This window comes from Benincasa hispida, chromosome 11 (genome assembly GCF_009727055.1).
Source record: "Benincasa hispida cultivar B227 chromosome 11, ASM972705v1, whole genome shotgun sequence".
In the NCBI taxonomy this organism is placed as follows: domain Eukaryota; kingdom Viridiplantae; phylum Streptophyta; class Magnoliopsida; order Cucurbitales; family Cucurbitaceae; genus Benincasa; species Benincasa hispida.
Window position 1 is genome coordinate 39,797,850 of NC_052359.1, and position 72,089 is coordinate 39,869,938.

Here is a 72,089-nt window from a genome sequence, read left to right on the forward strand (position 1 = left end):
TTAAAAAAATCCCTCCAATCCATATATACCCTTAGGATTTAAATGTTAATTAGGCTTTTCTTTTTCCACCAATCACTCCATCAATCCATGTTTTCACATCTTCTCATTTCAACTTTCTTAAATTTTTATTTTCTTTTTCAAGTCCAATAATCTCTGGACTCAACTATACGAACGAGTCGAGATTCAAATCTCTAATCTTTTTAATTACTCAAATGGATAATATTTTAATTCGTTGAATTATTTTTTTTGACCATTAAATTTCAAATTTGGTCAGTACAACAATTTTCACCTTAATCATCACTAAAAAAACCTTCCATGACACAAGATTATAGTTAAATTAAAGGAAGGGAGAGAAAAAACTGTCACAAATGCCAAAAGACGCATTTTTGGTAGGAAAAAGTGCTAATTTTCGTATTTTTGAACATTTATGACAGTTTTCAAATATGAAGTTTGTTAAAAGCGAACTTACATATTTAGGTTAAAGGTGAAATTATGTAATTAAAGGTTAAAAGACTAAAAAAAAAAGATTAAAATTGAGGACAAGAATTAAAGTTTTTGGAAATTGGAAAATGAAAGAGAAATTAAAGATTTGATATTTAACTTTTTTTTGCTTCTCCATGAAGAAATTAGACCAAGTTCATATTCTTCTTAAAGTAAAAAGAACTAAATTGAAAATAAAAAGGAAAAAGTCGTTGAAGTTTTGAAATTAAGTAAAATCACTATTCCTTGTACTAAAATGAAATGGGCCATAATAATGTTAATATGGTAAAACAAAAAAAAAAGGACCTTATATATGTATAGGCCAATTTTAGAAATATATCCAAATATGTAAAAAATTCAAATAATTACAAAACTACTATAAATTTAATTGTACCATCACTACATTTTTTTTCACAATGATGAAATAGAAAACAAAATTTAAAAACAATAATTGGATCTAGTTGAATCCAAAAATATAGAGATTATACCATTACTCGAAATGAAAATACGAAAAAAAAAAAGAAAAGAAAAGAAAAGTTTCGCTATTTTTTAAAAACTTCACCAAATTTGTATATCAGTAGTACATTAAGCATTGTTTCAATTGACATATAGTATGTATTAGTGATCAAAAGGCCAATAATCTGAATCTCTCTTCCTTATTATACTAAAAAATGAAATTTTTCTATAATGAATTGAACTAATTTTTCAATGGTTATCATACATAGGGTTGTCATAACGGACCTTTCCTTTCTATCCATTAGGGTCCTCCTCTCACACACTATATAATATTGTTCAGGTTTGTGAGAGAGGGCACACAACTGAATTTTATTTCTTTTTCTCCACTTGATTTCTATTGTTTTGAGCAACCTTCTTATCGATTCTAGTCCTTTTTCCGAGAGTGCACGCCTGAATTTGGAGGTTGTGTTAACCTTAGGAGCAACCGATATAAGCAATTAGCATCGAGGTCACGCCGTATTTTCTTTCAGGACAGTGGTTCTTCCACGACGCAACAATTTTGGTGACATTTGCTTCCACAGAAATTATATAAACGAATATTTTAAAAAAATGTAAATGAATTATATAAATAAATCTTTAAAAAAGTGTGCAAAAGAAGAAATATTTTAGAATTATTTATGATAATTTCTCCTCATGCTTCTTAAATGTACTCTATATAATAAAAATAGTTATATATTTTATTTATAAAAAAAAATGTCCATTGCCTAGAAAGAAAAATGAGGTGGAAAGATATTTGGTATAGTGGGGTTTTATCCCAACTAAAAGGGGAACATTAAGTCTAATCTTGATTTATGATGTTAATTTGTTAAATGGGTCCTTCTTTGAAAAGGATAATGTGGAAATAGAAATACCATTTGGTAGATAGATACCTATTTGTAGGCCAGAAGATAGGATCATATATATATATATAATAAAAAAAAAAGCCTTTTTTGTATTATTAGAACCATAATTAAATAATATATACAACTCTTATGGTTTTCTTTTTTTAAGAAAATAAAAAGTAGTAATTATAAAAGCACATAAAGAGGGGAATTCTTCCACATATATACTTAGTGTAAATATGAGAAATGCAAATTTAGTGTCCTTAAAAATAATTTAATTAATACTTTTTAATTGAATCCTCTACCTCACATTTATAAATGTATATTATAAAAAAAATATATTTAATCACTTGAATTATGTTTGTGTTAATTTAACGAGAGATTTATCCTAATGAGTTAAAAGTCGAATAAATTGGAGAAAAGAACTATGTCTTTGAAAATGTAAAAAGAAAAAAAAAAAAAAAGAAAACATGTATAATTAGGAGTGTACATGGATTTGGTTAATTGACTTCGACTTTTTAGACCCAATCCGTTTGTAAATTTTTTCAACTCAAATAACATTTATTAAAAAATGAACCCAACCAACTCCAATCATGAAACATTTGAGTTGGGTTGGGTTGGGTTAGTCATTTATTAAATTTTTTATTCTAAAAATGAGTACAATGTTAATATATAGAAATTTGATTAAATTATTTTCATATATTGAATTAAGAATAAAACTCAATTTCAATTTATTTAATAAAATTTTCCTTTCCAAAATGCTAAAAAAACTATTTTTAAAAGTAGTTGAAGAATAAATTATCTAAAAAACAATGAAATTAAATAAAACTAAAATAAATATATGTATATATAATTGTATAAGTAAAAAATATATACATTTTAAAGTTAATATATAATAAATTTTGGTTGTTTCGGGTTGGTTTGAGTTATTTTATGTGACCCATGAACCAACCCAATCTATACAATTTTTTTTATTTGAACCTTACCCAATCCAAATGGGTTGATAACCTAACCCAAACTGTACAGGTTGGGTTGGGTTGATCGGTTTTGTTGAACACCCCTATATATAATATATGATACTCATATTTGGGTTAGTTAAAATTAATAATGTGTTTTGCTTACACTTAAGACCGAAATTGAACTCATCATGATTGACAAGAGATAATTAATCTACATATTATATGTAAATATTAATAGGGTGATCACACTTAACAAATATTTGTTTTACAAAATATACCACAAATTTAATGATTCATTAGATTCTTTGAATTTAATTGATAAGGTCTAGATACCAAACTAGATTGAAACTCAAGGCAACCACTTAATTAGACAATTAAGGATAGAGAAATTTGAACATAAAAGTGACTACACTATCTTTATCAATACAATTAACATTTTAGAAAATTGTTTTCATGTGGCTAAATATATCATTCAATCTCTTATTTATGTTAAATTTGTTTTTTGATTTTTTGGAAATGTGAAGTAGTGTGACAAATTTATGGCTTAATTTCTTACGAAGAGGCTCTAGAAGAGAATGATTATTCTCTTTCTTTTTCCTCATTCGAAATGGTTTGTTTTATTTTTGCCTCTTGATGTGTTTTTGTGAATTACTTGAGAAAAACAACCTTTTTTAAAAAATTAATACAACATTCTTTTGTTTATAAAAAGTATAACATTTGAGTTAATTCAAAGATAATATAACAATTAAGGTGATAATTACTATTTTAAAAGTGGATGATCTTGCACTCTAATTAAACTCAAAATTTGTCTAAAAGAAACAAATAAATTAATTTAATGAGGATCTTTTGATAATCAAAATTATTTAAAATATTAGAAAATTGAAAAAAAAAAAAAAAAAAAAAAAGGGGTTGACGGACACAATAAAGAATAAACTAAAGATCAAACCATAATTTTTAATTAACTTGGAAATTATCTCAAATCTGAAAGTTGGATGATTCTTTTTTGTTAATTTCTTTTTAGTGGGATCATGGAAATTGGAGCGAAGGTTATGAAGATAATGAATTGAATACCGTATATACACAAATTTCTTGATTTGATGGCTTTTGTTTTCTTCTTCATTAGATTACAATTTTCTCATTCAGCATCGGGATTCCAATCTTTTTCTTCTCTCTCTTTTTCTCTTAAATAACCATTTTCATTTCCAATCCTCAAAAGGGTAGCAGAATCTCTAGTTGCAGTGCTCAAATCATCGAAAACCCATCTCTTAAATGCCAAGGAGAAGCGGTTTATCGATCTTCAAACCTCTGTGATTCCAGAAATTGATTTGATGGGTTACCTTTCTTGCCGAGCGGAATCTGCAATTTCGACTTCGGATTCGTTAACCCCATCGTCTTCTAGAAATTCTTCGCATAAATTAGAGAAACCCATTAAGATCCAACAGTTTGATTACAGTGATCTCGAGGCGGCTACTAATGGCTTCTCTGATCAGAAGCTTTTAGGCAAAGGTAGCCATGGATATGTGTATAAAGCTGTTCTTGGTGGTCGTCTTGTGGCAGTGAAGAAACCCTCTCGAGCTCAGATTCTTGCTCCTCCTCGTCCTGCTTCATTGTCGTCTTCAATGGCTTCTTATGAAATCACCAACGAAGTTGACAATGAGATCGAGATTTTGTCCAAAATTCAGAGCCCCAGATTGGTTAATTTGGTGGGTTTTACAAATGATTCCAAAGACAGGCTTCTGGTGGTTGAATTTATGAGCAATGGTACGCTTTATGATGTGATTCATTCGGGTTCGAGACCCCTTTATTGGGGTCGAAGGATTCGATTAGCTTTACAAACTGCTAAAGCCATTGAAACTCTCCATGCTTCAAACCCCCCCGTAATTCATAGAGATATCAAGTCTGCTAATGTGTTGATTGACAGGAATTACAATGCTAGGTTAGGGGATTTTGGGCTGGCGATACAGGGGTACGCCGATGATTATCGACTACGGTCGACGCCCCCGGCCGGTACCATGGGGTACCTTGATCCTTGCTATGTTACCCCTGATAATTTGAGTACTAAAACTGATGTGTTTAGCTTTGGGATTTTGTTGTTGGAGATTATCAGTGGAAGGAAGGCTATTGATGTTGGATATTCCCCTCCTTCCATTGTTGATTGGGCTGTTCCTCTTATTAAGAAAGGGAAACTAATGGCTATTTATGATCCTAGAATTGCTCCTCCTAAAGACCCCATTGTTAGAAAACAATTAGCTGTGATTGCTGCTAAATGTGTAAGGTCTTGTAGAGAGAGGAGGCCTTCCATGAAAGATGTCGTTGTTTGGCTTACTGGGTTGAGCAAACTGGTTCCTCTTCATTCATGGAATGGCTTTAACAATCCATGTTTGATGGTTGAGACCGTAGGACGACCAGTCGAAACAAGAAATTCACAATCAAATTCGAGAAGTCATAGTGTTGAGGATGGGGATTTGGATGTGGGTGATACGAAAATGTCACGGCGAGACATTAAGAATTCGAGGAGAGTTTACTCTGATTTGGGGATCAGTAACAACTTGATGGATCTCATGGCTTGTATTGAGGAGGAGTCTGGGTTTCGAGACGAGGCTAACCGTGTTGGGTCTAGATTCTCGAACCGTTTCTTTAGTTCTAGATTTGTTAGTGGAAAGAATCATGAATTGGAGGCCAAATGAAAACTTATATGAGTCATGTTGTGGAAGACTTGACATGCTTGCTCACTTGAAGCTTGAGAGATCAGCCTGTTAATGATACACACACAGTTCAATTCAAAACTTCAATGCAATAATCTATCTCAGATCTTGGCTGGCTTACGACTTGTGAGCTTCTCTTTCTTGCAAATTTCAAATTGTAGGTAAATTTTTTGGCAGCTTGATTTTCTTGTGAGTTCAATCTAATGATCTCAAGCAGGGGTTAGTCATAGATCATGGGCACATTGCTGATGTACCTCTTATTTGTTGATTCTGTTCTTGACTGATTGCTGATTGTTCATATGTTATGGTAAATTGAGTCTTTGTGTATGATAAAGATAAAGATTCTTTTCAATGGCATTCAATCTGTATCACACCAAAAGTTTCTGATTGAGAAGTAAAAGTTCAAAAATTGGTTGATTTTGGATCTATACTTCAAACATGATGTTCTCTTATGTTTTGTGTTATATTTCTTGTTTTCTCTATATGTACCTGAATTCTTCCTTAGATGCCAAATAGATTTAACATGTATGAACCAGAAGGTTAAATGTCTCTTTTTCTTCTGTTGAAATATCTTAATTGTATACCGAACAAGAGAATAGGAGTCAAAACCATCATTTGTTGGCTCAGTGGTCCATGGATAAGTTGTAAACCAAGAATTTTGGAATCATGAGTTTGAACTACGGTACACATGGGTTTTCTGTGATCAGTCGATATGTATTAAAGGTTGTTAGGTTCTCTTCATTAGGAACAATAACAAAAACTTATCGTTGATAATTGAAAAGTTACAAAACTTAAAAGACTCTCTTAAAGAAAACCGAAACATAAAATAACACGAATAATTGCAAAAACCTCAAGAGAGAGCCACCCCAAAAAGCTGCACAGGTCTTTACTTGCAAGCAAGTGAGATAGCTTTCTTTGCCTTTTGTTTTGCTGAATCAAAGTCTTTCTTTGTGGTCCTGAAAGGCAAATTCAAACCTTCACCATTCTCCAATACCATTATTGCCTATTTGGAAAGTTTGTGTTTTAGCCACAACTATAGGGTGAAGAATATGAAGCCAAAGAAGCTCATTGCATGGTCCAAAGGATACAATTCTTAGAAGAGAATAAGGATCATGTTTTGTCCAAACACAAGAAAACACATAGAAACTGACAAGCAGCTTCACCCAACAGGTGATTTTGTAATGTCTTCTCTGTCTCTGCTTTGATGCTGATGATACCCACTCGTGAAGTTTCTTCCTTCTGAGTACACTATTAACTTACTGACTAACACTAGTGACTACTCACATGCATGCTCCACCAACTATTTTTTAAATTCGTTTGGTAACAATTTTATTTTTACGTTTCGATGTTTAATTTTCACCTTCTTTTAAACTCTTTTAAAATCTTAGCTGTTCTGGCCCGGTACATTCTTCAAAACCTAAACTCTTCTCCAACTTGGCCCTATCCCACAAGGGTTGTGCTTATTTGATTTGTTCGTATAGTTGGTTTGTTGTTAGTTTACATAAACCGAATGTTTGGATTCTTATACAAGTTTCAACCACTATATTCGTATTTTTTTTTTTTCCATTTTTGGCACTCTCTTTAACATTTTCATTGATATTTTCACATTTTCATAATATAATAATAATAATAATAAAAAGCACAAACCATAAAAATAAGAAATAAAATATTATTAATGTAAATATAATATAAATAATAAATATTTCAACTTATTTAAAAAATGTTAATCGTTTATTTATTAACTTAATTTTTTTTTATAGTTATAATTATTTTATAAATATTTATTGATCATTTTATAATTGAGGAAGGGAGAGATGACATTAGTCAAGATAGAAGGAATTTTTTTTTCCTCCCTCTTAAGCAATCCTTAAGATACATTTCTTTAAACTAATTTAAAATATAGTACAACCACTATTTAATATCACTCTCTCTTTATAATAATAATAATATAACAATCATTTTCCAATGCTATAATGTTCATATATCACAAGCTTCTCTGTATTTTAAATCATTGCAACTCCCAAGTCACTCAGATATCATAGCTGTTTTTGTATAACATCTTTTATTATTGTCAATAAAAGGACAAAATAGCTTACTACAATCTATTACTCGCTTAACCTATTAAATAATGATTTATTATATCTTTATAATCTCAATGCTTAATTTTAATGTGATGTCTAAACTTTTAAAAGTTCTATTAGAGTATACCACATATATGAAGGTGAACATTAAATTTCTTACAATTGAGTTATGCTCATATTGACAATTTATATCATTTGATTAAAACTTAACGAATGTTTTGCTTAAACTTTTTAATCTTAAACATGTGATTGCAGCCGTTAAAGATATTACAAACCTTTTACACCGACTCTTATAAATTTTTATTTTTATTTTTGTGACGATAATGAATCAACCTACATGTTCTATAAAATGGAACAATAATTAGTTAAATCACTAAATTAAAGTTAGCTTAACTCAACATATGCATGGTCTTCCTCTCTAGAGGTCAAAGGTTCGACTCTTCACTTTCACAATTGTTTACTAAAAAAATACTAATTATAAAAATGTACTTCATTAGCTTGTGTCTCATATAAGTAGATTTTATCGATAATTTGTCCATTCATAAATTACATCGAGATTTGTAACACTATAAACATTACCTTTACATCTTTGAAGTAGTTGGGTTTAAGTTGTCTAAAATTTTAATAACCAATAATGAAGGGCTAATTTGAATGATGTTGAAAAATCCACCTAAAAAGGGCATAATTTGGAGGTTTTGTGATGGAAATCATAATGACAAGAGTGTGTGAACAATATGAAGCTTTTTTTCTTCTTTACTTTCAACTTTCCCTCTTGAAACTTACCCCATTCCCATCATTGGTTGAGGGGTTGGTTGCTTTTGACTTGTGAAGAAAAGCACCAAAATTTAAGGGATTTATGTCCTAACATTTTCATATGATTTGAGTACATGTTCGTGTTTTTCACATATGATCGAATGTCAAAAATGTACATTTTCTTTTAATACTATATATATATATTTTTCTTATTTGAATTTCGACTTTTGGATCTTCTAATTGTCCTATATATTCATCGATATATTCCTTGATTTGAAATTTCATGATCTAAGTTGCATTTGAAAAAAATATCATAACCCCCACCACTTTCCATTTGCTAAAATGATCAAATTGAAGGCCATTAACCATAAAGTCAAAAAGTGGGTGCCTGTCAATTTAATCTTCTAGGAATCCTAAAGCATCATTTCAGTTTCTTTCTCCTAAGAACTATCATCTCTATAAAATGTTCTTTTTACTATGATAATTAAGTTTGAGAATTTTGAATCTTTAATCGGCTTTTTCTCTTCTGATTTGTGAGTTAGATTCTATTAAGAATAAAAAATAAACTTTTTTTTTAAGTATTATGTTATAAATAATAGGATGATATTTGAATTTAAGTTATGCTCCCGATGTAAATATATATTTTTTAGAGTGAGGTCGAGAGATCCAAACCTTTGAAATCTTAATCGACGATATATGTATTTTAACTAGTCGAGATATGTTCATGATAAGTAATGGCAATATTTTTTGGGGAAGACAAATATCATAAGTTTTTTTTTTAAAAAAATAAAATAAAATAAAGAAATTGTGAGCAAGTTAAGACTGATAAAATTTTAAAATAGAAAAGAAAAAACAAATATGCCTGGTTTCGTCGATAAGAATTTCATTTTTATTTTATTTAAAAAATAAATGTATCCCACAATTCGTTTTACATACTTATTACCATTTAACATTTTATTAGACCTAAAATGAGCATAATTCAACTGGCATAAAACTTATATTATCGACTTCAAAGTCAGTGGTTTGATCTCCCACCTTATATATCATTAAGGAAAAAAAAAAACATTTGATGAATATATAGCTTAAGTTCTTTTAAAAAAATAAAAAATAAAAACTATTCCTTTCAATTTCTAAAAAATTGGTTTAGATTTTAAAAGTTCTTTTTAAAAAATAAAAAATAAAAACTACACCTTTTCATTTCTAAAATTTGGTTTAGATTTTAAAAATGTTTCAAAAAGCAAATTAAAAAAACATATGGATAGAATAGAGTTTATAAGCTTTAACTTTCCGAAACAAATTAGAGTTATCAAAATGAGCAAAGAAAATTCTTATCAAACAACTCTAAAAGTGTTTGCGCGTCACAATAAGCCTAGAAAACAAGAAACAAGATCGCTATCAAACGTGATTCTATCTAATAAATTATATGAATTAGACAAGATAAAAATTTGATAGATAAACCAAAACAAATTGGAGTTATTAAAATGAGTCAAAATTGTTATCAAACAAGCCTAAACGTGATACCCTCTAAATTTTCCAAAACCCTCTAAAAAAATCGTGAAAAATATAATAAGTCATAAGAAATAAGAAACAAAAACAAAATTATTATCGAACGGTCCTACCAACCTAACATATTATATGAATCGGACAAGATAACATTTTGATAAATAAACCAACCACAATAATATAAAGACTTGTAAGGAAAATTTGAGGGTTAAAAACTATTGAATAGGTCAAAAAGACAACCAAAACATAAGACAACTAAGTCAAACCCTAGTTGAAGCCAAATACTAAAAGACAGTCATAAATACAACAAAATAGAAAACCAAACAAGAACCTGTCCCCCAAAAAAAAAAGAAAATTTTGTAGAAATCTATGAAAGGTTGTGTATCTGTTAGCCATTAGCAAAAAGCAAAGAATTCCAATATTCTCTTCCACATCTCAAGGCTTTTAACACCTATGTTATTTTCAAAGTTCACATGCCTCTCCTTTTCAAACTTTTTGGGTAATCATTTCGTTTTTAAATTTTTTAATCTTTTAAAATTGAGTCTATTATATTTTTTTTACATTTTTTTTGTAATGATCTATATATTTCTTAAGTATAAGAGTTGAATTCTTAACTAGATTTTAAAACACAAATTAAATCTATTTTTTTTTTATTTTCAAATTTTAACTTGGTTTTTTTAAACCATTGGTAAACTAGATAACAAATGAAGAAATTTGGAGATAAAAGTAGTGTCTATAAGCTTAATTTTCAAAAACTAAAACTAAAAACAAAATAGTTACCAAACGGGACGTGAATCTTTAGTTCGAATCTCAATTTTGTCGTTCAACTTTTAAATTTATTTTATTTTGCTTCTTAAACTCTTAAAAAAAATTTCGTGGTCTTTCAATTTTCAAACTTGCTTTCTTTTTTTGTTCCTAAATTTTTAGAATGTTTATTTTAGTCCATAAACTTGAAAGCATACTTGTACTAACATACTAGTTATATAATTATCATCATTATTTTATTAAATTTATAATAAAAGTAAGGATCCCATACTTTTTTTAAAAAAAAACTAAATAGATATTTTAAAATTTAATATAATAAACTTAGAAAGTTTATGGACCATAATAGAATTTGTAATATCATTAGATATTGGTTGACATCATGTTTAATTATATATGAAAAAAAAATAGTCTAACACTCATACTTTTTAAAACATCATTCACATGAAATATTGAAATTGTATTTTTCTTTTTTTATTTCAATAATTGCATGGGCATCAATCTATCATCTTTTAAATAATAATTAGTGTCTTATTCAATGAGCAATGCTCGAATTAGCTTGAGATGAGTTATCTTATTGGATGTATGGTAGAAAATTTTATAGTGCAAATGTTATTTCTATGAATATATTGGAAAGATTAAAACCTCGTTTGATAACCATTTTGATTTTGTTTTTTAGTTTTTGAAATTTGTACTTACTTTTTTACAACTTCTTTATCATAATTTCCATCATTCCTAACTAAACACCTTAATTCCTAGCTAAATTCCAATAATAGAAATACATATTAAAAACTGTTTTTCTAAATTATGTTCCGTTTGGTAACCATTTTAGTTTTAGTTTTTGGTTTTTTGAAAATTAAGCTTAAAAATACTGCTTCCACCTCCAAATTTCTTCATTTATTATCTACTTTTTACCAATTGTTTTAAAAACCGAACCAAAATTTGAAAACTAAAAAAAGTAAGCCTCGTTTGATAATCATTTCGACCTCGTTTAGTAACCATTTAGTTTTTTTTTTTTTTTTTGAAAATTAAGCTTATAGACATTACTTCCACCATCAAATTTCTTCCTTAGTTATCTATTTTTTTACTAATAATTTAAAAAACTAAGCAAAAATTTGAAAATTAAAAAAATAGTTTTTAAAAAGTTGTTTTTGTTTTTGTAATTTAGTTAAGAATTCAACCATTATACTTGATAAAGGTGCAAATCATTGTAAGAAATGGGAAAGAAATAAGCTTAATTTTTAAAAACCCAAAACAAAAAACAAAATGGTTACCAAACTGGGTCTTCATGCTTTGTTTTTATTTTTTAAAAATTAAATATATTTTCTTCCTATTTCTTACAATGATTTACATATTTATCAAGTCAATGATCGAATTCTTAACCAAATTCCAAATTCCAAAAACAAGTTTTTAAAAGTTTTTTTTTCAAATTTTGACTTGGTTTTTTAAATCATTGATAAAAGGTAGATAGCTAAGTAAGAAATTTGGAGGTGAAAGTAATATTTACAGACTTAATTTTAATTAAACAAAACAAAAAATCAAATGGTTAACAAACTAGGTCTTAATTTTTAAAACTCAGCTTAGATTTGAAACCACTCCTAAGTAGTAAATAACAAAATAAAGAAATCAATAGGTCGGAATAATATTTATAGATTTAATTTTGAAAAACAAATAATTATCCAACGAGACCTAAATTTTCCATATGTAACTAACTCGAGATATTATTGCTCTATCACTTAATCATAACACTCATACATAAACTTCTTCGATTTTGATTCTAATTAGTCATTCTCTTTAGCACCTAAATTGATGTGTAATGTATTATTAGAACCACATAAAGTTAGATCTTCATATGAAAAAATATGAGCCAATTATTAGAAAAATGTTTGGTTAGTTTGATTATGACAGGGAACCTAGAGAAATTATTGCATCAAGTGCTTCTATTCTATTCTTTTCTTTTCTTTTTTCCCCTTGATAATAATGGTAAATCTTGAAGCTTGGTGGTCTCTCTCTCTCTCTCTCTCCTTTTTTTTTTTTTTTAAAAGCTTTTATTAAGCAAGGATAAGTGTAAAGTCACTCAACAAACAAAAATCCAGGTATTTTGTCTGTTGATATATATATATATATATAGCTACTTTTTTAATGGTAATTAAAGCTTTAATTGATGGAAAATAATTAGGACTTTGTATATATTGTGGTAGAAGTTAAAGTTTTAGCCAAAGAAAATATAAAAAAAAATGTTGAATCTGTCTATTTTCATTATCTTTAGGAAAAGGAAGTGAATTACAGAATTTTAAAGTAAATTATTGACACAATAAAATGCTAAACTCACATCCAATGTTTCAAATTGTAGTTTTTAGATACTAGTATTTGTTTTTTGATAATCTCATCTAGAGATTGTTTAACTTAATGGAAGCATTGGAAGGTTGATCAAAAGAGAGATTAAAAGAGATGAGAGAGTGTATGTGGCAGTAATTTTAATTTACACATTTATTTTTAGTTGGCCAAAAGATGCAAGTCCAAATATTATTCCAAGTTATGAGATGACATTCCAATGGAAGCATTTCTAGTGAAAGTTACATTTCACATTATCATTTTTCAATTAAAATCACAACTCCTTTGACCATGGCTCACTTTCTCTACTCTCTAGTTCTTTTTCATATTATACACCTCTTTTTTTCCCCTTTTAAATGTTTATTCTCTTTAAAATTATAAAAAGATGAAACAAAAAGAGTCTCTTAAATCGAGTTGTTTATGTATACATATAATTGTTTAAAGATTGTACTTGATGACATTTGTAAACAAGTTAGTACGAGGTGTTTAGTTTACAAATTTGGAAAGATGAGTATTGTATATATTATAGGATTTTGAAGGTCGTATGACTTTATAATGAGAAGTTAAAATATATGTCTTTAATTATTAGAGAGTGCAAAGGAATATGTTTCAAAAGATTGAGCTTACTCTTTTCAAAAATAAAAATAGAAATAATAAAAATCTTAAAGCACTTTTCTTCCCCCATGTTCCATTGGCACTCATGATGAAGCTTTAAGCCTTTAACGCATTGTTAATCACCATGGGAATGTCATTGGTACTATCATTCACTCCCTTTCTAAACATCTATGCAATATAGGATTCAAGCTCAACACAAGATACTTCGATAGATATGCCTGAGAGTCAAGTTTTAGTGAACAAGATCGTCTCTTAAAAGCAATAAATATTGATCATGTTAAGATATGTATTGTTCATTGATCATGTTAAGCTATGTATTGTTCATGTTAACATTTAATCTAGTTCATGTTAAGATAGTTGACGAACCTCCATTTGCCAAGACCTATAAACACCAAGTCTTTTCTAGCTTGAAGTCTACTCGATGCATCTTTTTACTCCCACAAAAAAACAAAACAAAACAAAACAAATATTAATCTTACACACACAATGCATTCGATTTATGAGTTTGTAAAATATAAAAGTTGGTACAATATCTATAACCTTAAGTTTGTAACAAGATTAGCAAATTCTTACATATGAATTCACCTTTCAAGCCTTGGTTAAACAAATCCATTCAGGCTTATGTGCCATGAAATATTTCATCCCAAATCCCCAAAATATCTGAAAAGACAACTACACCAAAGTAGGAAAATGTTCCATGGATAGACCATACAGAGCTTTAATTTTTTAGAAGAAAACTTCAGGCAGCATCCACCAAACAAAATATTTATCAATTGGTTTGTTTTTCTAATCACATTGAAAATATCTCAACCGCTCACCATACACCATTGCCAGTGTCTATCAATCTCTCTGATGTTATTCATGAGAAAGAAGACTTGTAATCATGAGAGAGAGAGAGAGAGAGAGAGAGAGGAACATTTTATAAGCAAGTTATATTAGAGCTACGAGATAGAGACAAAATAACAAAGAGGTGATAAACTTATAAGTTACATTATATTTATTACAACAAGAGAAATTGTCTATCCGAACATAAATCAACTAGTTTAGAATATATCTCTTGATCTGAGATTTAAAATTTGGAGAGAAGAGACTACCTTGGAAAGAATATAATGGCAATTCACTTCCATTTCTTCATATGGTTCTATTAAGATGCTCACATAGAGATTATTTTGAGATGGAAAATATCAATCATATGTGTAATGTTGTCATTCAAGTTTATGTGGATGAATAGAGGATCCTAAGTACTATAAGAGTTTTAAACTAAGTTGTTTCCCCACCTTTGATTGTAGTTTTCATTTTAGGAAGTTACAAATGTGCCCCCATATAAACAAAGAAAAGATGAAGGCCTTCACTATCCAAACCAAATTGTACCCAATGAATTCACCCACTTCAGAGTTCAGAGACAAGGCCACCAACTTATATTAGGCTGTTTCCTTCAGTGACAGCATAAACAAATCATTCTAGAAAATCATAAGAGGCAGGAAATTGTGAAATTCAACTAGCTTTCAACAAAATTAGGATATGCCAAATGGAAGGTACAATGAAAAGACACTCTAACAAGGAAGGACCTTATGCAAAGCTAACAAATGGCTGTGATGAAACCCGACTCAGGCTGTATTTATAAAACGAAGAAAAATAGAATAAAATTAAAAATGGGACTTTCTCCTCAATTCTAAACTACGAAATAAGAACAATCAGCAAAAGTCTACTGTTATCCTCGAGCTATCATTTGCTAACTCTTTCAATAGAAACCAGACAAGATCATAGAGGAGAACATTGGCGGCAAAATCCGGCAGCTGAAACCAAGGGACGCCATTCTCATGTTTGTGTGTGTATATGGATTGGTGGCACAAGAAAGGTAGCTATAAGGTGGGAAAAGAATTTCCAAAAGAAAGAAGCCAGGAATGACTATCATGCGTCGCACTAGCTCAACCTCATGTTCTGCCTCGTCTTGATCATTCGTTTCAGGGTAGCCAGCCAGAAGCTGCACTCGTCCCATTCGCTCGTCGTAAGAAGCACCTATAAGCAGCAGTAAATGAATGCATCTCATTTTGGATTGTAGAACAAAACAAGAAAGTAAGAACTTCATTAAACAAATACCTGGATCTGTAGTGCACGACCATAATCGCCAGTATCCAGAGCTTGGCAGAGCTGCACAAGCTTATCAGCAGCATTTTTAGATATATCCCCGCCGTTCAGTTTGCTGAACAATGCACCCATCTTCCTTGAGTTGTCTTCAATTTCCCGCTTCTTACCCGGATTTGCCCGAGCACCACCCAATGCTTCTGAGGTCTCATTGAAAAGTCTTGTCAACGTTGCTACCACAGGTTTTTGATGAGCTGCAGAATATTAACCAGTTATTGTATCTAAAAATAAACATATGTGCATAGTATGTAAGTTGTATAAGGTGCAAAAGACATGTACATCCACTATCCAGAATTACATCATCATGAATTAAGATGGAATCGTAATGAGCATGAATTTCAGAAAAACTGACCAGAATATAACTAATAATTACCAGGTACGTTTGAAGTATCAGCAGTCTGCACAGTTGGTGGTGGGGCTGGAGGCATCACAGCTGGCTGTGCTGGAGTAGATTGTGTAGGGCTGGGAGGCTGAACCAAACCCATTCCAGGTAGCTGAACGGCTCCTGGATTAGGAACTGGCATGAATCCCCTAGACGGAGGAGCGGGAGCCACAACCTGAGGCATTTTATGCCCAGGAACCGAATCCATGTGCGATGGGACAGGGCCAACTGAAGCGGCTGATTGTATAGGCTGATAAGTAGGATTTGCAATTCCCTGAAATATTTTAAAAACAAATGTCAGAATATCATTAAAAAGTATCTCTTACACTTAAATGATATGATTTGATGCATTCATTATAGAAGGATTACGAACAGGGTACAACTGAGAACCCAAAGTGGGAGGCTGTTGATATTTTTCCACATTTCTCAAAGCAGAAGGTGTTGCAGGAACAAATGGCCTCGGAGCAGGTTGACCCGGAGGTGCAGAGAAATTTGTCTAAAACCAAAACCAAATTATTATTGTTAGACCAACCCAATTCCTAAAAGAATTTCAAGCAGCATCAAAAAATATTATCTTATATAGAATGCAAGCCATGATAATCATAATCAATCCTTTACATCACATGGACATTTACTCCAAAAGAACTCTCCCAAAGATCTTTGAAGAAATGTCAGTCTAAACGCTGGCATTCTTCCAAAGATATGGCAGGTCAATATTAGATTGATGCAGGATGATAATATTTAGAAGGAACGCCTATACTTTTTGGGACTGACCATGAGACCTACATTACTTGTTTTTAAACTTCAGAAGATAATATTTAGAAGGAAAATGTTGTGGTTTCGTTTCATTGTATTTTACATTTTTAAAATAATGTTTCAGCGTTCATATTTTGAGTTCATTTACATTTTAAGATTGCTTTGGATTAATCAAAATGCTATTCATATATGAATTCTAGTGTCATAAAACCCTAATTTTAATTATGTCCAAATTCTTTGGATTTTTATGTCCTTGTTCAATCCTAATAGATTTGTTGGCTAGTGGAGCCAAGTATAGGATTAAAGAATAATCAACAAATAATACCTCTGGAGCCTGTGGTGCCTGTGATGGAAGAAATAAATTAGGCTGTGGTGCAGGCTGATATGGTGTAGGAGCAGTGTACCCTCTTCCCCCATACGCAGTCTGGGAATAGCTATCATTGTATGTAGTGGTAGGCATACTCTGATGGAATTGCGCTGAAGCAGACTCCTAAGTCATCGACAAGAAAGTTAAATGCAGAATTCCTTGAAGCAAGGCAATAGATCAACAGGTTCAAAGCAACCAAAACCAGAAAACATATGGCATAAAGGAAAGGAAGATAAGACACCTGATAATAATGTTTGGTGGCTTCAGAACCATATACGTTTTCACTTGGTTGCTGAGAGTATTCAATAGTTGATGTCTTGTCATTTTTATCTGTGACACAAAAGTAATGCACATGCTTAGATAATAACATCTAACTCGAAACAATTCCCTCCCTTAACCTAACCCCAACAAACTCTTGTAGCGGGGAAACTACCTCAGGAATACACACAAAAAGAAAAACATGCAGTTCGCATTTATAGCTTATAACTTTGGTGCTATTTGATAAAATTAGTAAATGATAAAGAAATGTTAAAATTTAGAACTATAAGCATATTTCCGAATCTTTTGTACTTTATCAGTATTGAACTTAATGTAAAACAAATAACTTCACCAGTTCATCTTTTCCAACATTTATGTGGCATGGTCAACCTCAAAAATCCAAAAACTTGAGAATCAAATTGGACCAAAGACAATATTTGTAATCGTACTCTGAAGTTATACTTTTCTAAAGAGTTATGGTTAAATAGTTAACAGTTTGTGCCCTCAAGTATCATCAAACGTTTTGAGCTTTCAAATGAAAAGCACATGACCATAGGCGAAGCCAACAAAGGTCAAGGCATAAAACGAAAGTAGAGTCAATAAATCAGGATATTCTATTGATCACATGACCAATGTTTTAATGACAGAGCACTCACCAGACTCTGTAGAGAGGGAAATCCGATCTCTCAAGATCACAAGTTCGGGTGTCAATTCTTCAGATCCCAATAACTTAATATACTCCAGTGCCGTTGTTAGCTGTCCTTGACTTGCCAATATTTCAGCATATTTCTCAACAAGCTTGCATAAAGTTACACTAAATCTCTTTTGTCCAGTGGCCAAAGCAAGCACAATAGTCTTTTCCATCAAATCCTAAGCAAAGCAAAAGGCTTGTTCAGCTTTATAGTCCAATAATAAGTTCAATGATGTCTCTTAAAGAACACTTACCTGAAGAAGATCAATATAAGATTTTCCTTCACGCTCAGTAGACAAGCTCCTCGACCAGATTTCAACAGTTTTATCAATATTTCCAGCACATATATAGCACAGAGTTGCTGGAAGTGTATAACCGGCAACCATAAGTTTTGAAGCAAGGGTATCACAGAGCATGGTCCATTCATCTTTTTGTGCAAACTGTTAATTGATACAACAACAACATTAACGTTGCAACATAGTAGTAATTCCCTTGAAAGATTAATTTTATGGAGAAATCAGATATCCGCGAAAATCAGCATGAATACTAAAAGGACACGTTTACTTTTAGTAAGATTCAAATGCTTGATGAACAACATAATCTAGTGAACTGCTCCCAGAATTTCCTGGACAGTACAGTCCATAGATGAAAACTGGAGCTTTTTTAACACCATCGGCAACATGAAAGTGTAATTATAAACATTTCTCTAGCATCTGCTAATATGATTGGAATTTATTTCCTGGAAATAGTCAAATAACCACATTTAACATAAACCAGACATGTCTGAGAATTAAAGCCAAAAAGGAAGAAACTGATAACACGGCGGGTACAAGTCTAACACAATTTTCAGTAACCATCTTGGCAACCCTTCTTACAAATATAGTGCATCAAAATCCTTTGCACCAAATTCTAATAAACAAATATTGACATCACCATCTTTCTAAGAATTCTTTTCCAAATTAAATATAAAACTTACACTGCAGAGAAGGGCAAGGGTTTCTTTCCAGAATTTCAGGGGCCTTGTATTCACAAGACTCAATAGATCATTGTTGACCATTGCAGAAACAATCTGATGGAAGAAAAATAAGCAGATTAGTTTGTGGAGCCTCATCCTCATAGACGCTAAAAGATGCCTCTGACTGTTGTAAAACTTATCAAAATAGTAGAGCAATAAAAAATTAATATTCACTGCTTCATGAGAAGAGAATAAAGTTTCAGCTACCTTTAAGTATGGTGAACGGGACATTTTTAGATATTGATCTCGTGTATTCTCCCACAAGGACCCACCACCAACATGTGCAATAACCAAGGCATCAGCCATTTTGTTTGCAGATACACACAACCCAACAGCCCCCTTATAATCACCTACAACTAATGCCCGCTGCACACCATCAGCAAATGATGCATCTCCATTATCTTCCACTCCATCCTCAACTTGTGGTTCTTCAGCAGCAACAGTCTCCTCAGCAGCATGGTTATCACCAGAGATTGATAAAGGTGTGTCAGCTTTTGGACTGGGAAGATTGTTAAAGAAATCCTCCCCATTGTCAGATGGAAATAATGTGGCTACTCTACCATCCCCATATCCAATATTATCTGCTGCTGTATCATTCAGATGGAGAGCATCGACACCCTGGGAAATCTCTCCTTCAGAATCTTGTGATTCAGTCGATACACTAAAACCAAGATGCCTGAGAAGCTTCGTCCTTGCAGTTCCATCATCTTCGAACATGACTTTCAGGAATCCCCATGTTTCCCGATCATCCTCCAAACTGATTAAAGACATTACAACTGTTAACCACCACCTTCTCCATTTAAAAAAAAAGAAAGGAAGCAAAAAAGAATTAGGGATGGAGACAAATTTTAAGGTCGATGACATACTCAGAATCTTTAGACTTCTGTTCACATAAAACCCTGAGAGAGGAGCGTTCACCATTTTGTATCGCAGCTTCAAACTCAGATGAACGAGTAACCAAACTGTGCTCCATTACCAAATCATGCACATAAACCTGGAAATAAATACAGGGGTCAAAATGAAATATAGCCCTCATGGATTTCAAGTTGACCACTCCAATAAAAATACCTCTGAAGCACCAGCTGAAGCACCTGCAACAGGAGTCTTAGGTTGAAATGATACTACCTTCCCTCCAAAGCCAAAAGAGGCACCAACTGGACGTTTATACCACTTTGGTGCTCTCAAAGATACTGCATAAAATAAACATTGAATATAAGAAAACATTACAAAACCAACAATCATGTAGGAGGAAATTAGGGACAGAAAGAAAGAAAATGGGACGGCGAGGGAGAGAGAGTAAAACATATATGTTCTTTTTTTCATGCATCCATTATACTTGGAGTAAATGATAAACCTCATTTGGTTCCTTTTTTTTTTTTCTAGTGTAAGAAGTTGGTAATATACAACCTCGTTTAGTTCAATCCAAGAATATTATTACAAAAGTTTGTCAAAAGACAGGGATGGACTAATAGAAAGGTTTATTGTCTTCAACAATTATGGGGTGGAAAAGCGAACCAATGACCTTTAGAATGGTAATATATACCTTACTCGGATCGGCGACTAATAGAAAGGTTTTCGAAATAGGAACATGAACTCCAATGAAGGAAGAAAATGTACAAGATATGAAAAGGGGACCGACAATCTAAAGAGCAAAACTTTCATAAGATCAAACACACCAATGCCTTGAAAGTCCTTTATAATTTATATCTAACAAGAAGCCACAAAATAATCCTGCACCATATGCTTTCACAGTCCAAATCCTTATCACCATTAATACTTTGATTCTTTTCAAGCCATAACTTTCCAAAAGGCCATAAGAGAACAAAACCTATCACCATTAAAACACTTCCCATCTGCAAGCTCCGCAAGATAGAAAGGATAGGTTTTCCACATTAAAGCACGACTCCACAAAACACCAAAGGCAATCACTGCTTGGTTTAATATCTGACTTCATCCTTATCTGAAGCAGATTTTCCCAGCCTGTATAGAGATGGTGGGACCAAAGCGATTCTACAAATGATGGTCCGGACACCAACCTATGGTGGATGAGGGCACCTGGGTGAATCAATTCTGTAATCAAGGTGTTGAAATGTTAAGTTCCCAGGGAGCTGAAGTTGAGACTTGAGGAACCTTCCATCTCAGTACCTATTCTTATTTTAGATGGCAACCCTCAAGTTTTAAATAAGAATTTGGAAGACCCTACTTCCTCACAACTAGGGGGAAAGAGTATTTTAGATGAAAACTCCACTACTTAGCTAAACAACAACAGTTTGTGTATTTTTCCAATTCCAATAAGAGAGAGAAACATGGGGATCAGATAATCAAGTGAAAAGGCCAAGGCATAAATGGGTTTCACTATATTATAGTGAGAAATTACCAATTAAATTACAGGAGCCAGTGAGCCTATGAGTGCAAAGGAACAAAGGAGACCAGCGAAGAAAAGAACAAGAAAATCAAATGTACTAAGGTTATTTCACAGTATAAGACAGCCACCAGATGGACAAATGTGCACCAAAAACCAACTTACCTGCACTAAAATCATTCTCTCCTACACCGTAACGACTGCAACTCTGTAAAAAGAAGGGAAAGTAGAATAAAAGGATCAGATTTTATGCCAAAAAACTATGAAAATGAAAAAGAACTTGATACATCAAATTTTCATGAAAAATGGAGGCACCAAATATGGGTAACGATGATTTCATTTCACACAGAAGAGCAGTTGATCACATTAATAGCCTTCGCAGGTTCACTTCCATATATTGAAAAAACATTCAAAGAATATATCTCACAACCAAATCACTCATGACTAAGTTTTACACATCTTATTGATAGTATGATGCCCTTTTATTAGCTTAGAGAGGATGCTTTACACGGTGGTTTTTTTGTTTGACCTCACTTTCTTCATTTATTCCTCTTCATAAAAGTTTGGCTTATTTATTAAAAGACAAGGAGAAAAGAAACAATGATGCAAACAGAACTACAAAAAGCCAAACTTTAGTTTCATGTGGCCCGACTTCTGAACAGCACGTCAACTTTCTCAATATATAAGAACTTGCACAACGGAACAGGCCACACAATTTAAAACTAAAAATTTGACATCTTCCAGAGAATTAAAGAATCTCTTCCGTAAATGTTTTTCGATTCAACCCATAAAAGTATTCACATTTTATTCAAAAACCTGAAAGTGATGTATTTGGCCCCTTGAATTTGGCTGTAAGCTTCTTGTACGAGTGGTTCCTGTAAATGACTTACTGATTTGCAATGTCTCACAAACTCAACAACTAAAGTTCTTGCACGAGTAGGAGGACCATGAACAGACCAAATATTGGAACCTAAAAAGGAGAAACCTTTTTTTATGGGATGTCAGCTATCAAGCAATTAATCCTCGTGACAAACTTCAATGTAGGATGCCTTATATGAGCATCTCCCCTCACTGGTGCTCCATTTCAATTCTGAATCACAAGACGACCTTTTGTTACATGCCTGTATGCATCGAAATAGTGGGGCCGGATCCTCAAATATTTTGGTTGGCCGATGGTCCTCCCACAAGATCCATCTCTTCGCCTTTCTCATGTGGTACCATCCCTTCAACAATGAAAAGAAGCTCTCGTGGATGCGTTTTACTAGGGCATTCTTTTGGATCACTTAACAAGAAAGGAATCAAAGTATTTTCAAAAAAGGAAGAAGGAACTCAATTTTGATACGTTTTCTGAAGCTATAGATTTCATGACTATAATTCCGTGCAAATGCTCTCCTTTTTCATTTCTATAGTTTATCTTCTCTTTTAGCTAATTGGAGAGGCTTTTTGCAACTCCCTTGGAGTGGGGCTCTTTCCCCTTTCTTTTCTAATTTCATACCATCAATGAAATTGGTTCTTATCAAAAATAAAAATAAAAAATTGGTTTGGTTGTTCATGGAAATTCTAAAATATTATAGAATTTCTACATACACAAAGGAAATCGTTTATGTTTATGTATTCCAAGGAAAGGAATAACCGCATGTTTCAAAGAAAATGATGCGGTTGAAGAACTACTTGCATCTTGCAGAGTGTTTTTGTTGCCTCCTTTATCGTATCCTTGGAACCTTGCATTAGCTGGTTCTTCCATAATCCTTTATCTCTTATTTTTTGGAATAGGAATTAATGTCTGTAGTGGGGAAAGGACATCATGTTTCCTCCTTCCCTATACATTTTCTATCCCATTTCACTTCCGACTAGAAAGTTGAAAATTTTATCATTCCTAAACCCCATAGCAAGTTTTCGCACTATGACTCTCAATCAAACCTTTTTATCCAGCAATCCCATCACAAAAATCATCAAAGATATACTGAATAGTATACCTCAATCTCAGCCTAATAGTCCAGCTAGTGACATTTACTTCACTTTTCATAAAGTATTTAATATTAAATCAATCTTCTTTGAATATTTCTTTCTTTCAATGAAAGAGTTTCTTTAAAAGAATAATAATAATAATAATAATAAAATAAGATATTGGGGAGGGGGAAGAAAATCATTGAACACTCCCAGACATCATAATTTAACATATTAATTCTGAGGACAGAATTCTAAGAAAACCTGCACAAAGTAAAAACTTTCGCGAGTAACAAGCTTTAAAGGAATGTACCTCGATATTATATAAGCCAATCTTCCCATCAAATGATGACGCTGATATAACACCAGGAATCCTAGGATACCAGTGTACGTCAAAGTTCCAGTTGGTACTAGCAGGCAATTCGCACACAATCTACATTGGGAGAGAAAAATCAGTGAAGTTTCCTGAGTAATGCATATGTTCAAGCACCTAGTAATAAAGAATGATGGAGTACAGAATAATGAAAAGTAGAATATCAAAGAACTGCAACAGAGCCTACATCTCCAGAAATAGTATCCCAGCAGATGGTTCTGTTGTCTTTAGCACATGTCAGCAGGTAGGAGGTATCGGTGGGGCACCATGACATTGCAATTACACCTGATTTACAAGCAAAGTTCTTTTAGAAGCTTCATTTTGGCAAAAACAAACAATTAAACTTCATACAAACTAGAAGATATACAATATATCATTAGTAGATGGAGTAACATGTACGGACTACAAGTCAAATTTATCACAATTAAATAGAACTTAACCTGCTAGTTGCAAAGCATACAATTACTTCACTAATCTATCCAGTATCGTTATATGTACAGCAATTAACAAACTTAAATGGAAGAGTTCTGAAACCTTGGTTGCTTAAAAGGAGGAAAAAATAATTAATGACATGGCTCCAACAGTCTAATGCATGATGAAAATGCTTTCATCAATCGGCTGTAAAATGAGATGAAGAGAAGAGAACTAATAGGTTGCATATTATCATTTGCAAATGTGGAGCATCTAATCTTTACTTCCAACCTATCCCAGGTAGTCAGGTTATCGTTCGGTCTTTTATGACAAACAAGTTTCGATGTTATTAGTGGACAGGTACACAAACAAGCAGGCATTCATCCTTAATTCCATTTAACATGAACAATGTATTGAAAAGTCTATAACCCTCATTATTTTAGGCAATGAATTTCAATAATAATACAAGCTCAGACTGTAAAAGCTCAGCAACCCTCAATCTTTTAGTCATACAACAGGAATAAAAAAAAAATAGAAAATTTAAACACAAGACAACAATCAGAGGTCTGACAAAGTACAATGGCATCATACAAATTCCAAAAAAAGATCAATAACACCAAGAAATCCATGATCTGATTACCAGATCACATCTACTTAAACAAGGGTCATTTACCATTTTTATATATTATTCTGTAAATGTGAGAGCAATTCAAGGACAGAAACTAGAAGTATAACATAAAATTAAACTTCATTACCATACCTCTAGTGTGGCCCACAAACTCTTTAACCGGAGTCATAATATTTCGCATATCCCAAAGCTGAAAGCAAGAGAATGTGTTAACTTTAAAATGGTATTAAATCTTTACAATAATTGAGAGTATAATGTCTGGGAATCATCACCCTGAGGGAAGGAGAACTATCATCATCTGAAGCAACAACAAGTTGAGTTGCAAGATCAGGATTCCACTGCAGCACCGAGCAGCGTCTTCTAGTGGAATCTGAAAAACTGAGTTGACAGGCAATGTAAATTTATCAAATGCAACGCAAAAATTTTGGACTTTATCCAAAAAAGTTAAAATTTAATAATTCACTTAGAATTACCTTATAACTGGTTTTTGCTTCTTCAGGTCCCAAACGACTGAATCAAAGAGTTATAAACGAAATGTTAGGGAGAAAAGCCATTGTTTTGATTCTTTCTTTCAGAATATGATATCACAGAGCCGTGCAGTGGGCACAGTGCGAACTATTCTTTCAGAATATGATATTTTTTTAGTTGCTCTTATTGTAGACCACTAGACCCTTCCCTCCCCTCCCCTGCCCCTTTGTAATTAAGCTCTTTTTTCCATCTGTATTTCTTATTTCTGAATGAGAAATTAGTTTGCGATGTGTGAACATTGAAAGAGCTTTTTTGTAGTCTCGGTTGAGACTTCCCTTTCACCCTTTTTGTAATCTCATTCACAAATAGATATGTTTCTTGATTAAAAATAAATAAATTCAAAATAATAATAGTTACAAGCTTTCTTCAGTCAAGAAACCAAACTTTCATCTAGGGAAAAAAATAATAAATAAATAATAAAAGTGCCTACAATAATAACAGCCCAAAAAAATGAAAAAGGATTTCTTTCCTTACCTGTTGCTCCATTATATGACGTGGAGGCTAATATATGTTGAACTTTACTATTCCACGATAAGAATGAAATTTCACCCTGAGCTGCCGAGCCACTACCCTGCAAAAAAAATGGAATAAACAAATAAATATCCATTTAATCTGATGGTTAAAATAAGTCCGCAAAAGAGAGAAAACGGAGCATGGTAGCAAATAGCATAATGAAGTAAAGCTTTTCCTGGCATGCAAGAATATGAAGACTAGAGACCTGATGCAGCTGTTAATATCAAACTAAGCTAACTGATAGTTAGATCCATTAGATAGTCCTACTTCGCTGCCCTGAGGCAATTGTTGTCTTTTAAAGGGGACTAAATCCTTCAAATTTTAACTATTTTGTAAGGAATTTTTATATTGAAAATAAGAAAATACATAAGAACTGCACAAGGGTTGCCCCAAGAGGCAATCAAAGAGTACAGAACATCCTCCAAATGGAATTAATCGAGGGAGTACAAGTTCCAGAGTTTTTTTTTCTTTTTTTCTTTTTTTTTTTTTTTTTTTGGTAACAAGAACTAGAAAAAAAACCTTTTTTTATAACATAATAGAAACAACTACAAAACCCATTAAAAGAAGAAACCTTTCTCCTCCATCACAAAGATTTTCAATTTTCTCTCCAGCAAAATAATCCAAGAAGCTAAAAGATGGCATAGAAAAGTCATTTTGAGAACCCAGAAATGGAGTTTCATATTCGTTGAAGCATCCAAAAATGAGGCTTTGGATAAACCTCGAGAAGTACTGATCAAGCATTGCCCTCTTGATTCAAAAAGTATCAAGAGTGACAAGGGAAATTCTTGGTGTGTAACAACCTCTACAATTCTTGTCAAGATGAACTATTTACAGAACCTCCAACTTCAAACTAAAAGTATATTGACTTGCCTTCAATCACACGAAAAACAAATATTATAAAAAAACAAGGTCGCTTAGGAAACAGTTCGCCCATGTGTTCTCCATCCAGGTTTGTGGGAGGGAGGGAACCCTCTGTCTAATACATTAGACAGTGGTTGGACGAGTACTTGCTAAATTGACCAAATGAAAGAAGCCTACTATTTCCATCCAAAGCAGGTAGGCTATGACTAACCCTTGCTCAATCGGTCCTCTCAAATGTTCCCTCTTATTTCCCACAAGTTCATGGTTTCTTACACTCCATTTCCTCTAAGCCCCTTAGTATTTGCATAGGTCCCTACCCACCACTAGGCCAAGGTGGTTACTCTCCTTGTAAATATATCAAGGAGTTCATTCGGGATTTTATTTTGTAAGGGCTAAATTTTGGATATACCCAGTAAATTGGAAGTCGGTCTCGCTCAAAGTTTGGGTGTATTGTTTCCCTACCCTACAGCATTTATTCAAGAAACTTCTAGGGCATTACAATTATAATTAACTGGTTCCGTGGCTTGAAAGTAATGATGATGTCCCATGCTTGATAAGTAGAAAGGAAATGACTAATCTCGTTGCTTTTGTTTGTATCTCTCTAATTATTTCCAAACAGAATGCAATTTCTGTCTCTAATCAAAAAAGCAAGAGAAAGGAAAAGAATGATGATTTCCATAGATTCCTCAGAGAAATATAATAATGGTGGGTACATATATATATATCATAATCTCTCTCAAGAGGCCGATGTCAAATTTAATTTTCCTAGCCCATTATAAAAGAAAAAAAAAAAGTGATGAGAGAGAAAGAGAGACATAATAGATTGCATTCCACAGCAAAAACTACATCAAAAAAAGGGTGCAAGAAACTATCCCCAAAATAGCCAAAACTATACATAAGAGTACCCATCCATTTGTCATTAACAAGAATATTAGACAATCGCAAGCATGCTGTAATAAAAATTATACAATCCAGCCCAGTCAAACCTTCAGAGGTGGAAAATGAATAGGTTGTGATGGGTTTGCTAAATCCCATATGCAGATTTCTCCGTCATCAGCTCCGGATGCAAGCAAGTTTGGTGTGATTGTATTAAATTCTAAACCACGCACCTGCAAGAACAAAATATTAGAACTATCGGTGTGAGAAATATGGTACATACAACAGTAATATCATAGCCGCCATGAACTCATGTGAGCGTTTCAAAATTTTCAAAAACTTACAGGCCCTTTATGCCTTGTTAGATGTCCAACGAGTGGAGTTTCACCTGCCTCAGGACTGAAAAAAGAAGGTGAAAAGGAGTCAAGCCAATAAAGCATTAAAGAAAGCTACACCTAACGCCCTGAAAACTATTGTAGCATAAATGTAAAATTAAACTAGTAAACTGAATCTAGTGCAAATATATTCTATTCAGAGGGATTAGAAAGGAGACGTTACTGTTCATTTTTCAAAAGGTGGGCTTAATCGTAACTCTTAGATATGATTCTCAAAATGAGATTCAGGGATTTCCGTCAATCGTAAGAAACTTTTATAAGCACTTATCAGCAAACTTCTCGACCTGTCTACAACTATCAAATAACTTAAATGGGCTAGATGTAAAGGAAACTCAATTACCAACTTTGGACCGGGTTCAGATTCATATTTGAACCAATATTTTGATGTAATGAACATTAAGGAAACATTCCCATCCATCCACCTTCACAGGGTCAAAAAGACAAAAAAAAAAATTCACAAGGGATAAATAGACCATTAAACCAATTCAGAAACTTAAAGCAACACAGACTAATCATTGCGTCAATTTGATCATTCGTAATCAATCGATTCTCACGCTACACACTTCTGCTCAAATTGCTTCCACTAACTCTTCATAGAACAGTCACAAGGGGTAGAAAAAACCAAACTCCTTAAGCCTACTGCAGTTAAATTACAACAATTTGGTTTGAAGCCAACTCCCCGAATAATAAGTACCCGTTAACTAAGAACTTATAAACTCTACTTTCCCAATTTACCAGCAACCGAAACCACTTCGGCACAAATACAATCCAAATTCTTGAACATATTGATCCAATATAAATGCAAAACCAAGTCGAATTACCGGATCAGCGCAAGAGGGTTCCAAATATCAATGTTCCCATCAACGAGTCCACCGGCAATGAAGCCCAGAGAATATTGTTCAGAACCCGATCCATTCTTTCCCCAGGAGAGGCGGTTGAAGCGCTCGGAGCTCGGAGAATCCCCAATTACAGGAAGGTCCTTATCATCCGACTGGAAATCAAGCTTGAAGATCTCGAGATTGGCTGATGAGCTAAATGACAGATCCACAGCACCCGCCATCGTCCCGGCGGCCATGTACGGCGCGTCCGGTGCTATAGCAACGGACGCCGATCGATTCACTCCTTTTATACACGCCATTGAAAACCCAAACTATGAAATAAAAAAACAACAAAAACAAACACTACACCCAACTGAATTGTCTCAACAATCTACGTATACAATTACAACCATAGAAAAGGGAGAAGAAATGATCGGCGGATCTGGAGAAATTTAGAGAAAATTTTGTTGGAGAGTGTATGAGAATTGAGGGTTGTTGTTTCGATCTGATCTATGAAATGCAAGTGAAAGTGAGAGACTCGCAATTCTCTCTCTCTCTCGCTCTCCAAAATTTTACGCAAAACAAAAATGAAAATTTTGGGATTTTGAAGCTTTTATTTTTGCCGTTTCCGGGAGTTTAATTAACGGGTTTCAGGAGCTTTGATTCTCTGTGAAATGGAACACTAGGGTTTACGTTAGTCAACGTTTTCTAAAGACGACTGCTTTGTCATTTGTCCAATGAGAAAACGACGTGTGTCTAGTTGAAGCCCATTGGGCTATTTTGGATTAGTTTTGGGCCCAATGAAGTCCATTGCTCGGAGAATACGGGCTTTTTTTTTTCACTAGTGGGCCATTATGAAATTGAAATTCAGGGAATTGGACCGTAGAGTAGTTTTTTATTTTAAAGTTTGGTTTTGAAACATAGAAAAATCGAAAAATAATAAGATTTACGGTAAGTCACATGACATATACATGGCCACGAAATTTTAAATCTCTTTTTATTCTTGTCTAGTTCTTAGCTTTTGTTATAGATGAAACTACAAATATAGTGAATGTAGAATCCTAAACAATGACGGATTATGTATACAGCATAGTTGTTGATGTCTTAGTTCTCCACTTTCCCTATTTAATGTTCAATACATATTTTATTATTAATTTAAATTCTATTAACCACTTTTTTGAATTAATTATATTATAATCAAATTTAAAGACTGAAAATGAGCATCATTCCATAATTTTCGCCCTATTTTGGAATTGAATTTATGTTTAATATTAAAATTAGATGTTTTGATTTAATTTATCCACTGATAAAAAATATTCGAAATTAATCCATTTTTAATTTGTTTGTCACCATTTTGATTCTAATTTATATATCTTTGGATTTTATATATATATTTTTATTACTTTCAATTAGAATTAAATTTTTTTTATCCTAATTAAGATTTTACTTAATGTTTTATAAATATTAGCATCTAACCATCTATATATTTCATTTCAATTTTATCATTTTTTTGTATTTTTTAATCACCTTTTATTCATTACTATCTTATTATATTATCATACCATTAATTTGTCCTTTTGACAAACAAATAAGTATCCACTTTTGCAATATTGTTGTTTTTGCTATGCTTCTACAACGAGTTATGCTTCTTTTGTGGTTTTATGATTGATGGAGTTATAAATACTAGGGAGCTTAAAAAAGCCCGATAACCCGACCAACCTGGACTATGCAACCCAAACTGTAAGGGTTGGGTTGGGTTAGATTTTATTTTAGGTTGGATTGGGTTAAAAAGTATTAAAAAAATAAATAAATTATGGGTCGGATATCGGGTTACTCCCTTTTAGAGTCGGATTAACCCGAACCAACCCGAATATGTATATATATATATATATAAACAAAAAAAAAACTTATGAGTGTGAAATGGAAACCCTTGTCCTCGTTCCTCATCCCTTGCCTAAACATTTATTCACCTCCCCAATTCATTCCACGATCGTCACTTCCCCTTTACGCCTAAACAGTAAACACTTTATATATTTTTTTTTTTTTAAAAAGAACAAACCTATGAGTGTGAAACCCTCGTCCCTAGTCTAAAAGAAAAAATCAAAATCGGTGACCCAACCCGACCTAACCCAGAAATTTTGAGTTGGGTTGAGTTGACCCTTCAAAAATGAACCGACAGGGTTCATTTAAAACAACCAAAATTTTTGGGTTGGTCCACAAAATTCCTCCAACACGGCCCATGTACACCCCTAATAAATACAATGTAATTTTTTAAGCTTAAATGAAAATGGAATTATGAATACCGTGTAATTGTAAATAAACGAACTCTCTTCCTGATTTTGCTCTCCCAAAATATAGTTGAATTTATATTTTACTATCAAATTAGATTTTATCTAGGGTTGTTTTCAAATATAGAAAAATGATCCAAGCTATTTACAAAACATAACAAAATTTTAGAACTATCAATGATAGACGTTGATAGACACTGATAGACTTCTTTTAGTGCCTATCGTTGATAGTTCTAAAATTTTGCTATATCTTGTAAATATTTTCAACCGTTTTACCATTTGAAATAATTTTCCTTTTATCTAACTACTTATCAAATTAATCACAATAAACAAAAACTTACTGATTTTTCTCTCTAATTTATATTCGAAATTATCTTTTATTATCAATTTTTATTTTAAATGTTTGTTGCAGATTCAATTGTATCTAAGTCTTTTTTTTTCATCAAATTAATCACAATAAACAAAAACTTCCTGATTTTTCTCTTTAATTTATATTCGAATTTATCTTTTATTAACAATTTTTATTTTAAATGTTTGTTGCAGATTCAATTGTATCTAAGTTTTTTTTTTTATTATTACTATTATTTTATACATATTGTTATCAAATTAATTTGATATTTTTTCTTCATATTTTCGATGTTTTCAATTTCTCATATAAAAACATGTAAATATTGCTTGTTGTACTTAAAAAGAAATATATAAATGAGAATTAAACTTTAAACATTTGAAACATGTGTGTCTATATATATATTGTTTAGTTTATTATTATTATTTATTAAAATAAGATAACAAAAAATCATAAATCTCATATTCTTCATTTTCTTCATTTAGCCGCCCCCGAAAATTTCTTTTTCTCCTTTTCAATCTCATGTATGCGATCATTGGTTCAACAATAACCCTTTCTTGAATTTCATCGTCTTAGCTAGCTTTTGACAACCACCCTTGCCATGTCATCGACCTTTTTTGCTCACACATATGTTTCCTTCTTTATTTCTACTTTGAGCATCGTTTTTAACAATAACGTTCTGAGATTGATAGTGTTTAAAGTTGACTTTCAAAATCCTATGAGCAAAATGGTCATATGGAATAAAGACGATGAAACTCCCTACAATTGGTTTGATGTCAAATGCAATCGTATTTCCAATAGTCACATCGTTCTGAAGTTGCGATTCCTTCATGTTGGTTTATGTGTCATAAAACTCGCAGTTTGTAAGATTAAACATATTTTATTTGCAATAAAGATGTTATTGAGATTTTGTTCAATAAAACTGTTATTGAATATGTAAATTGCACTAAATCCAATAAACTAAAATCCATAGCTATTACATGAATACATGGATTTTATGTGGAGACATAATAATGGATCAAGTTCGAGTAAATAGCTGAAACAGTCGTATATGGATAAGGTTGAGTACCTTATTCTAGGGACACCATTGAATGCAGCCAACTTTGTATTTAGTACAAATGATGCGATCCTGAATTGTTCATGCAGAGACATGCAAGTGGGGGTGTCCTATGCAAAGAGTTTATATAAGATCGAACCAATAAATGAGACACTCTTACTTTATAACGATGTTTACTATTTAAGACTGACTATTTCAAAGCGATGACCTAGGTAACTTGACCTTAATCCTGACCTAACTACGAACTCTTGTTTATTCGAGATTATCTTTAGATTTTCATGGGTGAGGGTTGGCTTAATAACTTTGTCTCAATAAGCCTCCTATTTAAGGGGTAAGACCGAGTAGATAGTTGGGGACATAGGGTGCAAGACAGAATTCACTCTTACCTGATTTTAGGGATAGTAAATCCTTTAAGTACTAACTCCGGATCTTGAACAAGAGGCCCCACCCTCTCATTTGCCCGAGAGGGACTCGGTTTGGTGATTGGATCACAGACCAATTGTTCATTAGAGGATTAGTGGGACCTAAAGAGCTAGATGTAATCTCGGGGTTCAAACAGTTTTTGACCCAGTCGTTATTACGAACAACCTATGAAGGTCGACTTACTGATCGTGGTTAAATCAAGTGAATAGGAATATATCTACAGTGAGAGGAGTGTAATTAATGAGCTTTAATGGAGTGACTTGATAGTTAACGAATGTTGATTAATTTGGTTTAAAGAGTTTAGTCAATTAATCTCATATCGTTTGAGCTCATGATTTGTAGGTCCATTAGGTTATCCTACTAACTCACAAACGAACTAAATCTTAGAATAGCGTACGCCTTTAATTAGTGAATTAAACGAAATTGGAGAATTGAAAAATATTTAAATTTGATTTAGATATAATTTACATGAATAGGAATTCATGATGAAGGAATTGGTGTGATATATTTAATATTTTATATTCAATTAATTAATTAAATAAATAAAGATTAATTAATTTTATTTAAAATTAATTATAGAATTAATTTTATTCAAAATTAATGAATTTTATTTAATATTAATTGTTGAATTAATATTTTATAAAATTGTTTTAGTTTTTTAAATTTTAATTTTAAAAATTAAGTTTCAAAATTAGAAATTGATTTTTGTTTAAAGTCAATTTAAAATGAATAAACAACTTTAAGTGGGTTTTTCCCACATTGAGCACTCACTCTCACACCTAGAATTCCACTTCCAATTATGCATGTTTTGGTGTCAAATTGAAAGGTAATTTGAATTGCATGCTGGTTTTGAATAAAATGTTTTTCAATCAGGTGAGTTAGAGGATGGCTTGCTGAATCTTCAGAAAAAATTATTTTGAAGAAGGGTTCTTCATCCTCAAGTTACGAAACCATAAAAAATCTCCAAAATTCCTTTATATTGTTCCTCATTTTGGATCCCACAACCAATCCAAGGTCCTAGATAATAGTAGGGAAGATCAAGTAGTGGTCTACAAGCATTTGAAATGAAGATTCAAGCTGGATTTGAAGATTGAAGAGTTCTTCAAAGGTATACCTTCAAAATTGATGGATTAAAGTGCTTAATCCATCAATTGAATCTATGAACTTACATGTTTCTATACTAAAGTTAATGGATTAAAGTACTTAAGATCCTAACTGCTTCCGTTTTCTGCTTGTTAACTCTAATAATTAGTACCAAAGCATGATTTAAGCACTCAATTCGTGTTAATTTTAGCTTTGTAGGTGTTTTTCATAGGTTGTATGAAAATAGTAGCTGACATGGATAATTTCAGTTTTGGCATTTTATTCCTCTTTAATTAAGTGATAATTGTTGTAATTGGCTATTTATTTACAGGCCTTAATGTGTGATTAAGTGTCTGTAAATTTGTTAGAGTCAATAAAGTTACAATTAGGTTGTAATTGAAGAAAGAAGCAAGAAAAGTCAGTTGTAGAAAACCAGAAATGAAGCTACTGCAATGCAGTGTTGCAACACTACTCTTCAGACAGCCTAAAAATGAGGCAAATTCTTATAGCGTGGCAACACTTTTCATTCTAACTCAGAACGTGTGCACGCGACCCGCCCGACAGTTCAAGTGGATTGGTTGCTCAAGTTGAGGTCAAGGAAGTCCGGTTCAACTTGGTTTTGATTGGTCCAGCCCTTTTTGACGCCCTGGATGTTCGGTTCGGGTGGTTCGAGTTTGGTTGAGGTCGGTTCATGCGGTCCAAAGGCTGTTTGAAGCTGTTTTTAATTATTATTATAATAATTTAGGTTCATTGCTTGCTTAAGATGCCAAAACTGGTCCATATCAGTGTGTGTTTAATTATTTATGCATTATGAATGTATGTTATAATTAAATAAATCTTGTATGTGCATATATTATGCTATGTAGACTTAAAAATCCCACCATATGAAGCATGTAGCATGCATTGAAAGTATGTTATAAATGATTATAATTTATAGTATGCACATGTTAGGGTTTCATGTTTGATAGTATGCATGTGTTAGGGTTTCATATTTAATATAAAGTGTTATATTATATTGTGAAATGATTGATGTATGTTATGGATGAAAAGCATGTCTAAAGTTTTATAAGTTATTATAGAAATAAATTAGACATTTAAAATCCATAACAAAGATAAGATGCATGCTCATCTAGGGTTAACAAATAACAACTTATTTTAATAGTAAAATTTTGATTACAAACTCAACCGATCTATAATCCTGTCTAAGGCTGGAGGTATTTAGGTTGATGGTTTACGAAAGACTTGCTACCTGGGGATTAATAACATATACGATATATTGTTCTTAGCTCTCACGTCCCTAAGAGTTCACACCGTAAGATTCATGCTCGGTTTGGTGTCACCCTGGGAGTGACCTCCATTCAGAAAGTGTTTGCATGAGTCAATAGCAAGGTGAATAAGGGAAGTAGTTCATAGTAAGTGGGTGAAGGATGTGTGTCAACGTGTCTTGCAATCTCTTCCATTAGTTTGGATCGTGAGATTCCTATGTTGCACCTGCTTATCGTTTTTAGGCGACATAAGCTAGTCATTTTACGACGGCTATCTCCTCAGAGAGTAGTAACTGGAATTCGAAACAACTCAAACTCCATAAATAGATAGGATTTCTTATAACCATTCTCAGCCTTGACTCTCCAATTCAATAGCATCATTGGAGCCAATCTCTGAGGTCTAAAAACGGAGGGTTACATTTATGAGAATTATTAAGTGTTAATAAGTTATTGACCAAAAGAGGTAACTAAATGACTATAGGAATAAGAATTATTCTGAAATTAGTATTTAGTCAAGAATGTTTTGTTTCAATGAAGTAGGGTTTGACTGCCTCTCGGTAACATCTATTCTGTCTCACTAAAGTATCATTGCAAATGAAATAATGAAATTTGGGTACATTATTACTTCACAAAAATTTGATTGGATTTAAAAAAAAAATTACTAATTAGAAATTGTTTATATTTTCAGCATGTCGAATTCTTCTAAATTACTCGCTTCCGAAAAGTCTAACGGTCTTAATTTTCCAACATGGAAATCAAATATAACCGCAATACTAGTAAATGATGATTTAAAATTTGTTTTAACAGAGAAATGTCCTTCATCTCTTAACTCATCAGCAAACCAAAGACTTTAGAATGCATATGACAAATGGATTAAGGCAAATGGAAAGGCCTGAATCCATATCTTAGCAAATATATTCGATATACTAGCTAAGAAATTCAAGAACATGGTTTCTGCTAAAGAAATCATGGATTCATTGTAGACATTGTTTGGACAATTGGTTAGCAACAATATTCTTAAAAATATTTATAACCATGACATAAAGGATAGAACCTCTGTTGATGAACAAATTCTGGATATGTTAAAAGTAATAAACATGAATGTCATAGATGAGGAAACTAAAAAAGCACAACAAAGTAAATATGATTTACTTGTTATTGAGCATGTTTAGTGGAAAATGATAAATTAACCTGGATATTAGATTCAAGTGTCGCTAATCATATTTGCGCTTTCGCTCAGGAAACTAGTTCTTGGAGATAGCTTATAGAAGGAGAAACAACCTTTAAGGTAGGAATCGGGGAGGTTGTCTCAGCTAAAGCAGTGGGAGATATGAAGTTATTTATTGAAGATAGATTCATTTTACTTGAAAATGTTTATTACGTTCCTTTCCTGAGAAGAAATTTAATACTTATCTCATATTTGCTAGAACAAAAGTATAAAACCTCTTTTGAATATAATGAAGTGTTCATTATTTCAAAAGGTATTAAAATATGTTCTACAAAACTAGAAAATAACTTATATGTGTTAAAACCGACTGAGATAAAAGCTATTTTAAATATAAAGATGTTTAAAGCAGCTGAAACTTAAAATAAGAAACGAAAAATTTCTCCTAATGCCTATTTTTGGCACTTAAGACTTGGCCACATTAATCTTAATAGGATTGGGAGGTAGGTTAAGAGTGGACTCCTAAATCAGTTAGAAGACAACTCTCTACCATCATATGAATCCTGTCTTGAGGGTAAAATGACCAACAAATCTTTTACAGGAAAAAGGTCTCAAAGCTAAAGAACCCTTAGAGCTCGTACATTCAAACTTCTATGGTCTAATGAATGTTAAAGCCCGAGAAGGGTATGAATATTTTATCAACTTTATAGATGATTATTCAAGTGGCTATATTTACCTAAGGCATCCGAAACACTTGAAAAGTTCAAAGAATATAAGACAGGGGTTGAGAACCAATTAGGTAAAAAGATTTAAAAAAACTTCGATTAGATCGAGGTGGTGAGTATATGGGCTTAAAATTTCAGGACTATTTGATAAAACGTGGAATTTAGTCTCAACTTATTGCACCTAATACACCTTAACATAATGGGTAGCGAAAAGGAGAAACACAGCCCTTTTAGACATGGTTCGTTCAATGGTGAGTTATGCTCAGTTACCTAATTCTTTTTTGGACGTGCAGTAGAGGTTGCTGTGTATATTTTGAACATGGTTCCGTCGAAAAGTGTTTTAGAAACAATTGACAAATTATGGAGAGGATGTAAAGGTAATTTACATCACTTCAAGATTTGGGGATGCCCAACACATGTGTACCTATTTATAGGATACCTCAAAAAGACAAAAGGTGGTCTATTTGATCCCCAGGAAGATAAAGTATTTATATCGACAAATGCAACCTTCTTAGAGAAAGATCACATAAAGAACCATCAACCTCGTAGTAAGCTAGTATTAAATGAAATGTGCACAGAAGCTACAAACAAATCAACAAGGGTTATTGATCAAGTTGGTACTTCAACAAGAGTTATTGATGAAACTGGTGCTACACATTCTTCTCAAGAGTTGAGAGTGCCTCGACGTAGTGAGAGGGTTGTTCAACAGCCTGATAGTTACAGGGGTTTGATAGAAACTCAGGTCATCATACCTGATGATGACTTAGAAGATCCATTGACTTTTAAACAGATAATGGAAGATGTAGACAAAGACCAATGGATAAAAGCCATAAACCTCGAAATGAAGTTCATATACTTCAATTTAGTCTAGGAACTTGTAAATCAACCAGAAGTGGTAAAACCTATAGGTTTCAATGGGATCTACAAAAGAAAACGAAACCAAGCTGGTAAGGTACAAAACTACAAAGTTAGACTCGTGGCAAAAGGGTTTACCTAAAGAGAGGGGTGGGACTATGAAGAAACATTCTCTCCAGTTGCCATGATTAAGTCTATTAGAATACTCTTATCTATTGCTACTTTTTATAACTATGAAATATGGCAAATGGATGTCAAGACAACCTTTCTGAATGGCTATCTTGAGAAGAGTATCTATATGTCTCAACCAGAAGGGGTTTATAGAACAGGGTCAAGAGCAAAAGGTTTGCAAGCTTAAAAGATCCATTTATGGGTTGAAATAAGCATCTCGATCGTGGAATATGAGATTTGACACTACGATCAAATCTTATGGCTTTGAACAGAACGTTGGCGAACCTTGTGTTTACAAGAAGATTGTCAACAAGACTGTAGCTTTTCTGGTTTTCATATGTTGATGATATTCTACTCATTAGAAATGGAAGTAGAATTACTAGCTAACATTGCAATTCCAAATAAAGGATTTGGGAGAAGCAAAGTATGTTCTTGGGGTCCACACAATTTGAAATTGCAAGAACAGAACGCTAGCATTATCTCAGACATCTTATATAGAAAATGAAAAATTCTAAGAGAGGTATGTTACTTTTCAGGCATGAAATTCATTTGTCTAAGGAACAATGTCTAAGACACCTCAAGATGTTGAGGTTATGCTACAAATTCTCTATGCATCAGCAGTTGGAAGTTTGATGTATGCCATGTTGTTTATGAATGAACTCGTTCGAGGAGATCCTTGAGCGGAAGCGGATTGTCCAAATTCAATTAATTATTGAAAACTAAATTTAAAGTAAACACACAAGATATATGCATTCAAAATAAATTACAACATGCTTTTTACAAAAAAAGGTTTAAGATACATTACCTTTGAAGAACCTTTTTCTTCACGTATCCCTCGAGCAATCACGAACTCAGCAACTTCTTGAAGACCTTATTCAAGAATCCTTGAACAGTAACCCAGACACTACCACAAAGAGTCCTTGATATTCTCAGGATGAGAACCCAGGAGTGGTGGGCTTTGACTATTTTGGTTAGGAGGGATAGTTTGGGTGGATGAAGAAGAAGATTGAGAGTTCTCTCACAAACAAGAATACAGAACTGTCACTCAATCGTTTAGCAAATTGCTAAATCATCCCAGGAAGAAGAAAAACAAAATTTTCTTTTATTCCTTTTACCATAAAATAATTACCCACTAAGGTGGTTAGAGAGAAAAGATGGAAAGTTATTATTCAAAAAATAATAAATTAATATAAATAAATATGATAACTAACTTATCATATTATATTTATATTAAATTATATGTTATATCAATTTTAACATATAACCTATAGTTTTAATACTGTATCACATACAATATAAACTATAGTTTCTTTTTTCTATTTTATGACATTTAATATAAATCATATTTATATTAAATTTAACAAATATGAATCACATTCATAGAAAATATATTTGAATCTCATTCAAATATTTATGTCCTCCCATTAAACCATAATTTATCAAATACATTATGACAATTATATCATATATAATTGAAACAAATTAATTATATCATATATAATTAAATCTCCCTTATTAATTTAAACAATTCAAATTAACCCAAAAACTGATTCTCAACTAAATACTTTTGAGCTACTAAGGGGACCTTATGGACCTGTAGTTTGAAGCTTCGTACATGAATAAATAATTAAACTCTTTAATTACATTATCCACCATCCGTTAACTGTCGGGCACTCCACTAAATACCAACAACTACACTCTTTGCACTATGGATATATTTCTGTGTCCATTGGATATAACCAATCAACAATACAATGACCCTTCACAAATTGCTCGTAAGTACAATTGGGTCAAATTACCGTTTTGCCCTTGTAGTTACATCTAACTCTTTAAGTACCACTAATTTCTCTAATGAACAATAGATCATAGTTCTACTATGACTAAACCCCTCTCGGGCCAGGAGAGGGTGTAGCGCCACATTGTTCAAGACCCATAATCAGTTCTTAAGGGAGCAATTTATCTACTTACTCTGTTTTGGGGAAGGAGTGAATTTTATCTTGTGTAGTTGTGTTCCCAACTCCCCAATCAGACGAATCCCCAAAATGGTAAGCTTGTTGAGTCAACGATCTAGCCACTCTCACCCATACAAATCAAAGGACCTTCCTCATAGACAGGAGTTCACAATATAACCTATAATTTCATCTTGTGTAGTCATGTTACCTATAGTCATTCTGGTGAAATGTAAGTCTATATTATGAACGATGTTATATAATGAGACTAAAAATTTCGTTGTTCGGTCTTATAAAAATTCCTTTGTATAGAATATCTTCGCTTGCATGTCTAATACATGAATAATCAGGATCAGATCACTTGTAACACTTTACAACAATCGTAACATTTACAAAGCGGGTCGTACTCATAGTGTCACCAAAATCAGGTATCCAGCCTTATCCATCTACTATAAACCATTTAGGTTATCACTTAAACATGATCCACCTATATGTCTCGACATATATGTTTAAGTTATAATGATAACCTTGGATGTTAGTTTATTGGTTTGTGGTTAATGCAACTAAAATATCACATATTTTATAGACAAAGTAAATAAAATATCATATATTATTAATCACATAAGAGTTTGTTCATACGATGTTTACAAACTATAGAACCCTACGAGATTTAGGGCATTAACCCCAATAATCTCCCACTTGTCCTAAAACTAGTGGGATGTACAATATAATAACATACAAAGTACACAAAACAATAAACTAGGGTATAACATGCCCAATACAATAGCTCCCACTTGCCCTAGTCCAGCTGTGGTTTCTTCCATAGACCCATACTCTGTAGGTGACCCTCAAACACTGTAGCCGTGAGGCCTTTGTAAACGGATCATCAACGTTGTGCTCCGAAGTTATCTTCGTGACAATCACGTCCCCTCGATGCACAATCTCTCGGATGAAATGATACTTCCGCTTTATGTGCTTGTCGCGCTTATAACTTCTAGGCTCTCGGGAATTAGCCACAACACCATTATCATCACAATAAAGTGTGATGGGCTTTGACATGTATGGAATAACTTCCAGCTCAGTCAAGAATTTCCTTAGCCAAACGGCTTCCTTAGCAGCTTCACAAATCACTACATACTCAGCCTCTATGGTGGAGTCTACGATGCACCCCTGCTTGGTGCTTCACCATACTATTGCCACTCCGTTAAGAGTGAACACTGATCTTGATGTAGATTTCTTAGAATCCCTATCAGTCTGAAAATCAAAGTTCGTGTATCCCGTAAGGATCAAATCCTTAGAACAATACACAAGCATGTAGTCTCTCGTTCTTCGTAGATACTTGAGGATGTTCTTAATGGTTGTCTAGTGATCTAATCCTCTATTAGATTGATATCTACCGACTATCCCTACTACGTAGCAGATGTCAGGTCTAGTACATAACATCGCATACATCAAACTGCCCACAATAGATGCATAGGGGATCCGTCTCATATCCTCAACCTCTTGAGATGTCTTAGGAAACTGTTCCTTAAATAATGTAACTTCATGCCTAAAAGGCAATAAACCCTCTTGGAGTTCTGCATTGAATACTTGACAAGCATCTTGTCAATATACAGCGTCTGAGATAGTGCTAGCATTTTGTTCTTTTGATCTCAAAAGATCTGAATACCCAGAACAAACTGAGCCTCTCCTAAATATTTCATTTGGAATTGGGTCGCTAGCCATTTCTTAACTGTAGTCAGTAAACCTACATCATTCCCAAAGAATAGGATATCATCTACATACAACACAAGAAAAGCTACTAAACTGTTGATGATCTTCTTGTATACACAAGGCTCATTAACATTCTGATAAGAGCCATAAGATTTAATCATAGTATCAAACTTTATATTCCAAGATCGAGATATCTGTTTCAGTCCATAAATGGACCGATTAAGTGTGCAAACCTTTTGTTCTTGACCTTGGATTATGAATCCCTCGGGCTGTACCATATAAATGGTCTCCTTAAGATTGCCATTCAGATAAGTAGTATTGACATCCATTTTCCATATCTCATAATCATAATATGAGGCAATGAATAGGAGGATTTGGATAGACTTCAGCACGACAACAGACGAATAGTCGACTTCTTCTACCTGGGTATAACCCTTTGCCACCAGTCTAGCCTTGAAGGTTTGCACCTTCCCATCAGCACCCCGTTTTCTCTTGTAGATCCTTTTACAATCTATAGGTTTAACCCCATCAGGTTGATCTACAAGAACCCTTACTGAATTCAAGTACATAGACTCCATTTCGAGATCCATGACTTTGATCCATTCATCCTTGTCAATATCCTTCATTGCCTTCTTGTAAGACAATGGATCCACATACATGTTTAAGTTACAATGATAACCTTGGATGTTAGTTTATTGGTTTGTAGTTAATGCAACTAAAATATCACATATTTTATAGACAAAGTGAATAAAATATCATATATTATTAATCACATAAGAGTTTTTTCATACAATGTTTACAAACTATAGGACCCTACGAGATTTAGGGCATTAAACCCAATAATGTACACACCTCAACATATGCTATGCAGTTGGAATAGTCAGCAGATATCAATCCAATTCTGGATATGATCATTAGACTGCTGTTAAGAACATCCTCAAGTATCTTTGGAGAACGAGGGACTATATGCTCGTGTATGGTGCTAAGGATCTGGTCCTTACAAGGTATACTGACTCTGATTTTCAGACCGATGTGGATTCTAGGAAATCAACTTCGGGATCAGTATTCACTCTGAATGGAAGAGCTATAGTATGAAGGAGTATAAATCAAAGTTGTATTGCTGACTCCACCATGGAAGTGGAGTATATAGCTACATGTGTCTTGACCGATTTGGAAGTAGTTCCAAAGATGCATCTATCGATCACCCTCTATTGTGATAACTGTGAAGCAGTTGGCTTAGAAAGTATGGCTTAGAATGTCGTTCCAAATATGGCTTAGAAAATAATTGACTGACTTGGAAGTAGTTCCAAATATGCATCTGTCGATCACCCTCTATTGTGATAACAGTGAATCAGTTGCAAATTCCAAAGAACCAAGAAGCCATAAACGCGAAAAGCATATCGAGCATAAGTATCATCTCATTAGGGAGATAGTACATCGATGAGACGTGATTGTCATGCAGATAGATTCAGAAGACATTTTAACTGATCCCTTTACAAAGGCCCTCTCGACTTAAGTATTCAAGAGTCACTTAGTGGGACTAGGACTACGAGATAGATAAATCTAAGGCAAATGGGAGAATTATTGGGTATCTGATGCCCTAGTTTTTGTATTTATTCTTTCCTGGTATCTGATGCCCTAGTTTATTGTATTTATTCTCTCATACTCAACATTGTATATATTTTTATATATGTAAACCCACTGAAGTTTTAGTCCAAGTGGGAGTTGTTGGGTTATGTGTCCTAAAACTCACAGTTTGTAAGATTAAACATATTCTATTTGCAATAAAGATGTTATTGAGATTTTGTTCAATAAAACTGTTATTGAATATGTAAATTGCACTAAATCCAATAAACTAAGGTCCATTGTTATTACATGAGTACTTAGACTTTATGTGGAGATATAAGAATTAATTAAGTTCGAGTAAATAGAAAAAACGGTCTATAGTATACGGATAAGGTTGGGAGCCTTATTCTGGGGACACTATTGGATGCGGCCCACTTTTGTATTTAGTACAAACGATATGATCCTGAATCGTTCATGTGAATACATGCGAGTGAAGACATCCTATGTAAAGAGTTTGTATAAGACAAGACTAAGAAATAAGTCACTCATATTTTATAACGTTGTTTATTGTTTAAGACTGACTATTTCAAAGCGATGATGTAGGTAACTTAACCTTAATCATAAGCTAACTATGAACTCTTGTTTATTCGGGATTATCCTTAGATTTGCAGGGTGAGGATTGGCTCAACAACGCCGGCTCAATAAGCTCCCTATTTCAGGGGTATAAAATTGGGTAGATAGTTGGAGACATAGGGTACGAAACGAAATCCACTCCTACCCGCTTTAGGATATTATAGAGATTGCTCTTTTAAGTATTGACTCCGGGTCTTAAACAAGGGGCCCCACCCTCTCATTGGTCTGAGAGGAACTCAGTTTGGTGACTAGATCACAAACCAATTGTTCATTAGGGGATCGATGAGATTTAAGGAGCAAGATGTAATATTGGGGGTAAAATAGCTTTTGACCCCGTCGTTATTACAAATAACCTATGAAGGATCGACTTACTGATCATGGTTAAATCAAGTGGACAAAAGTATATCTACGATGATGGGAGTGCAACTACTAAGCTTTAGTGGAGTGACCCGATAATTAACGAATGTTGATTAATTCAAATTAAAGAGTTTAGCCAATTAATCTCGAATCGTTAGAGTCCATGATCTGTAGGTCCATTAGGTCCTCCTACTAGTTCACAAACGGACTAAACCTTAGAATAGCATGATGAAAGAATTTAAAACATTCAAATTCAAATTAAGGGAATCAGTAACTATATATGATATAATTATGTGTTTAATTAGTGAATTAAACACAATTGGAGAATTGAAAAATATTTAAATTTGATTTAAATATAATTTACATGAATAGGGATTCATGATGAAGGAATTAGTGTGATATATTTATTTGATATTAAATTAATTAAATTGTTTAATTAATTAATTAAAGATTAATTTTATTTGAAATTAATTATAGAATTAATTTGGTTTAAAATTCATGAATTTTATTTAATATTAATTATTGAATTAATATTTTTTAAAATTTTTAATTTTGAAAATTAAGTTTCAAAATTAGAAATTTATTTTTATTTAAAATCAATTTAAAATGAACAAACAACTCTAAGTGGTCCCACATTGAACACTCACTCTTACACCTAGAATTCTACTTCCAATTATACATGTTTTGGTGTCAAATTGAAAGACAATCTGAATTGCATGCTGGTTTTGAATAAAATGTTCTTCAATCAACTGAGTTAGATGATGGCTTGCTGAATTTTCAGAAAAAAATTAATTTGAAGAAGGGTTCTTCATCCTCAAGCTACAAAACCAGAAAAGTTCTCCAAAATTACCTTCTATTGATCCTTATTTTTGGATCCCACAATCTAATCTAAGGTCTTAGAGAATAGTAGGGAAGATCAAGTGGTGGTCTATAAGCATTTGAAGTGAAGATTCAAGAGTTCTTCAAAGGTATATCTTCAAAACTCTATTTTTCGTTTATGAACTTGTATGTTTCTATACTAAAATTGATGGAATTAGAGTGCTTAAGATCTTAATTGCTTCCACCTCTTGCTTGTTAACTCTAACATTTCAAATATTTACTTGTGAACAACAACTTCACTGGTACAATCAACTTTGCTTTTCTCACCTTGGAGGAAGTCCGTCGTTGTAGATATCCACAAGTTTCTAATGACCCTCCATTGGTTGTCATCTTCCCTCGCATCCACGCGTTCTATAGGCAGCTGGAAGCGTTAAGGACTATATTGGATGATTTTTAATTTTTCTTATGGAATGTTTAGATACCATGTATTTGTGATTCTAGAATGTTTAGGTAGAGTGTATTCGTGTTGTTTTTTAAGCAGTATATCTTTGCATTCTCGTTTACTTAATTTTATTGTTTTAGGGTAGTTTGTCATTTACTAATTAATATTTTCTATTATATAAATTCGTTTTGCTATTTTTATAATTTTAAAACCATTTTGCCATTTTTCCAAATGAAACATTAAAATTTGCTATTTCTTTTGTCAGCTCTTGAAATTCGTTGTGTCAATTTGTGCTTACAATTGTGGGCCCATTATGAAATAGTGGTCAATTTGTTGGAGAATATGAGCTTTTGAAATAGTTTTCGATGTTGGATTGACAAGAGAAATAGCAAATTTTAAAGTTTCATTTGGAAAAATAACAAAAACGTTTCAAAATTATAAAAATAGAAAAAAAAATTATATAATAGAAAATATTAATTAGTAAATGACAAAACTACCCTAAAACAACAAAATTAAGTACAAACGAGAATGCAAAGATACATTGTTTAAAAAACAACTTGAATACCATAAATACACTCTACTTAAATATTCCAGAAAAAAAAATTAAAAAATCACCTAATAAAATATGTAATGCTTCTAGCTGCCTATAGAACGCGTGTATGCGAGGGAAGATGAAGACCAAGTAGTGGGGGTCATTAAAAACTTATGGATATCTATAAAGATGGACTTCCTCCAAGATGAGAAAGAGCAAAGTTGATGTTACCAGTGAAGTTGTTGTTGGCAAGTGAGTATTTTAAGGAATTGCAACTTCAGGACGATGTGACCATCAGAAATATGATTGTGTTTGACACCAAACCAGTTGTAGGGAGTTTCATCTTCTTTATTCCATCTTACCATTTTGTTCATAGAATCTTGAAAGTCAACTTTAAACAGAAACATAAGCGGTAAACTTGTGTGCGAGCGGAAAAGGTCGGCTACTTAGTAAGAGTGGTCGTCAAAATCTAATCAAGAGATGAAGTTCAAGAAAGGGTTGCTAAACCAACGATCACGGACATGAGATTGAGAAGGAGAAGAAGAGATTTTGGGGGGCGACTAAGTGAAGAAGATAAAGAATATAAGATTTAGGATTTTATTATTATTATAATAATAATAATAATAATAATAATAATAATAATAATAATAATAATAATAATAATAATAATAATAATAATAAACTGAACAATATATATATAAATATATATATATACAGGCACATGTTTCAAATATTTAAAGTTTAATTCCTATTTATATATTTCTTTTTAAGTACAACAAGTAAACTTTGCGCGTTTCCATATGAAAAATTGAGAACATTGAAAATATAAAAAAAATAAAATCAATTTGATAACAATAAGTATAAAATAATGAAAAAAAAATATTTAGATACAATTGAATTTGTAACAAACAGTTAAATAAATCGAAAGTTAGATAAAATCAAATTTAATAATAAAAGATAAATTCAAATATAAATAGGAGAAAAAAAATAAGGAAGTTTTTATTTTTTGTGATTAATTCGATAAGTAGTTAGATGAAATCTAATTTGATAAAATATAAATTCAAATTTAATTCGGGGAAGAAAAATCGAAGGAAGCTCGTTTATTTATAATTACACTATATTCATAATTCTATTTTCATTTAAACTTCAACAATTATACTATATTTATAACTCCATCAACCAAAACATATGAAAGATGTCTAACTAGAGACAAAGCAAAAACAACAAGATTGCAAAGATAAAATGTAAATGAAATATACAGTTTGTTAGGTGACAATATGTATAAAATATTAAGTAAAATCCTAATCAGGATAAAATTTTTTAACCGAATTTAAAATAATAAAAAAATGAATAAAAAATAAAATCTAAATATATATTATAAATTAAAATAAAAATGGTGATAAACAAATTAAAGATTGATTAGCTTTGAATATTTTTGAAAAGTGGTTAAAATAAATCAAAACATATATAAACCACCAATTCAAAATTTAAATTGAGAGAAAAATCTGACACTTTTATCTCTTGAATCTGTTAGGTTAAAGCCTCTCACTGTATTTCTATTGAAAATTGATATACGATCTCATAACAGACGATTTCATTATTTCAATCGAGAATTTATATATGGTATAGCAATACACAGTACTCGAAAAAACTGTTAATCGACCATACCAAGCAATTTAGGGATTAAAAAAAATTATGTCACGTGTGCGACACGCTTTTGCCAAAAATCTTATCATTTTCTTTTTTAACAAAAACCAAAAGGCACCCCCGATTTTGTTATTTCCTCCAATTTTCCTTCGATGTTTGACTGTGGAAATTGATTATCTTCGAGTTTATCATGAGTGAATGATGTTTATGGATGGAGTTATTTAGTCTCTTCTTCCTTCCATGTACTTTTCTTTTTTCTCCTCGTTATGGAAACAAAGCTGTTCATCCGTTGGCTCATTTGGCTTTGGCAATTCGTGTAGATCACGTTTGGTTAGAAGATGGTTCTTGAAATCTTTAACAGATTCTTCAAAATTCATTTGCTAACTTTTTTTAAAAAAAGTTTCAATTCAATTCAATTCATATCATTTAGATCATAATTTTAAGTTCTATTACTTTCAATAATAAGACATCCATGCAAAGAAAAAAATTACTCCAAACAAAAAAGTTTACACATTATTGTTATTTGTTGTACTAATTAGGCTATGTCATTTAATAACCATAACTTCTATTCATAAACTATGAACTTGTGTACTTTTTTTATTTAGTTTGTTGTATTAAGGCTTGAGGGAGAAAGATGCATGTGGCTTTTTTTTTTTTTTTTGGATACCTATGTTTTATAAGAATTAGCTAAATCAAAACTTTTAAAGCCAACATTTAGTTTTGGAACTAACTTCAAACTATAGGAACCAAGTTGATTGAACTATAATTTCATAACCTTATGTCTTTCTTTCAAAAGTTTTTTTTTTTTTTTTTAATATATAAACCAAATTCTTTGTTTTGTTTTAATTGAAGTATACATACTCTCTACATATTTTATATATTAGTCCCTAGAGTTTCAAGATTTTTAATTACATATTTGAACTTTGAATTATATTTTTATTTAATCTTGATTGTTCACATTATTCATTATAAATCTTAAATGGCATGTTTGTCAGCCTACATCCAACAAATGATGGAAACTGAACATTCAACTTTAAAGAAAGTAATTAGCATATCAAATCATGCTTAGATTACAGTGAGTAGTCATTGTTTTTGTAGTCTTAAGAAACATATTTTTTACCGCTTTGAAAATCTTCACAAATTATTTCTACTCCCTACAAGAAATTTGACCTATCATAACATATTTATATAGGAAATGAGAGGGGAAAAGAAAAAGTACCATAAATGTGAAAATCCGCATTTTTTACGAGAAAAAAGAGGAAGTTTTCAAATTTCTTATAATTCTTGACAATTTAAAATGTCATCAATTAATTGTATTTATTACTTGTCATTATATCTAATTAATAATTATTTTTTAATAAAAATATATTAAAATCCTAACTTTAACATTATTTCCAAGAATTCAAAGTAGACTTTTCCCCTACCCTTGTTGGCGAGTTGAACCGCGAAGCCAAACAGTCAGCCTCGGCATTTCTTCGTTTCCTTATTTCCATATCCATATCAGACATTTTCCTACCCTCGTCGCACATCCTCGGCATTTCTTCGTTTTTCCTATTTCCATATCGATCGCTTTCCGATGAGTTGAATCAATTAGCCCCGCGAACGCTTTTCAGCGTTTCTTCATTTTGCTCGTCGTTCTCCATCAATATTCATTGGTCGTCTTCTGTCGATACTCACTGTCGTTCACCATGAAGCTTGCAACGATCATAGTCAAATAATCAGCGTCCACACCAGAGTTGCCACTTTCGGAGCCAAACAGTTGTGGTGAAGTAATTATTTTCATTTTATTTTAAACCTTTGTTTTTAGATTTTAGTTCTTGCCATTTGACTTAATTTGATTTGTGTTGAAGTTCGATATTTCTGGTTTATACACGTGTATGTCTGTTGTTCAATAGTGTATGGTTTATGCATATTTAGGTTGTTTTGAACTATATGTTTTTCATGGTTCAATCTTCCACCATAGTTATGTATATATTTGGGTTGCTTTCCATTTTAATAGGTAAGTGTAAGTTGGTTGTTATTTATTTTAAGTTTAATTTGTAAAAGTTGGAGAATATATTTCCTTCTCAAATCAGATTGACAAATAACATTTTGTGTCGTTTTCCCCTTGTTTCGGGACTAATTACGAAGAACTAAGTTTTCTATATTTATACAATGGACAACAAGTCATGGATGATGGAAAACAGGATGTTTAGCGAATATGAGTTAGGAGTGGAAAAGTTGAATTTGGGCAAGATCAATATGTTGGAAAAATTGTTAACATTAGAAAGGTAAAGTCTTCTTAGATTGTTATTATTGTTAATATTGATGGGTAGAGTTGAACTCTAAGGGACCATTTGTTTTTTGGGAATGTAATTAATCGGAATTTTAGATGCCTGGAATTATAGATATTAGGAATTATTATAAATGTTCAACATCTTAAGATTATTATGTTTGTTTTGTAGGAATATTTTGGCAGATGCCTGAAAATATTTTCTCAACAAAATAATATATCATAATTTAAGATTTTTTATAAAATAAATATTCATTAAAATTAAAATTAAAATAATTACTAAAAAATAATAAGAGTTACGATATAACAAAAAAATATATGATATAAATGGTTGACAGTATCTATCTTGATTATATAATGCAAATGAAGACATCTCTCTCTCTCTCTATATGTATATATATGTATGTATGTATGTATGTATGTATGTATGTATGTAAGTAAAATAAAAAGGAAGGACAAAAATGAAAAATAAGGATGCCCTGTGAAACCCAGATTTCTATTTTCCTTACTTAAGCAAGTGATAAAAGGAATTAACTAAGTGAAAGTTAAATCCTAAATTAAGGGGAAGGAAATTTCTAAATGTCCAAGTACATTTTCTTTTGAATAAATTAAGTTGAGCTTTAATTGGTAAAATTGTAATGAAATTGTATAAATAAGTTGAGTAGGTTGATGAAAAAGTTAGTATGAAATGGTGAAGAAAGAATGGGATTTGAAAAGGAAAAAAAATATATACGGGGAACATTTGTCACAGTAGCTAAAGATTGGAGAGAAAACTTGGAGAGAAAGATGGAGAGAGCGAGATCATTGAGATCGAGACCAACGAGATTGGAGAGGAAATGTGAGAGAGCGAGATTGGATAGAAGATGGGAGAAAGCGAGACCAGCGAGAAAGCTGGAGAGAGCGAGAGTGGAGAAAGCGAGACCAGCGAGAAAGCTGGAGAGAGCGAGAGTGGAGAGAGCAAGACCAGCGAGAAAGCTGGAGAGAGTGAGAGTGGAGAGAAAAGTTGGAGAGAAAGCTGGAGAGAGCGAGGGAGAGAGCGAGATTGGATAGAGCTGACCAGCGAGATTGTTGCAGAGAGGGAGACCAGCGAGAAAATGGGAAAGAGTGACACTGCCGAGAGTGGAGTGAGTGACATTGCCGAGAGCGGAAAGAGCGAAAACGGCCTATGCGTTTGCCTTGCTTTTGTCCGATTCGAACGTCACGCCCACGCCTCGCCTATGCATTGAACGGCCGAGCAAGCTTCTGGGCGATGTATTTGGACACGTTGGGGTGAATTATGCATGTAAACCCTAATTTGAATACAAACAAAGCTTGAAGACGTAAGGGCAAAACGTCAATTAAAATTTAGGTGTCGATTAAAGAGAAATTCTTAAACCCTAAGAAACGGTGTTGGATGCGTTTGGGAAAGAACAATTGAACCAAGGTGAAGTCAGCTTACGTTGATAAAGGGAGGATTAAACATTTTGGCCATGCAACCAAGTAGGTGCTGTCAATCCCACGAGAAATTTGAATGCTATAAATATGGAGTTGGGATTTCATTTTCAAATCACACAAAAAATCATAAATTTCGTAGAGAAAGTAGAGGGTAGTAAGGGTTCAGAGGAATGTGTCAATTTTGGACGGGAGATCTTTCCAATATACTCGTGCGTTTGAAGTGATTCAAAGCTATATGAAAGCTCTTGAAGTCTAGTTTTCAGAGTAGGGCTGCCAGAGGAAAAGGCTCAAAGGAACTGGGCTGAAGGTTGAAGAAGGATAAGAAGGATCAAGACTGTTGGATCAGTCTGGGTCAGTCTTGAAGATTTGGAGATTCCGGTCAAACCACGAGGAATTATGAGCTGAAAGTTTAGGGTAAGATTCCTAATACATTTTAGAATAAGTTTTTAGAAGGAAATATTTCCAAATAAGGTTCGGAACTATAAGTAATTTAAGTTGTAAGTTGAATTTGGATTCTAGGGGTGAAAAGGGACCCGAGGAGCTACTAGAGTGAAAAGTTCCTAAGAGTTCAAGGTGAGTGGCTAAAATGTTTTTGAACTAAAACGTTTTTAAACTATTTTGATTGCAAACGTTTTACAGAAAGCATGTTTGCGAAAATAATTCTCATGCCTACTAGTTTTTATAAGTGGTTTCCAAGCAAGTTTGAATTGTGATTTGAACGCATGCATATTGTTGAAAAAACTATTTACATATGTATATGTATTGATTTTATCCAGCACGTGTTACCATCTTTAAAGCTATGTTGTATATGTGTTATATTGTAATGCTTTAAAGAGAAAAGTTGTTTATAAATAGTTTTGGTAAAATGTGATGCCGAAGTACAAGAAGAAGGCATCCACCCAACTAGATACTGAAGTACAAGGAGAAGGTATCTATTGGTACTGAAGTACGTTTGAGAAGGTACCAAGCCAATGGGATACTGAAGTACGTTGGAGAAGGTATCCTAGTAGCTCGATACTGAAGTACAAAGAGAAGGTATCTGAGCAATAGTACCTAATGTGTGAAGGTACTTAGTGTGGCCACAGGTGAATAAAGTCAGAGATTGAGTAAAAGGGTTCTTTTTGGACTAGTAGTTGGTGTTGGGTTATTATACCAGATATACAGTACTTTGATTTGAAAAATGATTTTACTGTTTTATGTTTAAAACAGTTTTATATACATTACGCTTGGAAAATATTTATGTTGCAAAAGTTTATATTTCAGATAAAACTATTTTCTGAAATTATGTATGAGAATTTACTATGTTTTCTCGGTCACTCACTGGGCGTAAGCTCACCCCGTTTTCAAATGTTTTTGTTTTTCCCTTCCACAGGTAGCGGTCAAATCCTCTGAAGACAGCTCAGTATCTGCTCTACCACTAAAGAACCAAAAGACTTGTAACTGTTGCTAGGTGGTTACTGTTAATATTGTACACATGTTACTATTGTTCATATAGGGACTAGGGTTTGTGGGTTTTGGGACTTGTAAATCTAATGTTGTAAATACTCTAAACATACTAAGTTTCTAAGTTAATAAATTGTGGGCCTACAGCCATCCCGTTGCATATAATTTGTATTTGGTATTAGAGTTATTCCGCAAGAGTTTTTAGGCAGTAAGTGTCAGCCTAAGGGTTGATAACTGCTGCAGTCACGCTCTTCTCTAGGCTAAGAGGGTGATCTGGGGTGGGGTGTGACATGCCCTTAACTCGAAAATCTGGAAAATCCATCTTTCAAGAGGGCATCCAAAACTCTCCAGATAGGATGCCCGAAAATCTTTAGATGCCGAATCATATTAAAATATCGTAAAACAAACGCAGTAATCCAGATGTCTACTCCATGGAAATCTAGGATGCATGTGAAACAAACAGTCCCTAAAATGATTTTTTTTAATTTTTTTAACAGGTTTTGTAAGAATTTGTTGGGGAAAAAAACCATAGAGCATTGATATGTTTATATGATTTTTTGTACGATTAGTAGCTAAACTTTGATTGAAATGTAATTTGATGTGACTTATTGTAAAACCTTTATTAATGGTTATTAGTTGATCTTTTATACAAAAATATTATCAACTTTATGCTTATTTTCTCTATATATGAAAGTATTTTATATTTGTGTTGGGGTTGAAAAGCATTAATTCATTATGGAAATCTTACATGTAATGACATGGTTCACATAAATAACAACTATAAAAAAGTGCATCTTAATGATATTAAAAAAATGTAAAAATGTTAAATTTCGTGACACTTAAAATATATCATGATATAATATTTTTTGACATACAAAATTTGTCCTGATTCAGATTTCAATGACACTGAAAATTGTTATGGTCCATTTATTCTTGATAGGGAAAAAATGTCACTATATATTCTTTTTTGACATTTTATATATGTGATCATTACCTAAAATCCTTCATAAATTAACCACTTTTGAGTCAATTGATGACAATGATAACATGTGATATTAAACTTGGTAATGATAGTTTATCATTGTCAATAATAGTTCATTAGTGACAATTATTTGTTATAATTTAAAGCTCAATTATGACATTTTTCGAAAACTGTCATTGAACATCACACCTTTACAAGGGATACCATGACGGAAAATAACCATCATGAATTCTAAATATGACAGTTTCTAAATGTCATAGTATCACAGTTTTCTTGTAGTGACCTGTTATAAGTGTTGCTATCTAATAATTTTCATTTATAAGGTTATTTAGCTTTAAAACATAGGTTGTTTAGAAATTATGTTTTTATTGTTTAAACGATGTCAAATAAACTAATTTACAGTATAAAGAAAGTAAATATGTTGGTGCATCATTAAGATTTGATTTGAACTTAATAAGGTGTAAAAAGAGTAATGACAGAGAGAATTTATGGTTTTGCACATAAATTTTACAAGCACCAGAATTGCAATTGGATTTTGTTTAGACTCAATACCTAATCTCTATTTTGTCTAGTGTATAAGGCATTATTTAAGGTTTCTTTTTCTTGTTTAACTTAACCAAGCATTTATTAGGACTAGTTAGCTGAATCTTCTTCTCACCTAATCCTTTGTTTGGACCTCGTTTGATAATCATTTTGTTTTTTGTTTTTGAAAATTAAATCTATTAATACTACTTCTATCTCCAAATTTCTTCATTCATTATATATTTTTCACCATGATTTAAAAAACCAAGTCAAATTTTGAGAACTAAAAAAAATAGCTTAAAAAAAGTTGTGTTTGTTTTTAGAATTTGGTTAAGAATTCAACCCTTATACTTAAAGTATACTTAAAGAAATACGCAAATCATTGTAAAAAATGTGAATGACATAAGTTTAATTTTCAAAAACAAAAACAAAAAAACCAAATGGTTACCAAATGGGGCCTTGGTTTTTTGTTTTTGTTTCTTAAAATTAAGTCTACTTCATCCACAATTTTTATAATAATTTGTATCTTTCTCAAGTACAATAGTTGAATTCTTAGCCAAATTCCAAATATAAAAGATTTTTAAATGCTACTTTTTTTTAGTTCTCAAAATTTGGTTTGGTTTTTTAAATTATTGGTGAAAAGTAGATAGCAAAAAAAGAAATTTGGAGGTGGAAGTACTGTTCATAGGTTCAATTTTCAAAAACAAAAACAAAAAATAAAATGGTTACCAAATAAAACTTTAGTTGTTGCATGAGTTGCAACTATCTTTGTGTAACTGTTGGTAGTTATCCAATAAAAAGTTATCACCCATCAATTTTATTAGTTTTTAAAAATATTTTTCTGTTTAAAAAAAAGAAAATCATTGCTCACAACCAATAGTGTCATTTCTCCTAATATTGCCCAAATATTGACCACCCATTCTATGGGTGAGTATTCAATAATCACCTATGCCACATCTGACATTAACAAGCCCCATTGTTTCTTTGGTTGTCTAACTCACCTCACCTCTCCCATTGGTTGGTCTAGAGTCTTGGAGGCTCTAAAAAGGGCAGCCAACACTTTGATTCATCACCAATTCTTGAAGGAAAACACAACCTACTCATTGATTTTCATTTTTTGGTCTCTTTTCCTTAGAGAAAGGTTGTTGCACTTTGGTTAAATCAAATCCATTAGAAAGATTAGGATTGTTAAAACTCGATTCTACTTGAAAAAGGTTAAGGGTGTGTTTGGATTATATTTTTAAATGTTTAATTTAAAAAATAAGTCATTTTAGAAAAAAATTGAAGAGTTTCATACCCATTTAAATAGATTTTCAAATGTTTTATTTATTTATTTTTATTTTTTTTATCAAAAGTGTTTAAATAAAAATAAGTTTTTTTAAAGACACTTTTTCCCTAAGTAAATCCAAACGGGCCTTAAATTGGGATAGATTGATGAATAGTCAATAAGTTCTTAATTCTCCTTATTTCGATCACTTTTCATCTTCATTTATGCACTTTTTCCCTCTTACTTTTAGCTCTGTAATTTTTTGTTTAACATTTATTTTTTGGTTTTGTTACTCTTTCATTTGTAGTTTCTAAGTTTGTTTTTTTTTTCTTCGACGCCTTAGGATGATTCAAAACCCTAAGTTTTACCTCATTCTTTTTTTACTTCTCACTTCTCACTTCTGTCACCTAAAACGATTCTTTTCTTCTTCTTCTGCAAACAAAGAATGTGACTATTGCCATCGATTGAGAACCCACTCCCCTGCTACTGCTGAGAACCCATGTCGTTGTTGTCAGTGCTTCACACCGCTGCTGTAGATCCTCGCAAGTCCCTGCTGCCAGTGCTTCACGCCCAACACATCTCTGTTGTCGGTTAGCTTCACGCCCAACATGTCCGTGAAGGAATCCGTGAAGGTCCTTGAGCGGAAGCATGAGATTAGACCAAATATCCAAAATTTACAGAACATAAATTTTATAGCAAAAACATACACATTATGCATTTAAAAGAAAATTGCAGCATGCTTTAAAATAGATTACAGAAAAGAAAAATGATTTAAGAAACCTTGCCCTCGAAGAACTCTTCTTCATGAGATTCCTTCTCTGAATCTTGTCACGAACAATCTCGAACTCTTTAACCGTCAATGAAGACACCACCACGAATGTTTCCTCTGTATTCTTTGGATGAGAATCTAGGAGTTTTGTGGGCTCGGCTATTTTGGAAAGGAGGGATTTTAAGAGTGTTGAGCGGAAGAGATGGTATTCATATTTTTCTCATAGAACTTTTTCGTGTCTCTATCTCTTGTGAAAACCATACCAAAAAGATTTTTAAAATAAAATAAATTAAATTGATTTATTTTCATAAATTAATTTAATATATATTTATATGATAAAGACCTTATCATATAACATATATATTAACTATATGTTATATCAAATCTAACACATAACCCATAGATTCTATATTGTATCAAATACAATATAACCTATAGTTTCTATTTTCTCACCAATGACATTTAATATAAATCTCATTTATATTAAATTTAATTATATGATGATTCATATAATTAATATTTGAATCATATTCAAATATTTATTTCTTCTCAAATAAACTTTATATTATAATGTATCAAATACATTATGACAATTATATCATATATATAATTGGATTAAATTAATTATATCACATATAATTAATTTTCTTAATCAAATTAAACAATTCAAATTAATCCAACAATTGATTCTCATTAATTTTCGCTGAGCTATAGAGGAGACCTCATGGACCTGTAGCTTGAAGCTATAGCAGTACATGAATAATTAATTAAACTTCTTTAATTAAATTATTGACTTATTCACCATCCGTTAATTGTCGGGCGCTCCACCAAAAACTAACAATTGCACTTTTCGCACTACAGATATATTTTTGTATCCATTGGATATAACCAATCAACAGTACGATGATTTTTCACAAATTGCTTGTAAGTACAACTGGGTCAAAATTATCGTTTTGTCCTACCTCTAACTCCTTAAGTACCACTTATCCATGAACAATAAATCATAGTCCAACTATGAGCAAAATCCTCTCGGGTCGGGAGAGAATGTGATGCCACATTGCTCAAGTCTCGGAATCAGCCCTTAAGGGAGCAACTTATCTACTTGGGGAAGGAGGGAATTTCTTCTTGTGTTGTTGTGTTCCCAACTTTCCAATCAAACAAATCCCAAAATGGTAGACTTTTTGAGTCGACGATTTGGCCACTCTCACCCATACAAATAAAAGAACCGCCTTCATAGGCAGAAGTTCACAACTCATTCCGGTCATGTTACCTATGGTCATTCTGGTGAAATGTAAGTCTCTATTATGAACGACGTTATATAATGAGCCTAAATATTTCGTGGTCATACTCATAGTGTCACAAGGATAAGGTATCCAACCTTATTCATCTACTACAGACCTATACAGACTATTTAGGTTATCACTTAAACATGATCCACATGTATGTCTCTACATACATATTTAAGCTACAAACATAACCTTAAATGTTAGTTTATTGGTTTGTGGTTAATTGCAACTAATTTTGAAATAAAACATCACATATTTTATTATGTAAATAAAATATTTGTACATTACAATTATAAACTATGGGACCCTACGAGATTTAGAGCATCAACCCTAATAGTCCGGTGCTCCAGCCGCCGCTTGCTGCCAAAACTGACCAGAGCTGACGTCGAACCCTCCCCAACTGGATCGAGAACACAAGCTTCTGCTATCTTTCTCTATGCTTTCTTGGATTGTTCTCCTTATATCTAACTTTTCTCCTCCATATCTGGATTTTGTATATTCCTCTAGTTTTCTTTTCTAGAGTCGGGCGTCTTACTATTATTCATTTTCTGTTTTTGGGACTGATTGAGGGGTTTGTCTATAAGGAATTCAGGTAATGGTTATCAATTATGATGTTCCTATGAGTTTTTGTTTCATTTGATTGGCATATATATTTTGATTTCTTCACAAATGAACATTACTTTGAACTTTGAAGTTTCATACATCCTGTATGGTGTTGGTTCTATTAAACAAATGATTTGGAAGAGGTTGAATTTGATTTGTTTACTAATTTTATTGATTTACAATTTTGTGGTCTTTTATTTTGGCTTTAAAGGGATATAACAAACTTAATTTGTATAATGATTTTATGCAATTTTTATGTAATTTGTTTATGCAATATAGATTCATTTGCGTAAGTGTCAGTTGTTGAGATTTGATTTGAGTTAGTTTTATTCTTTAGCATATGAGGTTTGATTTGAGTTAGAGTTTGATGGTAAGGAGTAGTTTATATTGTTATGTTTTAGTTTAACGATTTGAATGAGGTTGAAATTTTATTTGTTTACTAATTTTATTGATTTACAATGTTGTGGTCTTTTATTTTTTGCTTTGAATGGATATAACAAACTTAATTTCTATATTGATTTTATGCAATCTTTATGTAATTTGTTTATGCAATATAGATTCTTCAGCACAAGTGCCGGTTGTTGAGATTTTGGTTTGTGTTATTTTGGTTCTTTAGCATATGAGGTTTGGTTTGAATTAGTTTCATCGTAGGGAATAGCTTATATTGTTATGTTTTAGTTTAGTATTCATTGTTTTTTTTTTTAATTTTTAGTTTTAATGTTCTTAATTTCAAGTTTAAGTTTTAGATTAATTGTTATATTTATATGCTTGAGATTAGTATATGGGATGAGTATCGGGATATTGAGATTAGTATAGTTTTGATATATTTGTAAAGTATTGAGTTTGAAATTAGTTTGAGTTGAATTTTAAATTTTGATATTGAGTTTTGATGTGCTTGAGAGGGAGAGTGGTGGATGAGGGTGAGTGTCTAGATTTTATTTGAAATTACTAATGTTACTAAGTTTAAGTTTTATATTGAGTTTGAGATTAGTACATGGATAAATGCATAGTTACGTTTAGATTTTGTATTAGCGTTGCTACTATTAAAGGGTTAAATTAATGATGCATAAAATTGATTATTTAGTAGCACTGAAACTATTTAAAGGTTTTTGTTCATGCAAAGAAGTAGAGAGGAATCAAGATATGTTTTGTGGATATCATGTAATTGTAGATTTGTATTTTGTATTTCGAGATTTATGTTTTTTCGATATCATATAGTTGTAAATTAACTTTGGGAAACTTAATTAGATGTTATGTAAGAAAACTAATTAAATGTAAAAGTTGTTGATTTTAGTTTATTTACTTAAATTTGTGAGATTCTGACTTTCAATTGTAGCTTAAAAAAATTAACAGATTTGATTTTCAGTAAATTAAAAAAAATATATAAAAAAAAGTCCATCCCTTACGCTATATTTTACGGCATCGGAAAAAATAGTAAAAAAAGAAAATGTAAAACTTTAAGCTTTTCCCGAAGCCAAACTAGATTGTCGTCAGGAAAGGTAATCTCTCCCTAAATCAAATTGTAGTCCGAAAAGATACCCTGAATCAAAGGCTCTCGCTATTTTGGAAGAGAAAGATTTTGATAAAGATGAGAGGAAGTAATCGGATTCCGATTTTCTCAGAATTTTTTTGGTGGATCTCTATCCTTTTTGTGAAAACTATACTAGGAAGAAGAAGAACCACTTTCCTCTTCCCACTAGCAGGTATTAATTTAATATATATTTATATGATAACTACTATATATATATATTAAATTATATGTTATATCAAATATAACACATAATCTATAATTTCTATTCTGTCACCAATAGTATTTAATATAAATCTCATTTATATTAAATTTAACTATATGAATTAAATTCATACAATCAATATTTGAATCATATTCAAATACTTATTTTCTCTTGAATAAACTTTATATTATAATGTATCAAAATACATTATAGTAATTATATCATATATAATTAGACTAAATTAATTATATCACATAAAATTAATTCCCCCAATTAATTTGAACAATTCAAATTAATCCAAAAATTGATTATTATTAATTTCCGTTGAGCTACAAAGGAGACCTCATGGGCCTGTAGCTTGAAGCTCTAACGTTAGGTGAATAATTAATTAAACTTCTTTAATTAAATTATTCACCATCTGTTAACTGTTGAGCACTCCACTAAAGATTGATAGCTGCACTCTTCGCATTATTGATATATTTTTGTGTCCATTGAATATAACCAGTTAACAGTACGATGACCCATAACAAATTGTTCGTAAGTACAACTGGGCCAAAAATACCGTTTTACCCCTATAGTTACATTTAACTCCTTAAGTACCACTGATCCTAACAATAAATCATATTCCAAATATGACTAAACCCCTCTCGAGTCAGGAGAGGGTGTGGTGCCACATTATTCAAGCCTCGGAATCAGCCCTTAAGGGAGCAATTTATCTACTTAGCCCAATGTTGGGGAAGGAGTGAATTTCTTCTTATATAGTTGTGTTCCCAACTCTCCAATCAGACAAATCCCAAAATGGTAGGCTTGTGAGTCGGAATCTGGTCACTCTCACTCATACAAATTAAAGAACCGTCTTCATAGGCAGGAGTTCACAACTCACTCAGGCTTCAGGTTATGTTACCTATGGTCATCTTAGTGAAATGAAAGTCTCTATTATGAACGGTGTTATATAATGAGACTAAACATTTTGTGGTATGATCTTATACAAACTCATCTGTATAAAATATCCCTGCTCACATGTCTCCACATGAATGATCAGGATCAGATCGTAGTACTTTACAATAATTGTAACATCTACAAAGCGGGCTACATTCGTAGTATCACTAAGATAAGGTATCCAACCTTATCCATCTACTACAAACCATTTAGGTTATCACTTAAACATGATTCACTTGTATGTTTCTACATACATGTTTAAACTCAAGATAACCTTGGATGTTAGTTTATTGGTTTGTGGTTAATGCAACTAATTTTGAAATAAAACATCATATATTTTATTAAATAATAAAATGTTTGTACAATATAATTACAAACTGTAGGACCCTATAGATTTAGGGCATCAATCCCAACATTGGGGACATAGTCCTATAAGATGAAATTCGCTCTTACCTGATTCTAGGGATAATAGATAGGTTGTTCTCTTAAGTGCTAATTCCGGATCTTGAACATAGGGACCACCCTCTCATTAGCTCGAGATGTACTCGGTTTGGTGGTAGGACCATAAACCAATTATTCATTAGAGGATCAGTGGGACTTAAGGAACAAGATGTAGTTACATGAGTAAAACGGTAATTTTGACCCAACTGTAACTACAAACAACCTATGAAGGATTGATATACTAATCATGGTTATATCATGTGGATAAAAATATATCTACAGTGACGAGAGTACAACTATTGAGCTATAATAGAGCATCCCGGTAGTTAACGAATGTTGATTAACTAGGTTAAAGAGTTTAGTCGGTTAATCTTGCATCGTTGGAGTTCATGATCTATAGGTCCATTAGTCTCCCTGCTAGCTCCTATCAGACTAAACCTTAGAGCAGTGTGATGAGAAAATTTGAAACGCTCAAATTTTATGTAGGAAGTAAGCGTTAATTATATTCAATATACTTAACGTATTTTCGTTTAATTATGAATTAAAAATTATGAAGAATTAGAAATATTTAAATATAATTTAAATATTGTACACATGAATAGAGATTCATGATCGAGATTGGTGTTAATTATTAATTTCATATTTGATATTAAACTAATTATTAATTAAATTGTGTAATTAATTATTTAAAATTAATTTTATCTGAAATTAATTATATGAAATAATTTTATTTAAAATTAAGAAAAATTCATTTAAATAAAAATAAGAAATTCAAAATTAAATAAAGTTTAGGATGTAGTGGATTTTTCCCATTGAAACTCTTTTAAACACCTCAATTCTCACTAATTAATCTCAAATTTAAATTTGGTGTCACTTTGAAATGGATTTGGTTTTGCATGATTTCTTCTTTTAGAAGAAAAAATGTTGAGATTTCAAGAATTTTGGCTGGCTTTTAAAGCTGAAATTTCCTCTCAAAATACATAGCACCACGTTAACTCAAACTCTATTTTTTCTTAAAAATTCATCACAATTTTGGATCTCACAATCCGTTCTAAGGTTGGAGAATAGCGAAGAAGACTCTAGCAGTGGTTCCACAAAGTATTCGTGATAAAAAAACAACTAGAAGATTGCTTCAATTTTGAGCTAGATCAAGGTTTGTTCTTCAAACTCTATTTTTCGATTTTGAACAAGCATGCTTAACCCATAAATTGGATGTAACTAGAGTGTTTTAGATCCTAATTGCTTCCGCTTGCATATTCTTTACTCTTACATTTTTTACCTTTGTCGTGGGTTTTTTTCCATCGGGAAAAGTATAATTTTCTGTAGTGATATAATCTAAATAAAAAATCTTGGAGGCGAGTTACACAAAATTACGTAGGTGACCTCAATTGTTACATTTGAACGACAACTTTAAAAATTTACTCTCTATTTGCTAACCATTTAGTTTTTAGTTTAGAAGCATAAAACATCCTATCTACCTTGGGATCTCTTTAATTAGTTACCTACTTTCAACGAGTGTATTTAAAAATCAAGCCGGTTTTGAAAACTAAAAAAATATATATTATTTTTAAATACTTGTTTTTATTTTTAGAATTTACTATCAATTCAAATATTAGTTACGAAAGATCGACCGTAAAGAGAAGGTTTCAACCTCAACCTCAACCTCAACCTCAACAAGATATTGAGTTTCTTGTCTACTACAATTTCAACGTTATGGTATAGTTTGATAAAATTTTACAAATGATTTATATTATTATAAATTTTGTTCGAAAAGTTTTATATTGTATATGTTGTCATCATATTGACATTGTTTTTTACCTACAAAATTCGATCTGTGTTTTTATTTCGTTGACTATATTATGTTTTAGGATGAAAGGAAAAAAATGAAAACAAAAACCATATAGGTTTATAGTGAGCAAAAATGGTTGAAGGTACGAATCAACCAAACCATATGTACTAAAACAAACCTTTTAGAACTAAGAGAATAAAATTGGGAATCAAGCTCAAATTATATGTAATCAATGTTCCTAAACTAAAAGGGTTAGAGGATTGAAACTTTTCATCTCATGTGTTGTTGAACTAAAAAGAATTATATTTACTTTTAGAAATCAATATTAAATTAAGGAAATCGATGTACTTTTATTGACACTTGTCCTTAGAAGTTTAAATATTTGTTTAAAATCAATAAACAAATAATATAACTAGATTTTAAAATAGATTGTTTTTAGTACCATCAAGGTGGGAGATTGAACCTCCGACCTCTTGGATCGAAGTGCATGCCAAATACTATTGAGCTCAGTTCACTTTGACAAACTAGATTTTTATTTAGTCTCTATCCTTTACATAAGTATATTTATCATAAATATTGAAATAACATGTCCAGTATTCTATTTAATCATCTACCAGTACACTACAACTATTTAATCATAACAGAATGTTGTTTTGAAACTCAATGTACCTAACTGACGACTCTTCTTTAGGTGAGTTTTTTAGTTTTAAAGACGCGAGTTATTGAGTGAAGTATGTGCTTAATGTCATATTCTATAGTATTATGAATGATTTTATATAAAAACAAGTCAAGTACATGTTCTTAACTAGCTATGATTAGGGAAAGAAAGCAAAACGAGTCCAAAAAAAGTCCAATTTTGAATTGGTCTTATATTTTTATGTCATTTGCAATAAACTGTCAAAGTTGCGACTATGACCCATTAGATTACCTATTGTAGAGTAGTTGGGTAGAGCCAATATTGTGCTTGGAGGCTAGAATGAACAACCGAACCTCACAAAACGGATTACATAAATCTTGAGATTTGTAAAATCTTCTCTAAATGAAATGAAATCAAATTAAATCAAAACTCCCATATATTTTGCGAAGGCTGATAAAGAAAGATCTTCAAGTCAATTTGGAGGAAACTCTTCCTCAAATAATCAAGTCTCAACTTCCTTGGAGAAATTCTTGAAAATTTCTAACACATTCTTCAACTTTTTCTCGAGATTCCTTGGAAAACCGTTGTTTCGATCCTCTCTTTAATTTTGCACACCTTTTTTTGGGCACTTGGTTCGAAAGAACAAGTGCAAGGACTTCTTTAAACTTGAAAGATGTTGAATCTAGCTAGATTAAGGTGCAAACTTTAGGTAGTTGTTTTTCTTCATCTTCATCGCATGATTCTCATTCTCAGAATTTTTAGTTTATGTCATTTACCTACTGTTTTGACTTTGTTGATTTTGGAACACTTTTGTACTTTTTCAAGTTCACGTTAATATAAGCTCTTTCATTCTTTGGAATCTTATATTCTTTATTTCCTAATTTGAACTAAACTTTTTCTTGGGATTTGAATATGTGGATACCTAGGGAAGGAATAAAAACCCCACGTCGACCCTTTAATTTTGCTCAACACTTAGTATTCATTTGCTTTCATTGATTATTGTCAAACTAGTTTGATCACCTAGATTAGCATACTGTGTTGAGTCTAATATCAAAAGAGTTTGATAATATACAATTGCCATGTTGTTGAGTATTGGTCAAAGTAAATTGCAGGTGCAATTTGGTCGCGTACGATTTAACCCCTCTCGCTTGAATAAGAAAATACAGAATTTCTAGGTTGCATGCCAAATTGTGTTTGGGTTTAATTGAGCAAAGTAATTGAGGCGTAATTTCCTCTGAAGGTTGAAACAATCTCGAATCTCATTTTTCTGGGGTGTTTGGGGTGAGGGCATGATTTGATATGAGTTTAAGGACTAATTTTGTGCAGTCCCAATATTTTTATACTCATATCCACCAACGGTGTACTTAGCCTCATCACCACTGATATCCCCATTCCTTAACTCTGACCACCACCGCTGATGGCCAACTCTAGCTACATTCGACCTTTGACGACCAACTCTAGTGACCTCCGATGGCGGCCACCTCCATCAACTTCGATGACCATTATTTTAAGTTATCACTACTACAAATTTCGGCTTTGTGGACGCATGAATTTTTTGTTTTGTTGATGCTCGTGATGTAAAACCATCAATAAAATCTTAACTTAGAGCTTAAAATAACTATTAATTTAAAAAGATATATATTGATGGTTATAAAATGACAATAAATATTTATATTTAGATTGATACACAAAAACGTCAATAAAAACTCTTTATTGACACAAAAGTACATAATTCCCCGTTCTTTGATTAGTTCATAGTATTTTATGGTCGTTCTTTATAGTAATTTGCCATTAATAAAAATACTTTTAGCATATAACAAAAAAAAAAAAAAAATTGTTTGTAAAAACACTTTGAGAAGGCTAAATTATATAAAATACCTATAAACTTTGTATTTTGTGTCAAAAATATCTTTAAACTTTTTAAAATACCCCCAAACTTTCAAAACAGTTAAAAATTACCCTTGCCGCTAGTTTTAAACAGAAATTGTAAGTGTTATCTTTCAAAAATACCTTTGAACTTTCAAAAGTTTCAAGAATATCTTTAAACCTAAAAAAAATTAAAAAAAATACATTTACTGTTAATATATGAACACAAACCATTGAAACTCGTTCCAAAAATAACCTTGAACTTTCAACGGTGGCATTAAATACGCTCCTATCGTTAGTATAGTGATCAATTTGTTTGAAGTTTTCTTAAGTTTGAAAAGAACCGATCAATTTTAAAACAAATTATATATGAAGGGATCAAATCCCATAGCAGAAGCAAGTGATTGCTTTGTTTTCAATTTTGTTTTAGAATTTTCAAATTTTGTTTCAGAATTTTCAATATAGAATAGAAAACACAACATGCATTCACAATACAGTAAAGGTTAAGCATGACATAAAAGTTAATTTTACAAACAATAAGATAGAACTCACATTTGCAAAATCTTTTTTTTGAAGAAAAAAAAAGTTGTATCTTCTTCTTCCTTAACGAACCAATCTTACACAAATAATATGTGACACCACCATATGGTCTTTCCTGCTATTCTCTAGGCAATGACCGATATATGGGAATCAATTTTTGAAAGAGATAAAAGGGAATCAAATTTTTTTGGAGAGATCTTTTTACAGAGAGCCCATTTATTTGTAAAAATAACATTGAGAGAGAAGAGAAAGAGGTGAGAGAGGATGGGAGGAAGTTTTTTTTTTTTTTTTTTTTTTTTCTATAATAACCAAATCTCTAAGAAAAATTTTCCCTCCCTCCCTTTATTTAAAATGTGAAGTGAGATTAAAACATAACTCTAACTTCCTACTATTTAATTTAAATTGAAGTAAAATAAAATTCATTTAATTACATAAAATAATTAGTTTATCAAATATTTAATTAAATATCTCATATTTAATTAATGTACATTCAAATCATATTCAAATGCACATCTTTTATAATCTATTGTTTTAATATGAATCTCATTTATATTAAATGTTAACCTATAGTTTTAATATGAATCTAATTCATACTATTTTAATGTTCGAATTATATTCAAATATATCAAATCTCCCTTTATTATAAAGTTTACTTTTGAATCTTATTTAAATTTAATTTTATATTATAATGTAACTATATTATATCAATTGTATCATATACAATTAATGTTATTCCCTTTAATAATTTAAACAATTCAAATTCTTTCAAAACTATTGGTCCTTGTTTACCTTTTGTGAGCTAGGAAAGGGATCTAATGGACCTACAAAGTAAAAACTCTAATGATCCAAGATTAATTAATTAAACTCTCCAATTACGTTAATCAACATTAATTAAATGTGGGACACTCAACCTATAACTGCACTATTCGCACTGTAGAATTTATTGCGTCCATGGATTTAACCATTACAAGTAATTTGATCCTTCACGAGTTGTTTGTAATCACAGTTAGGTCAAAATTACCATTTTACCCCTATAATTACCTCTTACTCCTAAAGTACCATCGATCTCTCTAATGAACAATTTGTTTATAGTCCTACCATAAACCAAGTCCCTTTCAAGCAAGTAAGAGGGTAGGTACCCTTTGTTTAGAATCTGAAACCAGCACTTAAAGGAACAACTCATCTACTTACTCTAAAAGTGGGAATGAGTCATCTTGTGTAGTTATTTTCCTAGCTCCTTACTCGAACATGTCACTAAAATGGGAGGCTTATTGAGTCAACGACTTAAGCCACTCTCACCCATACAAATTAAAGGACAACCCTTATAGACAGGAGTCCATTGCTCATCAAGATTGAGAACGAGTTACATATTATCTAATGAAATATTAATTTCTTCAATCAACGGTGTTATAAAGAGAGATTAAGCATTTCACGTTCCGATTTTATACAATTTTATTGTACAGAATACCCTTAGTCGCATATCTCCACATGAACAATTTGGATCACATCATTTGTAACAATTACAATATTTGTAACACTTACAAAGTGGACCGTATCCATAGTGTTATTAGAATAAGACACCCAACCTTATCCATATACTATAGATCTTTCAGGTTACTACTTGAACATGATCCACTTGTATGTTCATTACATACTGTTCAAGTTCTCATGAAATAACTTTGGATAATTCATTATTACATATTTAAAATAATCAACTATTATATCAAATAATAAATTAACTATGAGGCTTTAGGACATAAATCCCAATGATAAATATTTTTTTTTAAATAGATACTCATTTGTCTCTCATTTGTCCAATTCTTACACCAATTTTGTCACAACAAAACATAAACCAAAACTTCGAATTAAAGCATAAAATCTTACAAAATTCAAAATCAATTGTATTTTTTTACTTCTTTTTTTTAAGGTAACAACCCTCATGCAATTGTTGAAAATTTAGAGGTATTTTTACAACGAAGTATTAATAATTTCTATTCATATATTAACAGTAAGGATATTTTTAATTTTTTTCTTTAAGTTTAAGAGTATTTTTTTAAAAACTTTTGTGGTATTTTTGAAACAAAACACTAGCAGTTTCTTTCTAAACCTAATGGTAAAAGTATTTTGAACCTTTTTTTTTTTTTTTTTTTTTTTTTTTTTTTTTTTTTTTTTTGATGTGTTTTTAAGTTTAAGGGTACTTTTGAAACTTTTGAAAGTTCAGATGAATTTTTGACACAGAGTACAAAGTTCAAGAGTATTTTGTATAATTTAACTTTTTTGAGAAAGGGTTGGACGTATGAGTGTTTTTTTTTTAAAAAAAAAAAAACAGTTTTTATCAAAACCGTTTAAATGAAAACAACTTTTTGAAAAACATTCTTTTCCAAGTTAATCAAAACAGGAGCTTGTATCATGGTAACAGAATAAGTATCAATTGGAGTTTGAGAGGCAAAAAGAAGTTGTCGAATATAGATAAAGGATTTAAATGGATGCTTATGCAATTTTTTATGTGTAAGTGGACTTGACCATTTGTTGGCCCATATCATATATAATTTTTTTTTTTTTTTTTTTGGTACTAGGTAGAAAAATGTGATATTTGTTACATATATGTTGGGCCAACCATGTAACATGATCATTAATAGGGTCATTATAGTACAATTACATTGTGAGGATATTTCACCTAAAATATAAATGTTAATTTGTTTTGTTCCAATAAATCCAATCTAATTTTATCCAATTTGACTAGAAACCTCATATACAAATTTGTAAAAGGATTGCTTAAATTAAACAAAAAAAAAAATTGAAATGCATGATTCAAGAGTACACCTGAAGCCCCATTTCCCAAAACTCCCAACAATACATGTATACTTAAAAAATGAATAAATAAAACAAAGTGTAATCCATAATTTATNAGTGGGGGATAAAACTATTGTTATTATTATACTATTTGAATAGAGACGAGAAGAATCCAACTTTATATATATATATATATATAATTGTTAAATAAAAAGGTTTCCAAACAAAAATAATCACCATAAAACTAGATTATTTATGTTAAAAAAGCTACACGATATACTCCTGACATATGAATTCAACTCATCGTTCCAAACATCATATACACAAACGTATGAACTCCACAGACATACAAACTCAATTCAATGCTCCAAACAATCTCTACCTATCGTTTTACATCATTACTTTCCCTATGTTTTCTTCTTGCTTTCCAACACTTTTCTTTCATCCTTCTTTATTTCAAAGCACACAAACAAACTCCAATCATTTTCTTGGTTCTTTAGTTGCTAAAATCGAACTACTTGACTGTATCCAATTTATATTACTTATTTGTAGTGTATACTTACACTTAATGACCGTTGTTCCTATAGCTTACCACTAATTTACTGTATTTAGCTTCAAATATTTGCTCTTATAAAGTCTACTCATAAGTTAAATCACCAACATGTTTATATGATGTTATTTATTCAATAGTTATATAAAAATCGGTTAAAGACAACATGTTTTCAATTTATGAAACTTTTCTAGCTAAAGAGAATGTTTGAAAATTAATGGACTATAATATAATATGCACAAAAATTTATGATTTATTTTAGAAAAATAAAATATGAGAGTGAAGACATCCGGAAGAATTGAAAGTGAAATTGTTGAAGAAATGTGACGACATTTCTTTGGTTGCTAAGATGGTGGGGGAGATTCAATTAAAAAAATCATGACAGAGGATATTGAACAAAAATATAAAGGAGAAGGAAAAGAAGAAGATGATGATGAAATTCATAGAGAAAAATTATGAATAAAAAATTTTGATTTCTCTTTAGTTTCTCATTTTATTTAATCACATTTCTGCAAGAAAAGTAGTGGATTAATTGTTGTTCATTAACAAAATAAACAAAAACATACATATGAACTCAGACCAAATAACTTAACACCCTAAATACATACTTATGACTCCATAGACATATGAACTCTATATATTATGTCAACTGAACGTTGCAAACAACCTCAAATCGAGAAAAGAACATTCATAATGCAAACAAAAAAGAAACAATATTCTAAATTTCTAACACTCATCCCAAAACATAAAAGCAATAATGTACTGAATCCCTAATAGTCACTTGTTTTGCAGTGGTTGGGTATGACTTTAACAAAGTTGCAACTAAAAAAAAAGTTATGGGAGAAAATGAGATATATGGACAAACATAATCTATATTATATATAGACCAAAATCACCAAGTATGTTGACAATTCTATTCATATGGACTAAAATATACATATTTTATACCTAGAATGATTAGATCAAAGTTGAAAAGCATAAACAAAAATGTAATTTTTAACTTTTTAGTATTATATTCAAAAATAATGAAGGAGAATATTGAAACAGACACCTACAATTATGTTTCAAACAATAGAAGCTACCCTTTAAAAGGAATATACAAAAATTTTCAAAAAAAAAAAAAAAAACCTTTTAAAGTAATTAAACCTACAATACTTCGATGTGAAAATAAATCACCCAACCACGATATTTTTATGGTATAATTTAAATATTTATCTTGTAAAAGATGGTGAAAATGAATGAAATAAATATTCAATAAATCAAGAAAAGAATTATATATTCATTTCCATGACTTCAATTTTAAGTTGAGAAAAAAATGCAATCATCTCATAAATAAAGAGAATAGATTCACAATTAAACTCAACCATGGTTAAGAGATTAATCATTTTCATAAAATAGTTTGAATTTACCGCGATTAAAATACAATGTACTCCAACAAATTATATAATTGATAAGAATGATGGAAATTCCAAAAGACTACAAAAATTATCCTTTTTTAGAATGTGAAGGGAATAAATTATCTTCCTAACATTGGTTTCTTTTTAAATTATTAGATATTCATGAACATTATTTCTCAATAAATCAGCTATTAAATTTTATATAAAGAACAATTTCTTCCTTTCTGTTGGCGAAAAAAAAAAACCACTCATTAATATTTTTTATTTTAGTTAATAAATATGGACATAATCATCTAACATTAGTGTTTGAACGATTTAGTTCTTATCATGAAAACTTTCATTAAGTATCATTTTTTATTACGTAACAACTTACCAAAAAGAAACCCGATTCTCTATCAGATTATCAATATGTGTAAGAAATTTCATTAAATCGTATTAATATTTTTCAAAATAAAAATTAAATTGTTATAAATTGTAAGATAGAAAGATTAAAAAATCATTACTTAAAGTTAGACTTTTTTAACCTATATTTAATTTTAAACTTATTAAAAATTACCAAAACAACTATCTAAAATTCAAACTATTGAGGCTTGTACTTGTCATAGATTCTTAATTCAAAATAAATTTAGTAATATAAACAAAAGAACTTCTAGCCACAAGTACATAATCCATAACAATAAATATATTTCCCTAAAGATAACATCAACATACTAAATATACAAATGTTCACTCAGATAAAAAATAAAATTAAAAAAATTAAAAATTGAAAAAATTCTTCACCCATAGTGTTACGTTTTTCTATCTCTATAGTCTCATTTGAGTTTTTTATTTAAGTTCAACGGAATGGAAAATGAACTATTGTCGTTTGAGATGGTAATTGATGATATATCTATTCTAACTATCCGGTCCGACCCGACTAACCTAATTTATTAAAA

The 72,089-nt window shown here is 31.6% G+C and overlaps 2 protein-coding genes across 2 annotated transcripts; one reads left to right on the plus strand and one right to left on the minus strand.

Moving 5' to 3' along the window:
- Window positions 1–3,848: 3,848 nt before the first annotated feature.
- LOC120091996 (serine/threonine-protein kinase-like protein At3g51990) lies at window positions 3,849–5,918 on the plus strand. Its single transcript, XM_039050179.1, has one exon. The coding sequence runs from the start codon at window positions 4,105–4,107 to the stop codon at window positions 5,461–5,463; it is 1,359 nt and encodes a 452-aa protein (XP_038906107.1). The 5' UTR covers window positions 3,849–4,104; the 3' UTR covers window positions 5,464–5,918.
- Window positions 5,919–14,924: 9,006 nt separating this feature from the next.
- Window positions 14,925–29,453, minus strand: LOC120090304 (protein transport protein SEC31 homolog B). Its single transcript, XM_039047879.1, has 22 exons — window positions 28,859–29,453; window positions 27,987–28,041; window positions 27,753–27,875; window positions 25,867–25,963; window positions 25,338–25,374; window positions 25,137–25,242; window positions 24,997–25,054; window positions 24,013–24,110; window positions 23,766–23,885; window positions 21,671–21,713; window positions 20,212–20,333; window positions 20,010–20,137; window positions 19,351–19,900; window positions 19,105–19,197; window positions 18,383–18,568; window positions 18,094–18,307; window positions 17,421–17,509; window positions 17,138–17,302; window positions 16,430–16,552; window positions 16,048–16,330; window positions 15,630–15,868; window positions 14,925–15,548 (listed from the first exon to the last, which is right to left on the minus strand). Exons 1-22 carry the CDS (start codon window positions 29,173–29,175, stop codon window positions 15,453–15,455), a joined length of 3,342 nt encoding a protein of 1,113 aa, XP_038903807.1. The 5' UTR covers window positions 29,176–29,453; the 3' UTR covers window positions 14,925–15,452.
- Window positions 29,454–72,089: the final 42,636 nt, after the last annotated feature.

Coding starts and splice junctions, on each gene's coding strand:
- LOC120091996 (XM_039050179.1), top strand. CDS start 4,105: ATGGGTTACCTTTCTTGCCGAGCGGAATCTGCAATTTCGACTTCGGAT.
- LOC120090304 (XM_039047879.1), bottom strand. CDS start 29,175: ATGGCGTGTATAAAAGGAGTGAATCGATCGGCGTCCGTTGCTATAGCA. Junction 17,303..17,420: donor CCACCAAACATTATTATCAG/GTGTCTTATCTT, acceptor TCGATGACTTAG/GAGTCTGCTTCAGCGCAATT. Junction 16,553..17,137: donor AGGCACCACAGGCTCCAGAG/GTATTATTTGTT, acceptor TTTTGGTTTTAG/ACAAATTTCTCTGCACCTCC.